The sequence below is a fragment of the Nelumbo nucifera genome, chromosome 5 (assembly GCF_055504915.1).
Source record: "Nelumbo nucifera cultivar China Antique chromosome 5, China Antique-T2T, whole genome shotgun sequence".
NCBI classification, from domain to species: domain Eukaryota; kingdom Viridiplantae; phylum Streptophyta; class Magnoliopsida; order Proteales; family Nelumbonaceae; genus Nelumbo; species Nelumbo nucifera.
In genome coordinates this window covers 35,717,061-35,788,568 of record NC_142653.1, presented here as the reverse complement: position 1 = coordinate 35,788,568, position 71,508 = coordinate 35,717,061, and the positions used below count along the sequence as shown (strand labels likewise).

The 71,508-nt window shown below is 40.7% G+C and overlaps 4 protein-coding genes and 1 long non-coding RNA gene across 5 annotated transcripts; 2 read left to right on the top strand and 3 right to left on the bottom strand.

Moving 5' to 3' along the window:
- Positions 1–11,728: 11,728 nt before the first annotated feature.
- On the bottom strand, positions 11,729–14,582 carry LOC104589271 (alcohol dehydrogenase). Its single transcript, XM_010247531.3, has 10 exons — positions 14,294–14,582; positions 13,944–14,080; positions 13,722–13,768; positions 13,304–13,629; positions 13,132–13,214; positions 12,950–13,025; positions 12,791–12,852; positions 12,589–12,684; positions 12,271–12,432; positions 11,729–12,134 (listed from the first exon to the last, which is right to left on the bottom strand). Exons 1-10 carry the CDS (start codon positions 14,328–14,330, stop codon positions 12,018–12,020), a joined length of 1,143 nt encoding a protein of 380 aa, XP_010245833.1. The 5' UTR covers positions 14,331–14,582; the 3' UTR covers positions 11,729–12,017.
- A 6,454-nt stretch (positions 14,583–21,036) lies between these two features.
- Positions 21,037–22,315, top strand: LOC148791413 (uncharacterized). Its single transcript, XR_016076731.1, has 2 exons — positions 21,037–21,436; positions 21,534–22,315. It is a non-coding gene; the product is annotated as an uncharacterized LOC148791413 (long non-coding RNA).
- A 9,197-nt stretch (positions 22,316–31,512) lies between these two features.
- On the top strand, positions 31,513–32,280 carry LOC104589270 (cell wall / vacuolar inhibitor of fructosidase 2-like). Its single transcript, XM_010247530.3, has one exon. The coding sequence runs from the start codon at positions 31,592–31,594 to the stop codon at positions 32,147–32,149; it is 558 nt and encodes a 185-aa protein (XP_010245832.1). The 5' UTR covers positions 31,513–31,591; the 3' UTR covers positions 32,150–32,280.
- A 5,562-nt stretch (positions 32,281–37,842) lies between these two features.
- LOC104589269 (stearoyl-[acyl-carrier-protein] 9-desaturase 6, chloroplastic) lies at positions 37,843–39,615 on the bottom strand. Its single transcript, XM_010247528.3, has 2 exons — positions 38,770–39,615; positions 37,843–38,609 (listed from the first exon to the last, which is right to left on the bottom strand). Exons 1-2 carry the CDS (start codon positions 39,379–39,381, stop codon positions 38,043–38,045), a joined length of 1,179 nt encoding a protein of 392 aa, XP_010245830.1. The 5' UTR covers positions 39,382–39,615; the 3' UTR covers positions 37,843–38,042.
- Positions 39,616–63,768: 24,153 nt separating this feature from the next.
- Positions 63,769–70,742, bottom strand: LOC104589267 (V-type proton ATPase subunit G 1-like). Its single transcript, XM_010247526.3, has 4 exons — positions 70,583–70,742; positions 67,495–67,597; positions 64,431–64,531; positions 63,769–64,117 (listed from the first exon to the last, which is right to left on the bottom strand). The coding sequence occupies exons 2-4, from the start codon at positions 67,580–67,582 to the stop codon at positions 63,974–63,976; spliced, it is 333 nt and encodes a 110-aa protein (XP_010245828.1). The 5' UTR covers positions 67,583–67,597; positions 70,583–70,742; the 3' UTR covers positions 63,769–63,973.
- Between the last annotated feature and the right edge of the window lie 766 nt (positions 70,743–71,508).

The following is a 71,508-nucleotide window of genomic DNA, read 5'->3' as shown; positions in this document are numbered from 1 at the left end:
GATCTGAATAAAAAATATTCGTAATTAAGTTTTTCTTCTCACAAGAGTGTATTGTTGAGAAGGAAAAAACCCTCTAAGAGAAACTTGTAAAAGTTAATCTAAGGTGATTGGCAAAGTCTGATTGGTTTAATTGGGCCCAGATCAGATGGATTTGGAATCCAGTCAATCTGGAGTTTTGAAATGGAATTTTAGTACGACAAAGTGGTAAATGGAGGTATTTTGGGCTGAAATTTGATATGTAGAGGCTTTTTGTTATTCTAGGGTGATTGTCAAGGTCTGATTAGTTTAACTAGCCTAGATCACCTTGGATTTAGAACCCGATTAATCTAGAGCCTTGAAATGGAATCTTAGCACGAGAAAAGGGTAAAATGGAGGTATTTTTGGCTGAAATTTTATATGTGGGTATTTTAAGGTATTTGGGGTCTGGCGATAATGTCTAATCGATTCAGGGGGATCAAGATCATAGGAATTTGGGTCAACGAGAGGATCCAAAAGGGAATATTGGGTTGAAACATTATGGGTAGTTGTTTTGATGTATCTAGAGTTTAATGGTGCAGTTTGATTGGTTTGGATGTGTTAAGATCAAGGGAATCTAGGTTCCAAGTGTTTGGGCTAACGAGAGGTGTTAGAATGGAATCTTCGCTTGGTGAAAGGGTAACTGGAGGAATCTTGAGCTGAAATTTTATGGAAAGGTATTTTAGAATGTTTAGGGTCTAATGGTATTGTCTGATAGGGGGGTCAAAGCACAGGCAGAGGTTGATTGGGGCCACTGGATTGGTATTAGATAGATTTAACGGTGGATTTGAGGAATTTTGGGATGAAATTTAGGTTCCTTGGGTTTTTTAGGTGTTTCAAAAGGATCAGAAGGGTCTGATCGGGAACTTAGGGTGAATTGGGGTTCAGGCGATGAACCGATCAAAAATTGGGTGCTGACAGGTGGTATCTATAAAATGGAGTAAGTTAATGGTAGCACACGAAATAAATAGAGACACAAGGGCCCTTTTTATAACTTTAGCTGGCTCTTTAATGCACTAGGGCTCTCCAACCATTAATTCAAGAAGGAAAGAAATAAGGAATTAATGATCAAAATGTCAACAAATAATGAGTACTAACTAATGTATATACAATTGTTTATTGATTTATTTTGTAATTAATCTTTCACATACCTTGTGGAGTATTTTTGGTGATTACGATATTTGAAGAAAGGACACCTACAAGTTATCAAATAAGAAAAAGTTGTATTGTCCAGTTGACATTGATCTAAATTTCACAATCATATCTTGTTTTTTGATTACCATATTGCACTTAAATTTTACTAAGTTCATTCAAGACCGTCAAGCTTTTTTCCGCCTAATTGATGTTACTTACAAAACTAACAATAGGTGAGTTCTACCTTGGTGGTTCTACTATAAAATAAATGATTTCCAAAGGCATGGTAGAGAAAGGTCATTTAAGTCATCAGTTGAATTTTCCTAAGAAAATGGTAGGATATTATGTAAATTTAGGATAATTGGTAGTCTCATGAAAAAGGGGAAGAGTGTAAAGTATATTACATGAGAGAGCAACTCTTCAACATAAGAGACTGATTTTCTAAAAATAAACTCTACTTGCTTGTGAAAGATTATGAATGATTTTTTAGCATTATAGTCTTGGAGATGGATACATAATTTATACCTACAAAGTTTAAACACTGTTAATACATGTATAGTAGGATTTTGTGTGGTGGCTAGACTTGTTCATGGGCCGGGTAGCCTGACAGGCCGGCTTGGCTCCCGGACAGGCTTGAACACACATTTGAGCCCGTGGGCTTGACCTCAGGCCAAAAGTCCCGGTTCGAATTTATTTTGGGCCAAGCTCGTGATTTGCCAAAATAGCCCGGCTTGAGCCCAGTCTTGCCCGAGCTATAGGTTAAACCAAAAAAACCCTAATATCCTAACCTCTCTTCTTATTCATCTCTTTCTTGTCTTAGCCAGTTAGTCGAACCTTTCTTCTCAGTTTTCACAGTGACTCACAACCTCACACACTCAAGTAGACACAGAACCGGCGAACACTCACTGGCGCAACCAGTAAACTCTGGTAGATCAGCGGTGAGTCCTTTATTTCTCTCTCTTGTTCCTCTTCTCACTTCTTCTCTCTTAAATCTCATATGCGAACTCAGGCATTGGTGAGACGACGAACACAGGCACCGGTGGCGGCGGTGAGTCATCTTTCTCTCTCTCTCTCTCTGACGTGAACTAACTTCACTTTTCATTGTCAAAATCTCAGCTCACCACGAACTCAGCACCGACGAACACAGCCACCGGCGGTGAGTCCTCTTTGCCATTTTGTTGTATTATGAAATTATTATTTAGTGTTTACATATATGCTATTAGCCGAATGCTATTGTTTGTCTAAAATCCGAATGCTATTGTTTGTTCGAATTCTATTGGGGATTTGTTAGGGAATCATAAAAACAACCTGAAACACTAGGGGGATTCACTGCCAACTTTATGTTAGGTTGGGATTCGGGCTTTTCATCAGGGCCGGGCTCGGACCCAAGTTGTAGGCCCGTTGATTGGTCCGGGCTTGGGCCTGGGCCTAAGAAAATCCTGTTTATGAAAAATAAAAACTCGACCCGACCCATGAACAGGTCTAGTGGTAGCTGAAATTAGCATGGGAGTTTGTCTGCTAGTGATTTATTGCGATATAAGCAACTGTACAATTGATTAATGAGGTTCACCTTCCTCTTGCAAATAGTACACGACTCATACCAAAGTCTTTGATTAATGTCAATCTATACAATGTATGTTGAAATTCGATACGTAGTGGGACCGTTGGTAGAGAGGGAATTGAATTTTGGATATATTGCAAGATTGAGTGGATACAACCTGATGAGAAGATGGCCAATATTTCGATGATACTTGAGCATCTTTTGGGAATTTTCATTGTTTTCGTTCCTAATGCAATAAAGTGTAAGAATTATTATCGTGATAAAATGCATGTGTATGTAGAAGGAGAAATTTTATAAGTAGGATTACGAGTTAAAGAGATTCGCAAATTCATGAAGCTTAGGTTTGAACATAAGCCCCGTATGGCTTATAGTTGAAAGTGAAAGATGATATCCAAAGAAAATGAAGGGCATGATTGTAAATATATACACTTAATTGGAGATAAAGATAATATTGTCATAGCATGAAAGTGATTACCATGAAACCTTGTAACTTGTATAGCTCTAGCTGCCATTACAACAATTCCAACATCTATTCGGTGCAAGTTATGCATATTCGTCCCAGAAACATACTAGAATTATCATCAAAGTATGCTAAGAAACATCTTTCAAGAAGGAAAACTTCAATTCTAATGGAAAACATGTTTAGTCTCTATCAAGCAGTAATATATCCCTTTTGTTGGAGCTTGATGAAATTGTTGTTAGTGTGTTAACATGTATAGCAAGGCTAATTACATCTAATAGACTTAACAACATATAGTTGTTATTATGTAATAGATAATTGATAAATTTAATAGAAAATAATAAATGATGTGGCAAGAAAATTGGAATATCATGACAAGAATCAGAAGAGTATTATTTGTGACTTGATTGTGAATTTTGTAGGTATACATACATACCATTGTCCTAACCACAATATAGTTAGAGTGAGCAGGGGGGCTCAGAAACGAGTAATCGAATAAGCATTCCCTTCAACTATATGGTTTGAAAACTTGTCTACTTCTTCGGTATACATTTTGATCTCCAAATCATCACCCTAACAAAGTTATGCATGAGTTAAAACATGTAAGAAGTGAATTAAGAATTTACTAAATTTGAAATAGTATTAAAAATTAAAAATAACAAATAAATAGTAATTCCAACTTACATACATTGCAATCAACAAATACCATATGACAAGCTATTCTCTAAGGTTTCTTGTAGTTCTTCCTCTGAAGTCCCATTAAGATTTGTGTATATGGAGAAAGCATATGGGAGTTGGTCTAAACGCCATCCTACAACAAAATAGAGTGTACAATTAATAACTTTAGTGAAAAAATATTGATTATGGAATGAGTAAGAATGAAGAATATCTTTATTTTTTCATATTTTCTTTGTGATAATGTCATTCAACACCTCCTTGTGCATAATGTTTTTTGTATGCCCTTTCAATTTAACGTCTTTATTTCTTACTAAAATTTTGAGGCCGGACTTTGATATGAAAACATACAAATCTGCATGAATGAATATAGAATTTTCTAAGTAAATTCTAACATATTTCAAAGTTTGACCTTTACTCTTGTTGATTGTCATAGCAAATGCAAGATTCACTGAAAATTGTCGCATTTTAAAGTGGAAGGATAATACTGTATTTTTTTTTTCCTTTTTGTGATATTGCAATATGTGAGATAAAAGCATTTCCCCGATATGGTCTCCAATAATGATTTTTGCCTTTATAACATTTCTATCAAATCGAACAACAATCAACTGATCGATTGATTCAAATTTCTCAATAACATAAGCGGAATTCGTATTTTTAGCCAAAGTTCATGGTTTAGTAATCCACCAAATGTTAAAGAGTGTTCAAGAATTCCGTAGGATATATGTAAGACCCTAAAGATTTTGAATTCAATCAATCAATTGTATTAGTGTTAAGGTAAGTGTGAATGCTTCCTAATTTTGGGTTTTTAGCATATAAGGGCAACCTTTTGCCCTTAATATCAATAAAAAATAATATTTTTATAAATGTGATAGCTTTTTTGGAAAAATATCAAGAAAGGGCAGTGGACACTGTTGCTTGTCTTTCTCCTTTGGGGTCTAATGGTAATGTTTGAAATAAGGGTCAAAGCATAGACGGGGGTAGATCGGGGTCATCAGATTGGTATCAGATAGAATTTGAGGGCTTTTGGGATGAAATTTGGGTTTCTTGGGTTTTTAGGTGTTTCGGAAGGATCCAAAGAGTTTGATCAAGAATTTGGAGAGAATTGAGATTCAGGTGGCGGACCGAACAAAAATTAGGTACTGATAGATGATATCTATAAAATGGTGGAGCAAGTTAATGGTGGCACATGAAATGGATAAAAGCACAAGGGCCCTTTTAATAACTTTACCTGGCTCTTTAATGCACTAGGGCCCTCCAACTATTAATTGGAGAAGGAAAGAAATGAGGAATTAATGATCAAAATGTCAACAAATAAACATTACACACTTATTGTTGGAATACTCTATCTCCTTGCAAAACAGTTTTACATGCATAGCAAAACTGACATGCAGATCTTAATTATCTCCCTCTTAATCAAATTGAGTTGGATGTGGCAGCCACATGACCTTAAAGCACAAGTTCCATCTTGCTTAATAAAAATACCTAAAATGTACAACAACTGTACGTCATAAGTGAAACAATAATAGTTCCAAATTAAAGGGAAAAGACATGAAACCAAACAAGTAATTAGTGAAGCTTTGAATTAATAGATATATAATCCGATTAAGAAAGGAGTTTTGGAACCTTGTCTTCTCTGTGTTCCAATGAAGTTGAACAAAAATAAGACTTAAGCACTGTAGAATTCTAAACGAAAGTAAACAAAAAAAGAGAAAAAAAATGTTATACTTGTGCCTTCTGCATTTTTTTTAATGACAACTAAACTATTGGAAGGTTGGTTTTTAAGTTCTCAAATTTAACACGAAAAAGAGAAAGAAAGGCTGTAAATGAAAGTGGCAATGCAAGAAGACCTCTACGAGGGAACATCCTTGATTGTCTGAGCCAAATAAAATTGATAATCAAACGTAAAATTGTCTGAATAATTTCCATAACAAAAAAATAAGAGATCACCATTTACCAATAGCAAACATCCCTAATACTGCATTACATTTGAGCCCATACACTAGAAAGTTTCCCAAAAAGACCACAAACAGTGAAACAGATGGTTTTACAAAGTGAATAATGGGCCAAAATACCAAAAAAAAAAAAAAAGATGGTCCACGGTCCACCATAAGAAACCAAAAGTAAAATGAGGGGGCCAAATTGGAAAAAGACAATACGTGCTAAGAAGCCAAATAAAGCATCATAGATTCCACATCAGATGGAAGGCTAATGAATTAGTCCCTTAGTTCTTTTAGTTTTAGTTCATATTCTAAATTGTTAACATAGTCCTGGACTAGACGAACAACCATTTGGTAATTGGTACTCTAGGCTCTTTTCAGTTTCCTCCGACTTTTCAACATACTGCTCAAGCCTTATTAGGGCCTCATTTTTTGAGTACTCTGATACCCCAATGAAAAACCAATTGTTCCCGTATTCTTCAAACCCAACCTGGGCCCAATAACCACGGTTGTCCCTTTGGATTATCCACATAGGATGAGGCAACTATAGTTTTCTTACAACCCATTTTAACATTTTCTTGAAATGCACAGGGATAACAGTCTGGCTAGGACCACCCATTGGCTGCAAATGAAAAAATCATGGATTTTTCTTATGGGCCACCAAAGAAGTGCTTAAACCCAAAAGGTAAATTCCAATTGAAATCAGCCAAACTAAACCAGAGTAATTCATTCGTTGTTGACTCCTTAACGAAGCCTATTGGATCCTAAGGTACTAAGGAGTTGCCGACAGTCTTAATGGACCATCCATCTAGAACCCTTTGTACTAAGGAGTTGCCGACAGTCTTAATGGCTACCCTAAGCCACTAGAACTCGTAAGGTTGATCAATCTGAGTTGTTTATTTAGAAAACCAAAGGCAATCACATATTCAGAAAAAAAAAAACCCATAAAACAATAGATGAGGGAGCTCAGGCCACGCTAAACCAACTGAAAAAGAGTAGGAGAAAAATATTGGCAAACAACAAATAAAGAGGTTAAATTAGAGAAAAGCGTCAGAGAAAAGAAGAGGACGATGATCAAATAAGCCAAATAGAAAAATAAAAAAACTTTAAAAAACCTTAAACAGAGAAGCCCTGGAATACAATGCTGAAACCACAGAACAATAAGCACCAAGAGATGATAGAGACATGCAATAAAGGATTTTCTCAGCACTAATAGTTATATATTTCAGTATGAGAGAGATGACCATTTTCTCCCCCTTTTTAGCATGTCATATGAGAGAGATGACCGTATTCTCCCCCTTTCAGCATGTTATATGTACTTAGATGTACAAATAAGTACTCAACATACCACATTTTATTTTTGTTAGAAGATGCTACCCAAAACTAGAAAATACATGAAAAAATTAACAAATAAACAATATGCAAAAAACAGGAAAAAAGAGAAAAGGACAACCACCCAAGGTTCAAAGTATTAACACGATATGTCTGATATGGGGTGTATTGTATCGCATCTCTAGGCTCTAACACACCTGTTTATAGGTGTTTTTACAGATTTTTTTTATTGATAATATATATATGTATATATTTAAAACTGAAATTTGAAAAAAAAAAAAATTAAAATATAAGGCGTGTTAGTTAAAGTATCAATACACCTCTGCTGATACTTTGAACCATAGAACCACAAGTGGGGACTAGGTTGTATGGTTACAGTGGAACAAGGGATGGACACGAGTATATTGAGCATACTAGATAGTAGGACATGGACTGGGCTATGGTGAAGAATTGAGATTTTTGAGTGCAAATATATAGTGGGTATTTGTCCTTTTGTGTCAAGCTATTGAACTTCAATTGCCACTAGCAAACTTGATGTCGAACTAGTAACAAGGTCTCCTGAATCCAAGGTCGAATGTGGGACCTTTGTGTTTGATATGAAGGTTAGAGTTATGCATTTGGTTGCATTCGGTAGGGTTTTTCGCGTGACAGGGAAGGGAAGAAGGAGAGAGGGAGATAGGAAGAGAGGAGGAGAAGGAGTTGGACGAAGAAGAAAAAGAGAGAGAGAGAGAGCCTTTGTTTTTGTTCTGATGGAATTAAATCTTTTATGTTACATGAAAATTGTTTTTGTTTTGAAGAACAAAACCCCGGAAAACTCGAAATCAACTGAGAAACCAACTCCTAAATGATCCATAAGACAAATAAACATGAATAACTATTTACACTAGCTCCTAACAGAAAACTAGAGACAAGCGGATTGGCTAAAACAAGTAGAAATTATAAACCCAACAATAAGCAATAAATAAAACTAAACAATGGAACCCAAGATTGATAAGATGAATGAGTTATTGAAGTACCTTTGCAACGAATGACCTGACCAGCAGTCCTCGACATTCTTCTTTCTTGTTATGTTACTAATTCAAAGAAAATAATTCTCACTAGAGTTGGATTTTAGAAGGGTTGAGTGATAGACGGTGTTTATGGGGCAATTAAGGAGGTATATTTAATTTATAGGGAGGAGAAAACGCCTTTCTTCTTCCAAACAAAATCACTGTCTGGTGCGTTACAAAATAGTAAATTACTATAGTGTCGACGCAAAATGATTTTAGTTCCTTGTTCTTGGGATCTCCTGTGCTTTCCATAATTCCATGGGAATGAGTAAAAATATTGAATTTTTGCTTCTCAAAAAGAAAAAAAGAAAAAAACTGTTGAATTTATGTGGTGATCTTGGGACAATCTCGGCCATCCAATCCATTTTAGGGTCCAAAAGTTTGACTCACCATTCACCATTAGAGTTCTTCCCACGTTTGGTGAGGGGTGATGCTGATGCAAAATCCGATCATATGCAGAGTTCTTCCACGTTTGACTCACACCATTCACCAATATTAGAGTCAGTCTGATAAACACAAACGCAGCTTTAGGATAAATTGGTAGGCCCACAATTCAATGTTATAATTTTTGCTTTTTTCTTGATAAACCATTTGAGTATCAAATTCAGTTAATCCGATCCCATAAGATTTTTTTTGAAGAAATCGTAAGAATTTGTTTATTTTTTTGGTAAAATTGTAGCTCGACCCTACAAGTCACCCAAACAAATAGAAGATAAATCTTTGGGAATGTTTGCGCCACAAAGGGAAATAACATTTGGATGTGATGGAGCCTCCTTAGCTAACCAATCAGCAGCTTGATTCGCTTATCTGAATCATGACAATATTCCTCTTCGCTTGAAAGATGCTCCTTTGTCTTCTTGCATTTCTCCAGAATTGTCTTTAGTCTCTAAGGCTCCTTGGTCTTCTTGTTCAGGCACGAGTTCACTAGCAGCAAGTCACCTTCGATGATGATGGGAGAATCCCTGCACTTCAAAGCTAGATTGTGGGCTTCCCAGGCATCCCATGCCTCTGCAACATTTATGGAGGTAACATCAATACAATACGCTTTCACTTCCAGAATACTTCCAATAGAATTTTTCACGATACATGCAATGGCACATAGGGGTGTTGATTGGATTGGATTTGGTCCAATCTGATCCCGTCCAATGTGAGTCCATTACAAATGGATCAGGTCCAATCCAATGAATAATTTGGACCATTTTGGACCGGTCCAATTTAATGTTTGGACCATCCGATTTGTTCAATACAATAAGCTTTCACTTCCAGAATACTTCCAATAGAATTTCTCACAATACATGCAATGGCACATAGGGGTGTTGATTGGATTGGATTTGGTCCAATCTGATCTAGTCCAATGTGAGTCCATTACAAATGGACCAGGTCCAATCCAATGAATAATTTAGATCATTTTGGACTGGTCCAATTTAATGTTTGGACCATCCGATTTGTTCAAATTCATTTTAATTTAGATTGGTTTCAACTCAAACCTGGTCCATTGACACCACCTATATTCTTATCTTATATCAATAGACCAGATATTGGCTTAATCCAACCAAATCCAATATGAATTTATTACAGACAGACCAGGTCCAGTCCAATTTAATAAATACTTTGGACCGGATTGGTCCAATCCACCGTCTTTTTGGTCCATCCAAAACCGGTCTATTGACACCCTGGCACAAGAGCCATCACTGTTTGTTGATGCATTGAAATTGATTTTGATCGTCTCTCCCCTAGGACACTTGCAAAAAAATAGGTTTACAAGACTTTTTGCATGCCCTAACCCCTTCCACAATGGGGTTATTTTGACTATCCATAAGCAGACAAAGAGCACGCTCAATGATGGTAGCAGGATTTGTGCTTAGATTTTTAAAAATTTTATCATTTCTATTCTTTCACAAATACCATAGAATATAAGCACTTTTCTCTCTTGATTGGTCTTTGTTAAAACCTAACCCATCTAAGCTAGCCCACCACAAAATAATATCCACTGTCATTTGTTGGCCCTTTCACCGAATTTGCAATGGTAAGCCACACTTGGGTAGCAAAAGGACAAGTCCTTCAAAATATGATCCACACCCTCCTCCCCATACAAATTACAAGCAATATCAGAATGGATGCCCCTATCTCTTAAAAATATTTTTGTGGGGAGCCTATCATTAAGAAGAAGGAATAAGAAGATTTTTATTTTGGGAGGAAGCTTAAGGTTCCACACCTTACATCCGAGTCTATCTACGAGCCTAGAACCTCCATTGGCAATAAATGCCTCCTTATAGGCCGAAGGAATAACTATAGTTCTTATCTTATGCTAGCATGAAGTTGGAACAAAGGAGCAGATCTTATCCTCCCTCCAAACCTTTCTATCAAAATCAATGACATAAGCAACCTGAAGCTCCTCTTCTTGCTCCAGCAATACATCCCATTCCTCTTTTAATGAGGTATCTCGCTTGAAGGATACCATGCCAGGCCCAAGAGATGCCTTGCTTTTCTTTGGCATTCCAGAAATCATCTTGTTTTTAAATATTTACTGCTTACCACTCTAACCCAAAAGTTATTCTTCTGATTCAGAAGGATATTCCACCATAACTTGGCTAAATTTTCCTCATTAGCCCACTTCAAATTTCTGATACCTAAACCACCTCACCCCTTGGGGGCACAAATCCTCTTCCACCCTAAAAGGCAGAGGGGTTTTTTCTCATCATTTTTCTTTCCCCAAATGAAGGCTCTACTCTTTTTATTGATTTCTTTTATGGCATTATTGGGAACTTTGGAAGAACTCATAATGAATTGAGAGATCATATTGGAAACAGAATTTACTAAGGTCACCTTACCCGCCAAGGAAAGGGTATTTTTCTTCCAATTTGATAATTTATTCACTACCCTCTCTTTCAAGTTATTGAAAGTAGCTTTTGTGACTCTCCCTTCAATAATAGGGTTACCCAGGTAGATATCTGCTTTTGTTTCAATGGGGATCCTAAGCATCTAGAACCCGTAAAAGTGTTCCACCTTTTCCATCAAACCAAATACACATTTCAATGTAACAGATTTTTCTGGTAAGAAAATGGAAGATGATACACAGCCGCGGTGGGATCATTTGCACTGACAATAGTATCATTTCAACTATCAAAAAAAGGGAATCATTTACACTGTCAAATTTCTAATTTTCTTTTGTCAGGGATTTTTATACCGTTTACTTCTTTTTTGCATTTAAATCCTATTGGCTTGGGGATTTTAGTTAGGATTTTTATCTATTTCTGAGCAATTTACTAATCCAGATAAGGCTGGAATCGACCAGTGACTAATGTAGTCTGTAAGTCTATGAACTATGATTGTTATGGGATCATAAATTCATAATAGCACTGCCTTAACACTGAGTGGAAGTTTGGGTTTCTCTTGGAGGGTTTATCCCGAGTTCTCCTTCAACATTCAAGGTGGTTTATTTTTGGCGAGAGACTAATCATTTTCCTTCTTTCCTTGAAACTTATTGTTTTAATTTGTTAGAAATTGGGTAACTTATTCTCTTAGACCAGCAATCCAGAATATGCAGAATAAAAGTTCTAGATTTGATGGGGCAGGTCAAGATTTTATTTCTCTACTCTCATTATATACTCCCAACAGGAGTTAACATAAACTGAACGACTGATATTCACATATCAGAAAGAAAACAAGACATTTTACATTTCCTTCTCCATGCAAATACAAAATTAAATAAACATAAGAAAAGAAAACATGACTCTTTGTTCACAAAATATGGCATAAACATCTATCAGAAACACCCAAAACCCATAATGTAATTTTAGTATCACTTGGACTCGAAATCACTTGATCTGAAAGCAAACATCCATCCCATTCTAGCCTTCCATGTGGATGATGCATCGGAGGCCTTCGCCTTTCAGCATGTACTCAAAAGCCTTGTTTATCTCTGAGAATGGAACTTGGTGGGTGATGAACTTCTCAAGCTCAAGTTCCTGCACATGAACACAAGTTCTCAAGTGATAAGCCTCAATATATCCTCAAGTTCTACAAATACATTTATGAACCAATTATAAGATCCCTAGGCACAGAATTGTCAAAGAAAGAGGTGCATGAGTGCTGCAAATTTACCTTGTTCATGTATTTTTCCACAACAGAGGGAAGATCAGAGCGAGGCTTATAGTTGCCAAAGAAGGTACCCTTGAGAGTTCTTTCATTCAATAGATTCATGGGGTGGGTTTTGAACACAGCATCTTTGTGAGGTACACCCACAAGAACAGCAACACCCCAACCCTGAAAGAAATTATTCAAGTTTTTGATTGAGTTCCAACAAATGAATTTAGAGACTTTAGTTTGTTCTCAGGCTTAGCCAAGCCATTATAAAGGGGAACAGATCCAGAAGCAGTTCACAAATTCAGGGAGAGAAATGAAGTGAAGATGGCAGCTTACATCATGAACACATTCAAAAGCAGAGATCATGGCATCGATGTTTCCCGTACATTCGATACTCCGGTCCACCCCTCCATCAGTTATTTCAGCAATCACCTAAATAAAGCAGTCATCAGGGGTATTAAGTCTATCTGGGGGATCAGACAGGGCTAATAATCACTGAAGTTTAAATTTTTGGGAAGCAAATGTCTCAGAAACAAACCTCTTGAACTGGTTTTTTGTGATCTTTCGGGTTCACAAACTCGGTACACCCAAACTTCCTAGCTGTTAAGATGAAACAGAAGAAATTCATTTAATGTTTTGATCTTCAACTGTAAAATCTATAATTCTTAGAGCTCAAGTATGAAATTGGATCATTTACCTTCCTCAAACCTCTTAGAGTTCACATCAACACCAATGATTCTGGATGCCCCAGCAATCCTGGCTCCTTCTGCAGCCTATTCACATAGCATCACCATAATTCAATTCTTTCACTCATCAGAGAAATTAGAAGAACAAGCCCACAAGAACAATGTGCTCTGTGACAATGAGATATAAACTTACAGCAAGTCCTACAGCTCCCAATCCGAAGACAGCCACAGTTGAACCCTTTGGAGGTTTTGCAACATTCAAGGTGGCACCAAGACCTTCAAAAGAATATCAAAGCTCTTTAATCATAGTTGCATATGTAATTCAATCTTATCTATAAGTTGGTTTCGATTGAAATTTGTCTCACCTGTGGAGATACCGCAGCTGAGAACACAAACTTTGTCCAGAGGGGCCAAAGGATTGATCTTGGCAAGACAGCCGACATGAACGACTGTGTATTCACTGAAAGTGGAGGTGCCCACAAAATGGTAAATGGGCTTTCCATTAATGGAGAACCTGGACTGGCCATCATTAAGCATCACACCCCTGTCCGTGTTTATCCTGAGGAGGTTGCACATGTTGCTCTCTTCGGACTTACAGTGAGAGCATTCTTTGCATTCTCCGGTGAACACCGGGAGGACATGGTCTCCTGGTGCAAGATCCGTCACACCCTCTCCGACGCTCTCGACAATCCTATTCAGTATTCAACATCGAGATTACAAACTGGTCAATTTAAAATTTGAAACCGAAACTGAAAACAGAAGCCTTAATCAAAATGTACATACCCTCCTGCCTCATGGCCATAGATCCGAGGAAACAGAGGATTTTGCCCCTGAAAAGTTGAGAAGACAAATATAATAAGACGACCCATTTCAATTTTGATCAATGTAACTTATAAAGCATCACCAACAGAAGTCCGACCGCAATAAAAATCTTGTCAGTCATTTGTCGTTAATATGTGAGAACATAGATCATTGAGAGCAAATGAATACTGTCTGAAAGTTTACCTTGGCTTCCCAGAAGTAGACATCGGTATGGCAGAGGGAGGTGAAGAGGATCTTCAGACGAACCTCATTTGCCTGTGGCGGTGCCACCTCCACTTCTTCAATCACTAATGGCTTCCCAGCTTCCCATGCTACCGCAGCTGCGCATTCACAGGGGAAAATAGAGTCGATTTACAATATTTATTTTATAATCACACCAAATAAAGAAAGAAGATCAACAAAAAACCAGAGTCGAGAACCCAAATCTTAAGTGACCATTGCAGGCTAAAGAGAAGAAAACTGTAAACCCGTCAAACGGATCCAACAAAATACAAACTGAGAGAGGTAACTAAAAATTAGAAGAAATACATTACCTCTGCAGCGAATAACCTGACCAGCAGTGCTCGACATTCTTCCTGATTTCTTCTTGTATCAAGGATTCGGGAACTTGAAAGAGTCTCAGTTGATTGGATTTTCGAACGCTTAGTTGTTTTTTGTGTGAGGTGGATCTCCATCTCCTTCAGAGATGTATTTATAGAAAGAGAAAACGGAGACAGTTTAAAAATTTAATATCTTCTGTTCCTGTTAACAGATAAAACTACTGCACTGCCAATGTAACGTAGATGTAGATACAGCGGCGGTGAACCCATCTACGGTTTTGTAGATTCTGGTTTCAGACTAGATTTGAATATATAAAGGTTAAAAGGAAAGTCAAAGCCATCTCATGTTTATCCACCCGCCTCATACCCGCCAAGTAAGGAGATTGGGCAATTCCGGCCGTTGATGACATGGAAGGAAATTATGCCTCTGCTGAGCTGTGAAACATCTAAATCAGATGAACGTTTTGACTTTTGACAGAGAAGATCTTCTCTGTCAGAGTCAGACCCATGCGTCATGCCCAAATGAGAATTCGCTTGTGAAGGTTGGTTCGGCTGGGGGTGAGCATGGTCGGTTCGGCTACCCTGTAGGGGTCGCCGGGTCGATTCCAGCTTTTTTTTGTTTTAACTGGAACGTACTCTGGGAATATTGGTTCTGGTCTTGGTGGTTTTGGGGTGGATGGGTCTGTTTATCCGTGGAATCTGTTATTTCTTTACTTTCTTCTTTCAAGAAAAAAAAAATGAAATATGTGCTTTAAAACTTCATTTTCAATAATGATAATATATAGTTTAAAACTCATATTAATTTTATTGACTAAATTGAGTAATTTAATATATAGATTATTATAATATATTAATATATAGTTAAAAATTTGTCATTATAATTTAAATTTTATAAATATTACCTTTTACATTATTTAATATATACAAATATTAAAATAAAAACAAATGATCAAGTCATATTTAATGGTCAAGTGAGACCATGGCTTCTGTAATCATGAGTGCTTGGGCTCAAATCTTCACATCCTTAAATTTTTTTTAGGGTTTATTTCAATGCAAATTTGGTTCCAAGGTTGGTTCCACCAAAGCCGGTTCAGGTAGGATAAACTCCTAGACCCTGGAACCGACCTGCGTGGGAGTCAGTTCTAAGAATTTGGAATCAAAGCCTACCATGTAACTGATTGGATAGGATCTATTCAAAGCCAATTCGAGGTCGATTCCATTTAGTTCCAAATAAAACCTACCCATTTGTTCACCCCTAATCTTTACCATTAAGAATACATTTGATGAAAAACTGCAACTGAGATGTTGGGGCTGAAATCATTGTGACGTTGAGGACCTGAGATGGATGCCTTCGCTTCTGTATTTGTTAATGGTCTTGAGGGAAAAGGCTATGTGTTGTACCACTTTGGACTCTGAAGCTTGCGCAATATGCGATTGAAGAGGCGTTCAATTGCCACTTCCATCCATGGACTAGTTGTTTTCATCATTTGTCTTACTCTAACTAACTACGACTCTGTGTCATTTGTTGCTTTTCTTCTTTGAATTCTAGAGTAACTTACATTTCCTTTTCTCTCCTCCCCTCATCTGCAAACAAGAATTCTTGGAGGACTGAATGGACTAAGGTTATTGTTTCATTTTGAAAATTTAAAGGGGAATAATGGGTAAAATAGTGTTTAGATGTTAATGACAATGAGGTTTTAGACAATTGTTAGAAACAGTAGGGATACTTTAAGACAATAGTTAAACAGTAAGGGTAGAGTTAGTCAATTAGCTAAACAATAAGGGTAGTTTAAGAAATTTGCCCTTAATAAATCCATTGCAAACTATAAGGGGTGTCTTAGTAAATTGTAAACTGTATGGTAGGTTAGTAAATTCATGAAAGTAGAGGTGGTCTTTTAGTAAATGACCCACCAACAAGAATATAACACATTTCTTCAAAACGAAAAAAAAAATAAAAACACAGGGATCTTACATGTGATGATGGAGTAGGTGTTTGGTATGGAACATACTTTTATTGGATTTCATATAGGCTTTTCAATGATATCTAAAAATTTGTAGGACGATCTGATATTCAATCCAATTATCTTGGATTTAGATGATGTATTTATGTAATTGAATTGGATTTGAATTTTGTAATTTGCATCCAATCCCATTAAAATCTAAATCTGGTTATATTATAATATTATTGATTTTAATATATATAAATTTTATACATTTATATTTAAAATTATAAAAATTATATATTACACGTAACAATGGAGTAGGTGTTTGGTATGGAACATATTTTTCTTGGATTTCATGTAGGCTTGTCAATGATATCTAAAAATTTGTAGCATGATCTAACATTTAATCTAATTATCCTGGATTATCTTGGATTTGGATAACGTGTTTATGTAATTGGATTAGATTTGAATTTTTCAATTTGCATCCAATCCAATTAAAACCTAGATCTAATTATATTATAATATTATTAATTTTAATATATAATTTATATATATATATGAAGTAAATTTAATATGTTATATTTTCATTAATTTATTATATATAAAAGTTGAAGTGGAGTTAGATTAAATATGAATCCGACCCAAGTCTGTTAGGATTCAAAATCAAATTTGAAGTCTTCAAATCCAATTTAATTTCAGATCAGCTTCGGATTGACAATTACCATGAAATTAGTTAACTCTGTACAAAATCCAAAAAATAATATTTTATTCTTGTTTATTTCTGTTTTAAGACACATAAGAGTTATGTAGGGAAAATGTTTTTCTCTACAGGAAACATGAAAACAGAGTTTTTTTATGGAAAATGGCTCTTAGAGAAATCGAGGAAAAAAGTTGATAATATTTTTCTAATAAACATTAATAAAATGTCAACCAAATAAGAAACGACTCTCCATTGGAAAAATGCCTATATAACTCTAAAACAATGTTTTAAAAACTGAATTTGGAATCAGAACCACTTTGTCCATCGGTTTTTGGGCCAGTGGTTCGACCTTTTGGTTCAAATGGATGATTCATTCCAAATTAAAAACAGTAAAAAATAATTAAAATAAAAAGTGGTCAAAGACTATTGTCCGGATTGAATGGATTGATGGTTTGATCGCCTGGTTCAACGGGTTATTGGCAAGTCAACAGGTTTTGGCCAAGGAATAACGGGTTAAGGGTAAAACAAAATTAGTTGCCTGACTTAGATAGTTTCCCGAGTTGAATGGTCCAACCGTCAGGGTTAATGATGGTTCAAAAACACTATTCTAAACTAACAGAATTTTTCAAAAATAAAAGTAAAAAAACACCACGCTAGCTATTTGTCAATTTACAAATGAGGTTTTTCGATTAGGGGCCGAATATAGGCGATTCAAGGAAAGGAAAGATAATGGAGTGACTGTATCATTCTCTCTCCCTCTCTCTCTCGATCGGCTTGAAAAAAGCTACCTAGTGAACGTAAATAAAGATTGGAATGTAAGCGGAAGTGCATCAAGAGTTTCAACGGAAGTTGGGTTTTGCCTGGCAAATGGCAATTGCCATCTTCAAATTAAAATTGAGAAAGCAAATTAACGTCTAATAATCCATGGTTATCACAAATTTATATAAATTAATGGGAGAGCACCCACAGGTTATTGACGACAATTATGACTTTGCTGCTTCCTTTATTCTGGTTGGAATGAAGCTGTTTAATTAATTAAATTAAGCATGGATTTGGTTGATCCATTGAAATTTAATAGTGACTGACGCAATCCATGACGGCTTCTCTCTGTCGTCTCTCTCTCGTTGCTGGTCATTACAATATTCTATAGTCGCAGGACTGCGGCGCCGAGGGTATTTATTATAATAAGAGCATGAGATGAAGATAGTCTTAGATGCCTCAGCATCTCTTGGATTTTAATCTCATAACAGATTAAATTTAATGGGTTTTATTGGTTAATTATATGAGAAATTACACCTATACATTTGTTTGGAAAATAAGTTTTTCTCTTATAAAATCCGGTTTTGAACTTATCTCATATTGGAAAATTATAAGATTTATTTTTAGTATTTTAATAGGAGTTGACTTACACTCCTTAGAAATAGTAGTGGAGAGTATAGGGGTTTGATACCATGTAATGCGTGCGCATACGTGTGTGCGCGTGTGTGCGGTGCAATGAGGCGCTTTAGAGGCACACTTTGCTCGTGCACACCCACGTGGCTTGCGAAGGACGACTTTGGTTTTGGTGCAATGCTGACCGTTGATCACCATTCGATCGGGTATGATCAAGAGGCACAATTCAAAATTAACAGTCATTAATTGTTAACTACTTTTTAAACAATCACAATGTTACATTTTCTTTGTACATCTTCATAAATGATATAAGGAACATGAATCGGATTTCAAAAAACATATTTTTTCGAAGTCCAATTTCTCTCTCTCAGTCCAGCCTACTACAGTCTCACAGAAGGTTTCTTCGGAGATTCTACAACTTTACTGGTTGCAGATTCTCGCCCAAGGCTTTATTGTATTTTAGGAATGGATTTGCCTGTAACCCAACAGTAAATTCAGTAAAACTGAGTGGAGGCAAATAACGTTCTAAAGACAATGTCTTCAGACGTGCCTCAAAGCTTTTCCTCCAAAGTTACAGTGACCCCATTTCCGAACAGCATCACCCACCCTCTCAAGTCTCATCTCATGAACACCCTTCTCAATTTTATTTTAGTTACAAAAATAGAAAATAGTATTATAGTATTAGTTGCCTGGTTAATTGAACCGCTGAGTGAAGACGACGATCGAATGATCGATAATAATATAAGATATAGCTTTAATTTGCTTTCCTAATCCCAATTCCCAAACTTTTACTACTTCAGCTGCAAGGACGAACGTAGACGGCCAGCTAAAATTATATTAGTTAGTTTATTTCTAAAATAAAATCATTAATTGCCAGCAATGTGTTATTAGTTGATGATGTCTTTGTGTATTTGACATGTGTTAAACTGTGAGTGGGGGATGAATCTAGCAGCCATGACTTGAGCATGCATGGAGATGTAGAGTTGTACACTACAAGTGACGTACATGGGCATCGCTCGCTGCCTCTAACAAACAAACAAATTAAATAAATATACATTATACATCACTCCATCTCCATTTCCTAAACAGGAAAACTATATATTGTTAATGAACAAAAGAGACTACTTACAAATATTATAATAGTTTTCTTTTAATTCTTATTTGTTTAATTCCCAAAAGAATTACAGCCCCCTTTAAAGTTAAAACTAATTGTTACTTTTAATTGACACAGAGATCATTTGGTGCAATGAAGTTGGATCTTGTTTCACAAACACGAAGACATCTATAAAATCAAACAAAGCTGCATTCTTCCTCTAATCTAGAAAATGGTCCTTTAGACAGCATGGATCCCTACAACTAACTACTCAAGATGTTTGGTTTGTTTTTTCCCCAACATTATTGGGCAGTAGAAACCTGACATCCTACTATTGGGACCAGCATTCACATTGAAATGTTTTCTGTTTTTATTCCAATTATACTGAAATCAGAGAGACACCTTAAGAGCTGCACCCAGAATAAAAATTTTCGGACTAATCAGCACCAAAACCAGTCCAGACACAAACTAAGCCAACGGAACTTCAGTAGAAACTAATGCGCCGTTCTGAAGTCTAATGTTAGGAGAGGGGGAGAGAATGGACATTTCCTTAAATGGGAGAATGTTATTCCACCAGAAATGGGAATGGAATTCCAATTTCAAACCCATATTCCTATGAACCAAAAGGGCCTTGTTAGTTTTAATCTTGAACAAATGATAAAGATATTCAAGCCCTACATCAATAATAAATGTATATTATAGGACCTGGTGTGGCCAGGGGTGATCATGGGCCAGGCTGGGCTGGGCTTTGCACTTATGACAAGGGTTATAGCTTAGGCCCAGGCCCGACCCGGCCCGAGGTTTTGGGCCTGAAACATTAGCCCTGGCCAATGTCTTTTATATATAAAATATTATATATTTATAATATTTTATATTAAATGGCATAATGTGCATATAAACTTATTTTATACGTTATATAATATAAAATATTTCATATAATCATGTTATAATATTTATATAAAATATATAATATAATGTAAAATAATATGTATACATTATACACAAAACGTGCATGTTTAAATATATGCAGGCCAACTCAGGCTGGGCCTAAACACAAAACTCAAGTCCAACCGAAATTTCCGGGCCGGGTTAGGCTGAAATGATCACCCCTAGGTGTGGCAATTTAAGACAGAAATCATAACTTTTAAATGATGATATTTCATATCGTATTCTAGGGTAATACTATAAGAAACCAGTGTGATGCACGTGCTAGTGTTAAAAGATGTCCATATTCATTTCATTCTGTTTTTTAATAGAAAGGAAACTGAATTGGTTTTGTAGCTATTTTTATGTATCTCTAAAGCACTGCTTTGGGTCAAGAGTTGAGTTTGGGAAGAGAATTCATACAAGCCAAATTCTTTACAATGTAGGGTAATGTGAGTTTTTTTTTTGTTTTGTTTTCTTTTTTTTTTATAAAGGATTAATTTGAAAGGAGTACAAATGCGTGTAAAATCTTATATTTTATATTATTTTTTATGTATTTGTACTATACATATTTGCATTTATATTTTTTTCAAACTAAACAAAATACAAATGCAAATTTATAAAATGCAAAACCTTATATTTTATATTGTTTTACATGTATTTATATTATATATATTTGCATTTATACTCTTTCCAAACTGAGCCAAATAGACATCTCTAAGATAATAAATCTTGAATGGCGGGTCTACTTTTAGCAGTGGTTATACTTGAGTTAACTGAGTCAAATCCATGTAGGTCGTATTTGCTATTAACCGGGAAGAATCTCCGGGTTCGCATCCGCCCCCCACAGTATCCCACGGACTCACAGCGCGCCGCGTGTCCTCCCACCCGTGAATTAGACTCTCGTGCGGAGCTAATCCATTTCGCCCAAAGGGTCATCTCCTCTCAGATTCTCACTCCTCTCTCTCTCTCTCTCTCTCTCTCTCATTTCAACCTCACTTGAACTTTCGACCTTTCGTTCTCATAATGCCCCTCTTCGAGTTCTGCCGGTCAACGTCGACGTTCATTCCGGCAGTTTACCGGAGGTAAGTTTTTCTCTTTATTCTCACTTCTCATATCTGTTTTTTTCTCATTTTTTACGTTGTTTTTTGTTTTTTCTGATTTTCTACCTTCCGTTCTCAGATCTGAACCCCGCCGGAGCTTGCCCTCCTTTGAGTTCCGCCAATAGCAAGGCCTTTGGCCTTTGCAATGAGTTAACCAAAGTCTTACCCACTTGTACTATGATCCCACAGGAGCAAGGCCTTTGGCCTTTGCAGCAGCAACAAGTGCTGAAGCTGTATTGGGTGCAGAGGGAGGGACAGGTGCAGACTATGAACTATCCTGGGATACAGGTTGCTGTTGAAGCTGCAAGAATGTTAATCCAAGCACTTTGAGGATTAGAAATTGTCAAAGATAAGGTTAATGGGATCAGATGAGCCTGCAAGTCAATGAACAAGTGTGCATATACAAACACAGATATGAGAACTGAGAATAAACGGATATAAGAACGGAACTTACCTCTGTTAAATAAATCTGTCAGAACGATCGTCGGCATCGACCGGTGGAACTCGAAGGGGGCAAGCTCCGGCTGGTTTCAGCTCTGAGAACGGAAGGCCGAAGGTTCAAGTGAGGATGAAATTCAAGAGAGAGAGGAGCGAGAGGATGACCTTTTGGGCGAAGTGGGTTAGCTCCGCACGAGAAAGTCTAATTCGCGTGTGGGAGGACACGTGGCGCGCACCTGTGGGGAGCGGATGGGTTTGGCTTTTGAGGTCCATGGGCTGATACCGCATGACACACGATAACGGTCCATGGGCTGTAAATTTTTTGTTTTCAATTTTATTAATATTTGTAACTTTTTCATATATAAATAATTGTATATATTATATTCATATAGAATAAAATTTTAAGATTTTTTTTCATTTTCTTATTTATCTTGTTAATTTATTTTAATTTTTTCATAATTTTTTTTTCAATTTTTCTAAAAAAAATCATGTCGCCAATTGCCTGGCTTGACATGGGCCCATCTTGGTTCGTGCCACATAGTGGTGTCAATAGGACTGGATTTGGTCCAATCTGATCCAGTCCAATGTGAGTCCATTATAAATAGATTAGGTCCAATCCAGTCCAATGAAATGTTTTGGACCAATTTGGACTGGTCCAATTCAATGTCTGGACCGTCCAATCTGTTCAAATACACTTTGATTTAGATTGGTTTTAAACCAAACCCAGTCCATTGACACATATATTCTTATCTTATATCAATGGACCAGATATTGGCCTAATCCAACCCAATCCAATATAAATTTGTTACGGACAGACCAGGTCCAATCTAATAAATATTTTGGACTAGATTGGTCCAATCCAATGTCTTATTGGTTCATCCAATCCATACAAATTGATTTTGGACTGGATGGGGTCCAATCCAAAATCGGTCCATTGACACCCTTAGTGCCACATGCCATGCCGGGCTTCTCTTTTGAGGGGTTTCAGGCTAGGCAGGGTTGGATTCCAAGGTAGAATCTGGAACCAACTTTGTAAGGGTTGTTTTCCAAGTCTTTTAAACCATAACATATTCCATCAAGAATCAAATTAGATAGGTATACATGTTGAGTTTAATATAGTTCTATATGTTAAGCAAGGTTTTAAAATTTACAACATATCGGCCGATAGAGTTCAGAGACATGGAGTTTCGTATTTTTTTGCCCGTATTAGACCGATATGGGTCCGTATTGGCCAATACGCATTATGTATCAGCCAAGTTTAATTTATCTCTCTTTTTTAATCTCTCTCATTAGTATTAATTTTAATCAATCCTTTAAATTTGAAACACCATTAAATGCTATTATTATTTAGGGTAAAATACAAAAACCTCCCCTTTAGTTTCACTTTAGCAAAAGCCTCCCCTGAACTTTTAAAAAATTCAACAAAAACCTTCCTTCCGTCACTAATATCTCATTTAAAATATTTTAAAATGCCATAATTACTCATTAATATCTTTAATTCCTATTTACCTTCAAAGTTTCTCTCCTAAATTATCTTTAATCCCTATTGATGATTCAATTTTTGCGTGATGGCCAATTTTTTGTGCTAAGTATCTCATCATTTGGTCTGCTTCCAAGTAATCGATGACTCTGAGGCCGAAGTAGAGAGCTTTTGCTGGATGAGGACTTGGATGCCGAGCTGACCAGGCCGAACTGCCTGTGAGGTGCCGGGCTGACCAGGTGCCGAGCTGCCTGTGAGGTGCTGGGCTGATCAGGTGGCGAGCTGCCTGTGAGGCGCCGGGCTGACCAGGTGCAGGGCTGCCTGCGAGGCGCTAGGTTAACCAGGTGCAGGGCTGCTTGTGAGGTGCCGAGCTGCCTATTAGGTGCCGAACTGCCTAGGTGTCGAGCTGGATTGATGAGCTTCGTTGCTCTTTAGAGACCTGCAAGGAACCAAATGTCAGAGGACCCGGGGTGGCTAACCCGACGAGGTCGCTCCGATGCTTAAGTCAGTACTCTCATAGTAGACTGCAAGCTAAAAATCACAAAGTATGAGAGCTAGAATTTGCCTACTTGCTTACTTTTTTTACTTGCCTCCCTGCCATTGGGGTTGGTGCCTTTATATAGGCACTGCTTGGCGTGGGCTTCACGCACCATATCCGAGATTTCTGCGAGGTCGTCTAAGTGGTTCGAGATTCTTGGAGGTAACCGCAATGCACGTTGACCACCCTTCGGATCGTTCGGCATGTGGGCCAACTTCCAAGGATTGTGGAGTGTTTGGATATGCATGCCAAATTCGTCGACGAGCACGTCTTGCAAGTCGCCAGGTCGGTGCATGTTCCAGGTTGCCAGGTCGTGCCTGTGCCAGGTTGCCAGGTCGCGCCTGGGCCAGGCCGCCAGGTCGGTGCCTATGCCAGGCTGCCAGGTTGCGCCTGTGCCAGGCCGCCAGGTCAGTGCTTGTGCAAGGCCGCCAGGTTAGTGCCTGTGCAAGGCCGCCAGGTCGTGCCAGGGCCAGGTTGCGCCTGGGCCAGGCTGTCAGGTCGCGCCTGTGCCAGGCCGCCAGGTCAGTGCCTATGCAAGGCCGACAGGTTAGTGCCTGTGCAAGGCTGCCAGGTCGTGCCAGGGCCAGGTCGCACCTGTGCCAGGCCACGCCTGGGCCACCAGGTGGGACACAACCAACTTGGCTAAGGCAAGTTATTGCCAAAGTGGTTCTAGGTGTCACCTAGATGTTTCGAGGTGTCATGTGATACAATATCATTGGAGGGCCAAATCCGCCCTCATCATTTGCCCCCCCACTCCTGAGACAAAAGTAACTCGGCGAAGGGAGTAGATTTCTCCTTTTGGCCTGGAATGAATAATTCGATGAGCTTGTAAGCGTCATTTCAATTCCTTAGGCCCTGGAAGCGACTCGTAGTCCACTCCTTGATTTTGCCCATACCAAAGAGGCGACTGGGTCTTATATGGTGAGGAGGTCTTCGCTAGTTCGGTATTTTGGCCCTTAGGCTCTGGGAGCGACTCATAGTCCACTCTCCTTGATCTTGCCCATGCCGAAGAGGCGACTGGGACTTGTATGCCCATGCCAAGGAGGCGACTGGGACTTGTATATCCATGCCGAGGAGGCGACTGGGACTTGAATGCCCATGCCAAGGAGGCGACTGGGACTTATCGTAGTGCCGAGGTCTTTTATTAGTTCGCCAGTTCGCACCTGGGCCAGGCTGCCAAGTCGGTGCCTGGGCCAGGTCGCAAGGTCGCGCCTGGGCTAGGCCGCCAGGTTGCGCCAAGGCCAGGCCGCCAGGTCGTGCCAGTGCCAGGCCGCGCCAGGTCGACTCCTTAGAGCTACGGCTGCGCTACATCAGCCTCGTTAGTGACATCGGTTACCCACTCCTACAAGAAGCTACTAGGAGCTCGACCTACAGGGGCAACACTACTGACTTTAGGTCACCAGCTCGCACGGGGAGCCTTGGAAGGCTCGACCGGCAGGGGCGTCCATGCAGTCTGTTGGCTGCCTACTCCCATGGAACACGAAGAGCTCATGTTGGTAGAGGGTACCTCGCGAAGAGGACTGATGAGGCTTTATCCGAGTTGAAATAAAGTTGGTAGAGCTGCTTAGTCTGTTGGCCATCAACTTCCTGCATAGTCTTTTGAGTTCATAAAAAAAGGAAACTAGAAAGTGAAAGCTTTTAGTTTCTAAAAGGTGAGAACTTAGCTTTTTGAAAGAAGAGGACTTAGCCTTTCGGAGGATGAGAACTTAGCTTTTTGTAGCGTTTTCTACAGACGGCGCCAATTGATGAATCAATTTTTGCGTGATGGCCAATTTTTTGTGCTAAGTACTCCGTCATTTGGTCTGCTTCCAACTGGTCGATGACTTAGAGGCCGAAGTGGAGAACTTTTGCTAGATGAGGACCAAATTGCCGAGCTGACCAGACTGAACTGCTTGTGAGGTGCCGGGCTGATCAGGTGCCGAGCTGCCTGTGAGGTGCTGGGCTGACCAGGTGGCGAGCTGCCTGTGAGGCACCGGGCTGACCAGGTGCAAGGCTGCCTGTGAGGCGCCAAGTTGACTAGGTGCAGGGCTGCCTGTGAGGTGTCAAGCTGCCTAGGTGCCGAGCTAAATTGATGAGCTTCGTTGCTCTTTAGAAACCTGCAAGGAACCAAATGTCAGTGGACCCGGGGTGGCTAACCCGGCGAGGTCACTCCGATGCTTAAGTCAGTACTCTCATAGTAGACTGCAAGCTAAAAATCACAAAGTATGAGAGCTAGAATTTGCCTACTTGCTTACTTTTTTTACTCGCCTCTTTGCCATTGGGGTTGGTGCCTTTATATAGGCATTGTTTGGCGTGAGCTTCATGCACCATATCCGAAATTTTTGTGATGTCGTCTAAGTGGTTCGAGATTCCTGGAGGTAACCGCAATGCATGTTGACCACCCTCCGAATCGTTCGGCACGTGGGCCAACTTCTAAGGATCGTGGGAGTGTTTGGATATGCATGTCGAATTCGTCGGCAAGCACGTCTTGCAAGTCGCCCGGTCGGTGCATGTGCCAAGTCGCCAGGTCGCGCCTGTGCCAAGCTGCCAGGTCGCGCCTGGGCCAGGATGCCAGGTCGGTGCCTATGCCAGGCCGCCAGGTCGAGCCTGTGCCAGGCCGCCAGGTCACGCCTGTTCTAGGCCGCCAGGTCGTGCCTGGGCCAGGCCGCCAGGTCACGCCTGTTCTAGGCCGCCAGGTCGCGCCTGGGCCAGGCTGCCAGGTGGGACACCATCAACTTGGCTAAGGCAAGTTATTGCCAAAGTGGTTCCGGGTGTCACTTAGTTGTTCCGAGGTGTCATGTGTCACAATATCATTGGAGGGCCAAATCCGCCCTTATCACCTATTTATCCTTTCCCCCGCCATTTATTTATACCTATTTAAAGAAAGTTTCAATTAAAAATTTTAAGAATTATTTAAATATTCTAACAAAATTATATGATGAATTTAAAATATTTGTTAAAAACACAAAAAATAATTCTAATAGATTTAACAATATTCATATTATTAATAATTTTATATTTTACAAAATTCATGATGAAATTATGTACTAACAATATAAATTATGATCTTTCAAATTACTCAACTTAAATGTTATTCAAATAATAAAAAATTAACATTAAAAATAAAATATTATTTAAATAATTCAATAACTAAAAATATTAAATAAGAAAATATTAAAAATAGATAAATAATTATATAAAAAATATTTAATATTATGTAACATCTTTAAAATAAATAAAATTGAAATAATAAAATTTTTTAATAATTTTACATGTCATTTAAATATTCAAATAAGAAAATATTTATCATAACTAGATTTTAAATAGTTAAAATAACGAAATAATGTAATAAATTAAAAAAAATCTTAAAACAGGAAAAATAATTATAACATATTATTGAAATTAATAATAATTGTGATATTTTATTGAAATACTTGTTTAATTGTTTATTTCTATTATTACACTTTTTTAACAAATCCCATGCATCGCATATATATATATATGTATGTATGTATGTATGTATGTATGTATGTATGTATGTATGTATGTATGTATGTCTGTCTGTGTGTGTGTGTGTGTGTGTGTGTGTGTGTGTGTGTGTGTGTGTGTGTGTGATGTGTGTGTGTGTGTGTGTGTGTGTGTGTGTGATGTGTGTGTGTGTGTGTGTGTGTGTGTGTGTGTGTCTGTATGTATGTATGTATGTATGTATGTATGTATGTATGTATGTATGTATGTATGTATGTATGTATGTATGTATGTATGTATGTATGTATGTATGTATGTATGTCTGTGTGTATGTATGTATGTATGTATGTATGTGTGTATGTGTGTGTGTGTGTGTGTGTGTGTGTGTGTGTGTGTGTGTGTGTATGTATGTATGTATGTGTGTGTGTGTGTGTGTGTGTGTGTGTGTGTGTGTGTGTATGTATGTATGTATGTATGTATGTATGTATGTATGTATGTATGTATGTATGTATGTATGTATTTGTTTATGTATGCATGTATGTATGTATGTATGTATGTATGTATGTATGTATGTATGTCTGTGTGTGTGTGTGTGTGTGTGTGTGTGTGTGTGTGTGTGTGTGTGTGTGTGTGTGTATGTATGTATGTATGTATGTATGTATGTATGTATGTATGTATGTATGTGTTTATGTATGCATGTATGTATGTATATTGTGTATATATATGTATATTGTGTGTATATACAGGGAATGGTCTGACCCATCTGATCCAAAAGGTTGAACTGAGGACCCACAGCCCAGATGTGAAAATAGCTTAGGGTATTTTTTCCTTGAGGAATTGGGATTTTTTTTTCTTCTAAATAAAGAAGCAAAAAAAAAAAAAAGATAGATACCTCTCTTTTTTAATTCAATGCAAATGTTCAGTACTTTTTCGGAATTTCAGACCACATCACAGGTGTGTGTTCTCCACTAGCCAGGTCACAAGTGAGCAGTCTAAGATGTAAGTGAGATTAGAAAGATGAAAGTGCAGACTATGGTGATGTTTGGCATCAATGATGATTTCTTGAAAATCACTGCCATGTTGGAGCCACATTAGCATTAGAGGAATCAACGTTAAAATTTCTGTTTAGTTGGCTGATTTTAGGTGATGTTTGGCATCGATGATGATTTCCCAAAAATTAGTGCCACGTAGGATCCACATTCGGATTTGAAGAATCAGTGATGTTTTTCTTGTTTGGTTGGCCAATTATGTCGATTTCTAGGAAATCATCCAAAAATCGATTATTGAAAGAAGCCCTTTTCAGGGATCACCTTTTTTGGTGTTTTCCTGACTTTTTAACTGATTCCGATTTTTTGAGGATGACATGGCATTGAATAATAACTATAATACAAAAATAATCAGCCCTTTAAAATCAGTACCAAACAGACACAAAGACAATTTCTCAAAAATCAGTTTACATGGCATAAATGATACCAGACAACAATTTTTGATGATTTTTCAAAAATCACTGATTCCAGAAAATCACCTAAATGATACCAAACAGAAATTGGTGCCACATAGGATCCACATCAGAATTTGAAGAATCCGTGATTTTTTTTCTTGTTTGGTTGGCCGATTATGTCGATTTTTGGGAAATCATCCAAAAATCGATTATTGAAATCAGCCCTTTTTCAGGGATCACTTTTTCTGGTGATTTCCTGATTTTTAACTGATTCCAATTTTTTTGAGGATGGCATGTCATTGAAAAATAACTCTAATACAAAAATAATCAGCCCTTAAAAATCAGTACCAAATAGATACAAAGCTGATTTCTCAAACATTAGCTTACATGGTATAAATGATACCAAACAACAAATTTTGATGATTTTTCAAAGATCATCGATTCCAGAAATCACCGATTTTTGGATAATTGGCAAGGAGAAATCATCATCGATGCCAAACATCACCTTAGCGATTTTCAAGAAATTGGCCAAAAATCGATTATTGAAATCAGCCATTTTTAGGGATCACCTTTTTTTGGTGATTTCCTGATTTCTAGCTGATTCCAAATTTTTGAGGATGACATAGCATCTGAAATCGGCTTACTTAGCATCAATGATACCAAACAACAATTTTTGATGATTTTTCAAAAATCATTAATTTTTGAATAATCAGCAAGAAGAAACGATCATTGATGCCAAACATCACCTACATCATCAATTTATGATAACGAAGTTGCTGCATCTTTTCTATTTATCAGTTATGATACTAAAAAAACAATTCCCAACCATATGACTTTCACAATTTGGTACATGTATCATGGATCATTGGATCCCATATTTGTTTTAATTAATTAATAATTAGGTAAAATTTTCCATGGTTGGATCTCTCTCTCTCTCTCCATATCTATCTATATTTATCTATCAAGTCAGCTAGCAACTAAATACTCTACGTACATAATCTACGTTTTAATTAAGGTTTATGATATTAATAATTAATTAAGGTATAATGAATAGTAATATTTGATTAGACATATTACTGTAGTAATATGTATTATGTTTGGTGCTAAGCTTTGCTAATTTTAAAAAAAGTATTTGGCAATAAGTAAGTTTTTCTTACAAAAAAAAGTTTTTTACAAGAAAGCTATAAGTTAACAATTAGGCATCATCTTGAAATAAATTATTCTTTTCTATCTAAAGATGAGAAGGCCAAGAACATTAGAAATCTTCTTATGTTTCATTTACGCTTAAAAAACCTGTGCATTTGCACGGGCCCAATTAGAAAGTTTCTTCTTCTATACACATGAAAAACTAAACACTGTTTCTCTCAAAAAAAATGGAGATGGTTCCTGCAATTCAAATAACCTAAATCCGGCTTCCATTACTCTATTCAATTGTAGCAATAAAAAAAATTAAAATAGGAATAGAAAAGAAGGGTGTGACTCATGATAACAAAAAAAAGGAAGTTGAGGTGGAGATTAAAACACTATCATTCTTTAGAAACATAAAGATTGTGAATCCAATCATGAAAGACCAAACATTTTAGTGAGTGATTTTCTTCAAACTAAGATAGATAATCGAATCTAATCGCATAGTTTACAAAAAGAAAAGTATTATGGGGATGGCAAGGGAAAAAATAGGAAAGTTTCTAAAAACAATGTCTTTTTAATGGGAAAGTGTGGATGAGAGTATATTTTCTATCTAAAAAGGCAGAAAATTGGGTAAATAAAGTTAATTTGAAAACTGAACCGCAAAGGTCTCGGTCCAGTTACTATAGTTGAACCAGAAAGCCCAGTCCAGTTTTCACTTTCAAAACATTGGTTTGGGTGATTCCCAGCCCATTTATGGCCTGAAGGATTTTCTTTTTTCTGGTGAAATGGATATTCATTATGGCCTGAGGTTGAATACCTTCGAGGTTAATGGTTCCAACCCGAAGTAGGGCTATCATTTGGGCCGGGTTAAAACCATGGCTCAACCCCCTAAATTTGCATGGATTGACTTCCGGGCCGGGTTTAAACCGGTCACCCTTGAAATGGAAACTATCACCCGAATTCTAAGTTTCTAACAAGCTAGTATAATACAACCAAACCCAAAGAGACAAGTGAGTACTAGCAGTTTGGCCTGTTCTTCAGTCATTGGCAGACCTCTGCTTTCTTATGGCATGTAATGCATCATGTCAGCTTATTGGCTTGATTCTATGACCCGCAGACTACATAACCAAATGCTCCGGTGGGTTCCATACCCATAGGCCCCACAACTGAAGTTACATGTGGTGGTGATATTCATGTTTTCGGATGGTCATAGTCATGGACTTCATAGAGATTATGATCACAAGATGTTATCCCCAAACATTCCAAATTTTCATCTATGTACAGTAGATTCTTCATTCTTGGGCCCACAATGTTGAAAGTTGTCACCCGTGACCTATTTAATATGGATACCACCTTAGCTACCAAACAGGGTCCTTACAATCAATCAACGGATCACAACAAAAGCAAAAAAAATACATACAAAATTGAGCGGTGACTGATTAGCTTTTTTAGCCAAGACTCATACACCTCACATATGAGACATCTACTTAAAACAAAAGGAGACATAATCTTTTTATATTTGTCAAGTAAAGGACATAATCTTCTACTCCTAAAAATAAAAAGGTTTGTCTGTGTCTACCCTCTATATATCTAATGAGTGTTTGGATCAACTATGATTTCATTCTCATTCTCTCTCTCTCTCTCTCTCTCTCTCGCTATTGAAATCAAATGGGTTCATTGGGATTTCTGTTTCTTGTTCTTCTTCCCCTTTCATTCCCTCAACTATTCTTCCAGCAGTCCTCAGTATTGTTGGTGAGAGGAGATGCCAAGCTGATCCAAAGAACATGCAAGAGCACCAAGCACTATGACCTCTGCCTCTCCTCCCTCAGATCAAACTCTTCAAGCCTGAAAGTCGACACAAAGGGATTGGCGACCATCATCATCGGCATTGGAATGGCAAACGCCACAGACACGTACTCATACTTGTCGTCTCAATTGCTGAGTAATACCAACGACACAGCGCTGAAGACGGTGCTCAAAGGGTGCGCTGACAAGTATTCATACGCCAACGATGCTTTGCAAGGAGCTCTCCAGCAACTGGCTTTAGATTCCTACGACTACGCCTATGTGCAGGTGTCCGCCGCGGTCGACTATCCCAACGTTTGCCACAATGCATTTAAGCGGTATCCAGGGCTGACCTATCCGCCGGAGCTAGCTCTCAGGGAGCAAGCTTTGGAGAGTGTCTGTGATGTGGCTTCAGGCATAATTGATCTTCTTGGTCGATAATTTGTTATCCCTTGTTTTCTAACATTTCTAGCTCATCTCTCTCTAGTTTTTGGTGACATTTCTTCTTTCCAATCTTTCAATTGTTACTACCATTATATATTAAAATAAATAAAGATGTTTATTAATGGAGAGTATTGGGTGTTTCAGTAATTCTAAGATAAGTCGTGAAGAATGGATGATAATAAAGTATTTTAATACTTTATTTATTAAAATAAATAAGGTATTAGGAATGTGATGCGTAAATGATGGCTAATTAGCTGCTACCTCTAAGAACGAGCCATTAATAAATTGTTGGATGGTTGCTTGTATTAATTCCTCAAGCTCAAACTCAGTAAACCATATTTTCTCAAATTGATAATTATATCACCCATTCAAGAGGGTCAACCTGAAAGTATAAAATAATAGGTGGCTCACGCGGTTTTTGAATGAAGAAAATAAAATATTAAAAAGTTTGAGTAGATGGGTCTACCTCTGTTGCAATTGAATTGAAATTGCACAGCTTCAACCCAACATGAATGAACGGGATCATCATTTGTCAACACTCAACAGATGGAGATTATTCCAATGCCATCAATTGGGGTTAGGGTTTCGGAAAGAGGAGCCATGGAGAATATAATTCACATGTTTCAATGAAAACAGACAAACTTTTTCTTTCTTTTTTTTTTTTGGTTTTTGTTCTTCTCATCTTCTGTTTTCACATGGGTTCCCCAGAGAAAATCCATGACATAGCACAGAGATGTACAAGAGCCTAGAGCCTGGCAAGGGATATATGGAGATCGAGTAAATAGAGTTGCAATCAGTTGTCACATTTGTTTGTCAATGAGTTGTCTTTTCAATTCTACTAGTGAATAGAAGTTCGTGTGATGCACGGGGATTGAAAAAACAAAAAGATGATTAACATAAATAAATAATTGTATTTATTTATTTGAAAAATATAACCATATCATTATTAACTAGTGTGCTACTCATATTCTCACAAGACACAACACTCAAATTACCTTCAAAGTTGGTAAGAATTGAAATCGGTCTTTCAAACTACCTTGGGCTGTCAATGTGTTGGGTCCGATCTTATAGGCTCGATAGACCTAAACTGATTGGGTCCAATTATTTATATATATATATATATATATATATATATATATATATATATAATTGGATTTATCGGGTCAGACCCATTTGCCCCAAAAGTCGATTGATCCAGTTCTGGGTCTAAAGGTATAGACTCTATTGAGTTTAGTTCAATTCTAGGTCTTTAATATTTCTTGTTTAATTGTTTTTTTTTTACCTATCCGTTGACAGCCCTAAACCTATTAAATAAACATTTTATATCCATCAAACAATAAAAAAAAAGTGAAACATTTTCGCTTATATTTTATGATACATGGATCATGGTACATTGGCAGATATAACAAAAACAAAAAAAAAAGAAATATTACATTTTATTGCTTCTTATGACTGGTAGGAAAGGGAGCAGGACATCTTAGATGCAAAAGTAAAAGTATTTTTCTTTCTGCAATGTCCAATGGAGTTTACATCTGCGCCCCACAAGGGGGCACCCCACAATGTCGCATAGCACATCCCCTCCGTGTATTGAAAACATTTCCCGATGATAATACCAGACCAAATGATGTTATCAATGGGAGATGTTCCCAATATAAGGTGGGAATGCTCTGTGGGACGTTGTGGGGCGCATCTGTCCAATGATGTGCCTATGCGTTTTTTTAATACAAAAGAGCTTTGAACAGAGCAGAGGTGCCCAGCCCCAGTAATCCATGATACAATATACTAAAGATCCTGACCAAAATTACAATTCAGGTTAACCTCATTATCTTGGCCCATATGGGCTTTGCTGGTTTTGTTTCCTTCTCTCCAAATATGAGTTTATTAGACATCTAGGTTATTGATCTCCACATAGGGATGCTATGCAACTTGGGCGGACTAGGGTTGGAATTTTCCTAAAATTTGAATGGGCCAGGCCTACAATCCTAGGCCCAATGCAGTGTAAACCTTTTCCCCTTTATGTTTCAAATATATCATGAAAGGAAGCTACATTTCTCAATAATTTGTAAATTTTATGGGAATCTTACTTTCCTCCATATTATACCACCATTGTTGAATATTTTCTTATTATCCTCTTAGACCTAAAATTGGAATTTACATTTTTGCCCTACAAACACCCCACAGGATATCCCAACCGTGTACTGAAACATCTCTGATTAATAACTTCAGGAGATGTTTCCAATGCACACTGAGATGTGCTGTGAGGCGTTTATGGGATGCAGATGTGATCTCCTAAAATTATATCCTCCACTATCATTAAGACTTGCTAAGAAAAGGAACTTTTAATAAAAATATGATTAATATCCTCCTCTCCACAATATAGATGTTCCCGATCAACCAGCATACCTTTATCGTTCAACAATTTTTTTTTTTTTGTTGGAAGCTTAACCCGAGCTAAAGAAATTTTTCACTTTGAACTGCATTATGATCTCTCTTATTCTATTCCACACTTGTTTTGATAAATGACTTTTCAGTGGTCTGATCCCCTAATTGATCATAAGCAAATTATATTGAAAACTGCCCTTTGGGTTCTTAAGACCAAATTATCTTGTATTCTATATTCCCTAACAGGACTAAAATTGCTCTTATTTCCTTCAGGACTAGGGCTGTCAATTTATCATATATATATATATAAGGTAATTAGCTTTTGAAAACTTTTTTTTTACTTTTTAGCCATTTTAAGCATAAAAATTTAGTTGCAGATTAAATCTGAATCCAATCTAAGCCTAGTTAATCAGATATTGGATCATATTAGGATCCATGATTGGATCGGATGCAAATGTAATTGGATTTGATCCAAAATCTGATTACAGCTTATATATATTTGGGACTAAATAAAGAGGGGATACCGAACTCAGCCCACCCTGTCACATGTATTTCAAACTACTAAAGCTTGTATATACAAATAATTAGCGGGAACCCGTGCGATGCACGAAATGGCGGGTTTTCACTAATGGTCATTTAGTTTTGGGTGACAAACTCCCGATTTGATCAAGTCGATTTGGTAGGAAAAATAGCCTGCAACCGAATTGAACCAATTCTTGAACACTCCTAATTTTAGCTGAATTAATAGTTTATATCTTCAATAATTATTGAAGATTTATAACAAAATTACACAATTATTGAAAATAAATTTATGATGAAAAAACAATAGCATGGTTTTTAAAACCGACCCGGAGACCGAACCAGTTAGGGGTCCAGTTATCGGGTCGAATGGTCTGATCGTTTGAACCGTATGGTCAGCCCGGTCTGACAAAAAAATTAAAAAATAAAAAACAGTGAAAACCGTTTGAATGGTTAATAGCCCGAGTCATCGGTTTGTTGACCAAAATCAACGGTTTTTTGAGAAATCCCGGTTTTGGGGAAAAACAAAACCGGCACTTGGCCGGTTCCCGTTTTTTCTAGTCCAACCGTCCGATCCGGTCCGGTTTTGGAAACCATGTACAATAGTTACAAAAATACAATAAATACTAAAAATATATTAAATTAGTCAATAAATAGTATAATCCCAAATAATAGTTTAATCTCTAATAAATATTAATCAATAAATTATAAAAAATACATAATTACTAAAAATAAATTTATAACAAAAATACAATAAATTAAATTTCAAAATTTAAATAATAGTTGTTTGATCTCCAATAATTGTTGAAAATTTCCTGTTCAATAACAAAACAAAAATAGATTTATAAATAATTATTGAAAACATATTTATCAAAAAATACAATAAATAATAATTTTAGTACATATAAATATATAATGAATATACAATACTATTGAAAAATTATTACTGATAAATATTAATTTTTGAAAGTTATTTTCTATGATTATTAATTGATATAAGTGAAATTGGTTATTTACAATATTATATAGTTATTTAAATTTTTAAAATACTATTTTGTTTTTTAAAATTTTTTAAAATTATTTATTAAATTTAATAATCTGTAAAACTATAATTAGTACTATTAGTACATAATTCGTTATTAATTTTGTAAAATATTAAATTATTATTAATATGAATGTTATGAAATCTACTATAATTATTTTTCTACTTTTAAGAAAATTTTTAAAATTATCACATGATTTCATTATCTTAACTATTTAAAATCTAGTCATGTTAAATATTTAAATAATATGTAAAATATTTAAAAATTTCCATTATTTGAATTTTATTTATTATAAAGTTATTACATAATATTAAATATTTTGTCATATAATTATTTATCTATTTTTAATGTTTTGTTATTTAATATATTTAGTTATTGAAATATTTTTAATGTTAAACTTTTATTATTTGAATACAATTTGAATTGAATAATTTGTAAAATTATAATTTATATTGTTACTACATAATTTCATGATAATTTTTGTAAAAATATAGAATTATTAATAATATAAATATTATTAAATGTATTATAATTAATTTTTGTATTTTGAATAAATATTTTAAAGTTGGTATATAATTTCATTATGATATTTAAATGATTATGAAAATTTTTAATCGACATTTTCTTTAGATAGATGTAGATAAAAAGTGAGGGAGAGGATAAATTAGAATTAGGGATAGTTTAGGAGATAATCTCTCTACTAAATTAGAAGAGATAAATAGGAATTAGTGATAATTTAGGAGATAACTAGGAATTAGAGACAATTTAGGAGAAAGTGATAACACTTAACTAAACATTAGAAAAATAAATTCTTCTTTTTTTTTTATAATTATTAGAAATAGTTAAGCTTATATTATATTTAATGAATAATTAGAGCAAGGAGAGGCATGATGAGATGGACATACCGTGTCAATGAGTATTTTGGTTTAGCACCGGTCCACCTCAACCCAAACCTACCCCGATGGTGAGATGGACATACCGTGTCAATGAGTATTTTGGTTTAGCACCGGTCCACCTCAACCCAAACCTACCCCGATTAAGGCTGGTCAGGGAGGGTTTACCACTTAACACAGCCCACATGCAACCCTAATTATATATTATTTTGTGCTCTCTTACCATTTAATATTAAATAAATAAGCTGTTTAAAAGCTGCTAAAATCTTGCAAACTATTCAAATGGAAACTTACAAAAATGACGGGATCTTCTGGTTACCTACATTCAGCCATAAATCAAGGTATTTAGGTACTGTTTGATGCAATGAATAAACAAAGTAAAATCATAAAATGGTTCAGATCTGCTACAAGGTACAAACTACAAACAATGCCGAAGCATCACTAATTAATTAATGACTTTTGACGCGGCGAGATTTAGTGTGTCCCTTAGTCCCTCCAATCCTTGAGGACGACATGACCTTGGTTCAGGCTTGCATAAACAACATGAACCATTCGAGGTCAACAAAAACCTACATGCCAAATTGCCAACCAAGAGGAGAAAACACAACACTACAGGTCAAGAATATAGTGGCATTGAACTCACGGGCTGAGTGAGAGTACGAAAGTTCATTCAGAGAGCAAAAGGTGATTCAATTCAAATCGTGTATTGAACTATAGGTTGGCTGACCGCTGACAGGCTGAGTGCATGGGCGTGTATGGGCTTGGCCGTGGGCCTGTTTCTCCTACGACGTGGATGGGCTGTTTTCACTTAGCCTTCCTTAACATACTAAAGGATGTAACAAATATGTGAATGTCTCTTAACAAAAACAAGTTAAACTATATTCAATTCTGATCCAAGTGCATTTCCAACAGCATCAGCAACTAAAAACCAACTAAAGAAAGAAAAAAAGAAAGAACCCTTCCATTATGCTCGTTACATGTATTTATATTCTTGTACTACAGTTACATAAAAACAACCCACATGCTGAGGCTGCAACGGTGCAACTCTTCCTTCTACAACGCCACCTCCTTGTTAAAAATCCAGCTGAACCTCACGCTCTGCGGTTGCATCTTCCTAGCCCGCTCATCCGCCCGTTCTTGTAGCCTCCTTATCCTCGGCGCCAGCGTGCACACAAAATCCTGCGCCTCTCGCGCTGCGCTCGTCAACCCCTCCATCTTCTCCAGCTTCCATCTCCCCACCAAGAACTCCAGTATGTCCGCATAGTCATCCGCCGTGTACACTCCCATTCTCTGAGCCACCGCCGAGAAGTGCTCGAAGATTCGTGGGTCCTGTCCGTCGTACATCAAGTGGGCCGGCATCGTGATCTTCTTCCGCATCATGTCCGCAATTCCCAGCATTGCTCCGCTGGGGTCCACTTCCAGAAGTTTCTCCACTATCCTTTGGTACGCGTTCTCGTGCCTCTTCTCGTCCGATGCGATCGTGCCGCATATTTTCGCCAGCACGGGGTCCCCACCCTCCCTGGCCATCCGAGCCGTGTTGCCATGTGACACAAAGGTGGCCCGCTCTTGGAACGACGTGTACACGAATCCTAAATACGGGTTGTTTTCAGTTCCCGGGTCCTGTCAATCCATGCATCAAAGATTCAAAAACCGTCAGAACTTTTTGACATTGTCACATCATCCTTCTACGTGGCACTTTAGACTCTACGTTGACTTATAGTTTGCCCAAGAAAACCATCAAATTTACAAATTAGCACTCAAATGTGGGATCTGAACTTACCATGCCTGAGGCAATTAGATACTGCACGGTCCTTTCGATCATGAGCATGTCGACCCTCCCGGACAAATAGAGATATGTTCTGATAAGATCACCGTGGCGATTCTCTTCGGCCGTCCAAGCCCGGGTCCACGTGGCCCATGGGCTCGCACTTGCTCCGGTCTCATCACGGACTCCATCGAGCGTATTGATCATGGTCTGGTAGGTGGGCAGCGCGTCCTCCGTGATCATATCGCCCACTAGCACCACAAAGTACTCATCGGGTAGTTCGGAGGTCCGCTCGCGCAGGGCTCGGACCTGATCCGTGAACTCATCTGTGGGCAATGTGGGGTCCGGCAAGAAATCGTGCGGCTGCCAGCAGTTCTCCACGGGCTTTAATAGCGGTAGGACGGATGTCCTGGCCCATCCTTCTAGTGATTTGAATACGTCGACCTTCTCCGGTGGCATTGAGTGGGTGACCTGCGGACGCGCCAGTGGAACAGCAACCGCTGAAACTGGTTTCCGCCGGAAACCGCCACTTCTGGCCGGTACTCTGAAACCACGAGTCAGAAGATTCCTGTTGTGGCCTCCCGGCAAAGAGAGGTGCTGTGACTGGAGAGAGAGTGAGGACTGCATCTGCACGGTTCCTTAGATTCGGGCGTTTGGGAGATGGAGACTGGAGAGAAAAGGGAAGAAGGTCGTTTATTTATATAAACGAAAATCGCAGCGGAACAAAGCTGGCCCTGTTTTTACAACCGTGTCATTTTGACATTTTCCCTACATAATTTTGTAAGAAGTGAATATGGTATCGATCTAAAATCTAAATCTAAAAGACTAAATTAGCCTTGACCCGAGGTGCTTTTTTTCTCCAGAGGGTAAAGGGTATTCTAGTTATTTTATAACTTCGGCTAAAACCAGGGAAGAAGCAAAGAAAACCAAGGTGCGCAGTGGTTTTGTGGGGGGAGAGAGAGAGTGAAGCGTGGAGTGTGGAGGGAGCTTCCTTTTCTGAGCATTTCTGTGGGTTTGTTTCGATGAACGGGATCCTCGGGTTTAAGTTTGAAAAAGTTAAAAAGACAGTAGTGGCCTTGGTAATATCGAATTCGAATCTCTGATTTGCTAATTAAAGCATTAAACAGGGGTCTTCCTCCTACTTCAAGTTCAAACCAGCAGCAGCCATTTGGATTGCTTGCATTTGCGTGGGTTGGCTTTGCACGTTGCGCACTTCCACGTGGGCCTCCAAAAAAGTAAATTTCACTTGTTAGTTGTTGGGCTCTGCCTCTGCCAGAGTGGTGTGTAGAGTGTCAGGTGACTCGTGTCTTTTGTCCGGGTTTCGGTTGCTCTCAATTGACTGGAAACAATTGTTCAGTCCAGATTCATTTTTAGGTATCAAAATTGTTAAGAAGATCATTAGCCCGCGGGCCCGACCCAACCTGGCTAACCCGCCCAACATCCATTTTTTAGTCTGGCACCCTTTGATTCCAACAAGTAACAGCTCGGAAGCCCTTTTGACCCTCTGTCCATCTCCCTTGCCCGCCATGTGTTTGTGCCGGCCGGTGTCATAGAGAGATGTGTTTTAATTGTTAAGCTAAAATGCTTGATATGTGATTTTTACACGGTTTACTTGTCTTTGTTGTAGACCAATTTTGCTTACGTGTTAATCTCGTTTTCGTGAGAAAAAACACTACAAAAAAAAAGAGAGAAAGAAAAACTAAATTAGACTCGGAGATATGAAATGAGGATTCCCGGAAACAGTCGTTCCCTGATCAGCTCATCTGTTCTAGCAACCGACATAGACTTTAATAAACTTGCTCTTGCCGGCAGATCCGCATTCCACCATACCCTCCTCTCATTGAAAATATCTCCATGTTTCCTATGCGTCGTCACTATCACTTTTATTTCTAGATGATGGTTCTGGAATGGACCAGGCTAGAATTAGACTTGGCAAACTGCAGTCCATCTGTAAGAGTGGGATCGCCTATCCGGCCCTACATGCATGAAATTTCAAATATGCATGCATGGACCAACAACCTATATGGCTGGACCAGTCCAAAACCCGCAATTCTTAGCTTTAACCAGTTTAGCTTGTCAGGCATTTAAATGCTTAACATTACTACACTTCAGTCTTTTACACCATAAGTCATGCCAAAGAGCTTTCTATGATAATTTGACACATTGTTACGGTTCAGCACAGGCTTAGCCTTGTCTACGCTTGGCAGGCTTACGTTAGGGACATGCCCGTCATTTTCGCCTGTAAGATTTTTGGGAGAACTGATGTCATCTTCAGGCAGACCACCAGAAGCTTAACGTACTCTTTGAGGAGGGGTGGTCGACCTCCTTGGGTGCCTAACCTTGGCACTCCTAGACCTTCATCCCCTTGCGGGGCGGCCCTGGTTAACGGCTAGCATGGCTACCAGGGTTCCTCATGGGCGCACACTTGCTCATGGGGACAGTGTTGGACCGGCACTGCGCTACCGATACTCAAGGGAGGCTTGGCATGCGGGCCTGGCTCAAGCATGTTCCTTCACTTCGCCAGCCCCTTGCCCAAGCTGAGTGAGCTACCCCGTTGCCCTTAGCGCACGGGTGTGTTCCGGCCCAAGCGGTTGCCTATCATCATGGCACACAGGTGCCTGTCATCATCGGCATACAGGAGACCCTTCACACCGGTGCCAAGTCACCTTACCGGCGCATGGTCGCCTTCCATGATGGTTGTCCCCCTTTAGCACGTAAGCGGCGCCTCCCATGGACCGGTCTGAGCCAGGAGAGTGCCCCGGCCATTGGACTTGAGGTCATGATCCAGTGCTACTGACGTTGGTGGAGCCATCCCATCGGGCAACTCCTAGCCTCTAAGCGCAGAAAGGCTTGTCCTGGCCTGCCTTGGCCAGGACGCCGCACGGGTTTCTTCCGCTGTAGAACTACCCCCGTGACAGTTGGTATCAGAGCAAGTTGGCTAATTGCAACAGCAGTTGGTTTTCAGCAGATTAGCCCAGAGCCAGTTGAAGCGGTCATTTCGACAAGCAGCATTTTGTGGGGTGCGGTCCCTAGTCACCTCCACCCAGGATCGAGCAGAACTCAGATCAGGCCTGACAAGAGGCCATTTCATAGTTCGTGTCCCCATTCCAATGACACTAAAACAGCTTCCCTTGCGGTTGCAGACGCTTTGGTTGTTGTCCTCATGCGGTGGCAGACGCGTGAGCCTTGATAGGAATGTGGGTACACTACCTGAGCAGAATTCAGATCAGGCCTATCAAGAGGCCATTCAATGTTCGCGTTCCCATTCCAATGACCCTAAAACAGCTTCCCTTGCGGGTGCAGACGCATTGGTTGTTGTACTCATGCGGGGGCAGACGCGTGGGCCTTATTAGGAATGCGGTTACGCTAGCCGTTGGAGCATGGCGGCCCTACACCGGCAAAGTTTTAGGTGGACATGCTCAGTTTTCAGGTTGAACACTTGCAGCAGCAGAAGCTCATCTTAAGGCGAGTGCATGTTCGGCAACTCATGGGTAAAAGTTGCCACACTCGCGTTTGAAGCGGTCAGGTCTCCTTGAGGCAGCAGCAGTGGGGCCCCCTCGGAGTGAAGATGTAGCCCGAGTCGGCGTGGCGAAGCGTAGTTTCGAGGGCCCAGAGAGCATAAGCCATGGCTAGGTTTGAGTAACCCGCGCAGGGCAAGGTGAAGTCGGCAGGCCAGCATGGTGAAAGGGTACCCGTGTCATCGCCAACATGAGGAGTAGACCTATCAACGTGTTCGGTAGCATCACAGAAAAGCTACCATGAAGACGGTCGAGCCTTGAGGTAAGATGATACATGGGGCAGACCTCCGCGAAGCACCACACACATTTCTTCGAGGGCCCTTCTTTCACAGTCAACGGCATAGCCATTGCGCGGTTTGAGTAACCTCGACACAAGGGGTGAAGTCCAGGCAGGCCGGCATGGTGAAATGGTTCCGTCCCCATAAATGGACACCAATATAGGCAAGACCCGGGTTGGCCAGGCGAGCCCTGGAACTGGCAAGGAAGTGAATGGCGCGGGACACAGACGCCCATTCACGAGGAAGACCCATTGTCGAGGACGACAATGGATTGAGTGGGGGAGCCTGTTACGGTTCAGCACAGGCTTAGCCTTGCCTACGCTTGGCAGGCTTACGTTAGGGACATGCCCGTCATTTTCGCCTGTAAGATTTTTGGGAGAACTGATGTCATCTTCAGGCAGACCACCAGAAGCTTAACGTACTCTTTGAGGAGGGGTGGTCGACCTCCTTGGGTGCCTAACCTTGGCACTCCTAGACCTTCATCCCCTTGCGGGGCGGCCCTGGTTAACGGCTAGCATGGCTACCAGGGTTCCTCATGGGCGCACACTTGCTCATGGGGACAGTGTTGGACCGGCACTGCGCTACCGATACTCAAGGGAGGCTTGGCATGCGGGCCTGGCTCAAGCATGTTCCTTCACTTCGCCAGCCCCTTGCCCAAGCTGAGTGAGCTACCCCGTTGCCCTTAGCGCACGGGTGTGTTCCGGCCCAAGCGGTTGCCTATCATCATGGCACACAGGTGCCTGTCATCATCGGCATACAGGAGACCCTTCACACCGGTGCCAAGTCACCTTACCGGCGCATGGTCGCCTTCCATGATGGTTGTCCCCCTTTAGCACGTAAGCGGCGCCTCCCATGGACCGGTCTGAGCCAGGAGAGTGCCCCGGCCATTGGACTTGAGGTCATGATCCAGTGCTACTGACGTTGGTGGAGCCATCCCATCGGGCAACTCCTAGCCTCTAAGCGCAGAAAGGCTTGTCCTGGCCTGCCTTGGCCAGGACGCCGCACGGGTTTCTTCCGCTGTAGAACTACCCCCGTGACAACATGGCAGTAGCTCATAACTTTGAAAACAGCAACAAAGTCGAGGTCTTGTGTTGGAGACAGCCAGCACTTGGAAAACTGAGATAAAGTTAGGCCAACACCATGCAATGTTAGTTGCATAGGATCATGTAGGGGCGGAAATTTTTTACCCCAACCCGCTGAACCCACTCAATTATTAATTGGTCGAACCCTTTTATTTATTTAGTTCCGAATCGTTGTGGGTCGGTTCACCCAATAAGCGGGTTAGGTGATGGTTAACCATCGGACCCATCAATACTCAATAAAGAGAAGTGGAAAACGACTGAAGGAGAAGAGGAAAGAATGAAATCTAAGGTTTAGCAGAAACCACTCGATAAACATAACGATTTAGGTTGTCGGAGAATGAAGAGGGAACTTTAGCAGAGATTGATACAGCGATTCATACTATCGGAGAATGAATTCTAGGGTTTAGCATAGACCAATACAGCGATTTAGGCTGCCATTTCAGGCATGATTGTATGGGTTGTGTCGGATTTGGGGTTTCAGGCCAGCGGGCCAAGCCATCATGGCCCGCAGGCTGGCACACCCACCCTCGACACAGCCCGTATATACATAATATAAATTATAATTATATTGTAATATATACTATATAATATATTAATAAAATAAACAATTTTTTATTTGTTTTCGATTTCATTATACTATTTTATTTATTTATTATATATAAGCAATTGTATATTTAAAAAATCATATAAAATTAGAATTATAAGTTTTTTTTTTTAATTTTTAAATAAATAGCTTTGGCCTGGCTTGGCCCAAGGCTCGGCCCACGGTTCGGGCCATGGGCCGTGCCAGGCTGACCCCCCAAAATATCCCAAGGGAGGGAGGCATGGCCCGACCCGCACACAGGTCGTGCCATATCAACCCAACATGGCCCATTTTACACCTCTATCTGTCGGGGGTGGGTAAAATTGCCATCCCTATATGCAAATACCAAGAAAAACTCTAATATAAATGAAGAGAAAACGAGAGAAAGAACTCACGATTATGTTATTTTAAATAATATAATTATTTTTTTTGGAAATTGTCATAAAATATTGTTATTTAATTGACTGTTAGTTAATTAGTTATAAAAAAATTATTAAAACTGTAGAGATGGCAATTTTCCCTATAAAACTAGGGCCGTACCTTGCCCTACCCCGAACGGGGCAAGTTTTCTCAAATCTTAAACAAGGATGAGGCAATGATGGGATAGGGAGATGGGAAATACTTTTGCCTGAATGGGGTTTGCATATAATTCCCCGAACCCGTTGATAAGTTAGTAAAATATCTATAAATTTAATATTGATAATTTCATTTATAAAATACCTCCAAATTGTCATAATCCAATCCCTAAAATACCCACAAATTCACATAATATTATTTATAAAATATCTGTAAATTAGATTTTTTTAGGTGATTGCCTCAGGATGGAAAGAATTTGGGAATTCCCTATCCTCAACGGGGAATGAATGCTTTGCCTCGAACCCGTCCTGCCATTGGGGTTGGGATGGGGGTGGAATAGAGTGTCTTGATTTACGGGGGCAAGGGACAAGAAGGGATACCCCAACCCGAGCACCACATGAGCCTCCCGCTAGTAAAATATATAACATTCATATAATATATAATATATAATTATATATAATATACGTATACAGTTATATATAATATACCTATTAATTAAACAGATCGATTTTTTTTTTCAATTCGGTCGAATTTATTAAAATCAAGCGAAATATCCAAATCCAATTCTTATTAGATGGAATTCAGATTCAAAACAGATCTGATCCTATTCATTTGCAGCCCTAATGTCAAAAGGCCTCGAGACACCTTGCTCATAAGTCATATTAGGGCTGTCAATGGATCGGGTCAGACCCGATAAGCCCATACTGGGCCAGTTCGGGTCTTAAACAATTTCCGATTAGTATATATATATATATATATATAGGTTTTCTTCAAAATCCTACCGAAATGCTGCCCCCAGCCTCCTAAACGATTAAACCTTTTCGTTTATGAAGAGTGAAGAGTCTGAAGATTGGTCTTTCACTCTCTCTTCTCAGTTCTCATTTGAAATCAAAACTTGAAAGAATCAAAGAGAAAGTTTTTTGGTGAGTGGTGATTCAATTATTTTGGTTTGGTCTTTGATGTCTGTCTAGAGAGTGGAGGCTGGAGGCACATCGGCCATTGCACAATACTACTGTCGTTCATCCGTCCGACGACCGGTTGCTGGTCAATCCTTAAAGGCATCAACAGTAACACGTAGGATTTAATGATTTATTCAATGTTTGAAGCCTTGAGCATCCATCTCCAGAAAAGTACTTCCCATTTGGCCACCACCACCTACCCAGTAGCCACTTTCAGACAATTGGTCATCCATTTAAATATTATTTTGACATGTGAAATCTTCCTCCACTTAAATATTTTGATATTTTTATTACACTTTAGGGTTTTTGTTGCATTTTAGGTTTTTACAGTGTTCTAATTGCATTTTTAGCAGGGGTATTATTATCATGCGTAATCAGGTCCATCAAGTTGGACCCGATTGTCCTAAAAACTGGTCGATTTGGTTCTGGGTCCAAAATTACAGATCTTATAAGGTCTGAGTCAGTTCTAGGTTCATAGATTCTCTTGTCAGTTCCGAGACCAATTCTATCTCGTTCCGTCCCAGAATCGACCCATTGACAGCCCTACTGACGAAGTTAACTCCCACGCTTTGTGCTAAGTGTCACGTGCTGATATCCCTCACTTTTGCCAATGGCATTGGTTTGGCAAGTTCTTTCGAAAAATGGGTCTTTCACTATCCGGTTAATAGTGCAGTCCAATGCTATATTTTGGATATTGGGCTGGGAAGTGGAAGCCCAAAAATCAATGCAAGGACCAAGAAGAATAGAGATCACGTAAAAATACGGATATAGGTTTAATACAGATTTCTACTGTAGAGCTATAAACATTCAAAATGGCAACAACTTATATATTCGCCCATGAATTAGCATCAATTATGAACTGACACCTATCCCAATAATATTTTGAACATACAAATTCTGACCCTGGGCTGATCCGATTATGAGAGGACCTATTCCTAAGCTAGTAGTAAACTAGCCTGAGGTAAGAACAAAGGGAGAGACACATAAATAGGAAAGGCAACGGCATGGGAATTTAGGGTAAGGCACTCCCTCCCCGTCCCTGCCCCATAACCACAATATCTTACCTTTGGGTGGTGGCTGGTGGGGTGGGCACCTTCCTCTGTTGAAATTGTCTGAAAACATATTAAGGTATTTTAAATATAGGATTATGGGAATTTAGGAATATTTTATAAATATAATGATCATAGATTTTTTAGAATTTGAGAAAAATTTAAAAATTAATATTAAACTTAAAATATTTTAATAATTTACTACCGCATCGAAGAATTATATATAAATCCTATTCCTGCCCTGTACCTGATTTAGGACAAAAATATTTTTTCCATTTTGCCCTATCCCATTTAAGATTGGAAAAATTCACCGCATTCGAAGCGAAATGGGCCCAAGTTTTATGGGAAAACTGTCATCCCTTCATCCCTTCATAAAAGACCCAGGAAGCTAAAGTCCACAACGTGGCACTGAGATAAGGCAGTGAATTTAACAAGGCAAGGCTAGGGTTGGGTAGATACATCACACATCCTATTGAAGATATTCTGCTAGCAAGGCTGAGCCTAGATGATAGGGCCAGGTCAGCTCCAATTTTTAAGAAATATCCTGCAATTTTAGGGCTTACCCAGACAAAACCTGCCTTTGTCAGATATATGGGCCACCCAAGAATATGTCAGGAATAAGTATCTCTGCGAAGATATAAGATATATCAGCAGTACGGAAGGGTCGTGGACATTAAATCTATTTTAAGGTGCCAGCTGGCTAATTCGTAAAAGTCTCCTCTTGGTTGTAGTGGAGATTTCACCAAGGTTGGTGGCCACTGGCTCGCCCCCTCTTGTCTAGCTCATTTGCTTAGATTAGAGAATTAAAACAGAGAAAACTATATATTTTGCATTGTTTATTTATTTATTTTGAGAGGCAGACAGTGTGCATATAAAACGCCAAAACTTAGCTTAGTAAATAGTATCTGATGAAGGGGAATTTGGCCCGATCTCGCAATCACCCGACACGTGGCAAAAACAAGCAACTCGGGATAGTAGAGCATCCAAAGCAAACACTGAAAGCAAGTCCAAGCTCACTACTGAGCCCGAACTCCAGACCGCCCTACTAGGGGCCCAAGCTCCCCACCAAGAGCCCGAGCTCCCTACTGGGAGTCCGAGCTCCCTACCAAGAGCCTGAGCTCCCTACTGGGAGTCCGAGCTCCCTATTAAGAGTCCGAGCTCCCTATTAAGAGCGAGCTCCCTATTAAGAACCCGAGCTCCCTACCGAGAACCCGAGCTCCCTGCAAGGAGCACTAACTATATTGGGCCCCAAGCCTCGCAAAGTTGTGACCCGAGCTGGCCCATGGCAGCTCGGAACACTCCCCAAACCGAACTCAAGACCTCGCTCACTCCAACACTTCGCTTCCGAAACACCAGGCTGACCAAACGTACCTGACGCCAAGGACGTCTGTATCCAAGGGCGACACACCTGACTGATTTGGGATCTGATGCCTGACAGCCGCACTTCAAAGTGCCTCCTGCTACCGCCACCTGCCACTGTCGTTACTAGCCGCAGAGACGGCTCCGACAAAAGGAGCAGTGGTGGTTCTGTCCGGCCAGAGGAAATGACATCCGAACTAGCAGGAGTTCAGAAGTAATCATGCCCGATCTGACGGAAGCCTGGAGGTGAGTGCGCGAGGTGGTTATAAAAGGCTCCTACCCCCCAGAAACGAGGTATGCTAACTTTTGCGCTATCTGGTCTATCTTGCCTTTGAAAAACTCTAACTTGGGCTTCGAAACCCTTACGCCGGGTTCTCCCCGGAGCTTCTCTTCTCCCTCCATTTCAGGTCCCTGCCACCCGGTTCAGAGGCAAGATCGTTGACAGCTAAGATCGGCCGGATTGTGCATCATCAATTGGCGCCGTCTGTGGGAACGCTTCAAAAGGCCTCCCTCCAAAACTCTCATACCCCTTTCTTCTTCTTTGAAAAACTCAATACTCATGGCCTCATCCAGCAACGCCAGACGTGGCACAGAGACAAACACCACCGGGGAACAGCCTCAAGTTCCCATGGTGTGTGTTGGGCAGTTCACCATCCCCCTCTCAGTGGATGGAATTCCCAATCTGAATACGCCACAAGCAGTGGCGCCTGTAAACCTACCTGCCACAAACATCCCCTTTCCTCTCCCCATCGAGACTACCTTCACTGAACCAACCGCCGTCCCCCTGGCAGCTAGCCAAAATCGGTTGGACGACCTAATGCAGTGCATGCGGGCAATGCAAACCCAGATGCAACAATTCCAGTAACACCAGCTTCACCAGCACCAAGTGTTGCACAACCTCTCCCAGTACCACTATCAACAGCAGTTCCCCCAACTGCCACCGAACCAACCACTACTTCCACCTCGCCACCCCGCTCTGAAGCCGGTCAAGGCCTCTCCGCAGGATGGGCGCCTCCACCAAGGAAAGGCCTCCAGGCCCCAGAACCCCCCAAACAGCCAGGCCTCGTCCCCAGGCCAGAGAGAAAGAAAAGTCATCCCCGCCTCGCAGCTCGCAGGCGGATCGGGAACCTCGCCCGCGAGATCGGCACCTCGGGGCTCCAAACCGGAGTCCCCACTGGTGGGAAACTGATTCGACGCACTGGCAGCAGCGGACTACCAGCACTCCGGGCCCATCGAGCTCGGCAACACCGAGGCCAGCAGCGCCAGTACAAGGCCCACTCAGCAGCGAAGGCGCCGTCAAGGTCGACGAACCGCCACCCGCGTCCTGTCAGAGCTCAGAGGCAAAGGCGAGACGAGCTCGGACGAGGTAGGAGTTGCCCCGATTCTCTCAATCCCTTCCCCCCTCGCGTCTGAACTCCTGACAGTCCCCTTGCCCGAGATTTCAAGCTCCCGCCTCTAGACAAGTATGACGGGTCCTTCGACCCCAACGACCATGTGGACGCTTTCCAGTCCCAAATGCACCTCGCTAGAGCCAGCGAATCATGCATGTGCGTGGCTTTCACCACCACCCTTAAGGGGGTAGCCCGCACTTGGTACAGGAACCTGGCCCCCGGGTCGATAAAGTGTTGGGCTCAGTTCGTGCAGGTCTTCACTGCACACTTTGTCACCAGCAAACGGTGCCCCAGAGCAGAGGAAAGCATCTTCGGGGTAGTCCAAAGGGAAGGAGAACCCATACGGGGCTACATCAAATGATTCAATGAAGCATGCTTACAAATACCGCGGTTAGACCCCGCGGTGCAGCTTGCCGCAGCAAAAAGAGGGGTGACGCACAAGGAGTTCAAATGGCACATGGTAGCTAACCAACCCGCGACCGTGGCCGAGTTCCTCATGCTCGTGGACAAGTTCATGAGGACTGAGGAGGAAATCAACCAACGAACCGAGGGCAGAAACGAGAAAAGAAAGAGAGATGGCGAGCCCTCTAACTCAGCCGACCGAAAAAACCCGGCCTGGGACCCAAAACCGAACTAGTCGTTCCGAGCTCCCCTGCTAGTTTGGACGGATTACACGCCACTGAACACGAGGCGGACCGAGATCCTAATGACGATTAAGGACGCCCCGTACGTGAAATGGCCACCTTGCCTAAAGGGAAATCCGAACGAAAGAAACAAGAATTTGTATTGTAGTTTCCAAAGGGACCATGGTCACAGTACCGAGCAGTGCAATAACCTCCGAGACGAAATAGAGGGGCTCATCCGTCGCAGATACTTAAGAAACTTTGTACAGCACAACAATAATAGCAATAAAGCGGATCGGCCAGGCGAGCACGAAAAGGACGCCCCCGAAACTAGTAGCAGGCCTGCCGAACCGATGCAGCGACAGCCTCCGGTAGAGAGGCCAATTCGGGGAACCATCCATGTAATTGTGGGAGGTTTGGTGGTAACGGGGTGTACATCGGCGGCAGCCCGGTCTTCAGTTCGCGAAGTGGTCCTCGAGGAGCGGAACCCTCCGAAAAGGCCAAAGACCAAGGAGCCAATCCTCTTCACAGAAGACGGCGCGCGAGGAGTTCTCTACCCTCACGATGATGCGCTTGTCATTAAACTAAGGATCAGCGACTTCGAGGTTAGGCGCGTACTCGTAGATTCGGGCAGCTCGGCGGACATCCTCTTCAAATCGGCGTTTGATCGGCTACAGCTGCCGAGGAGCGAACTAAGGCCCGCAAGCACCTCCCTGGTGGACTTCAGCGGAGAGGAAGTCAGACCCCTTGGAAAAATAACGGTGCCTGTGGAAGTCGGCACGTGGCCTTGTGCGGTCAGACTTAACCACGACTTCCTGGTGGTCGCGACCCCCTCCCCATACAATGCCATAATAGGGCGGCCAATCAAGCATATCCTACGGGCGGTGGTCTCCACCTACTATTTGGCCATGAAGTTCCCTACGGACTTCGGTGTGGGGGTAGCGCGGGGCGACCAGCTCGAGTCCCGCAAGTGCTACGTTGCCACCCTAAAGGGAAAGACCAAGGCGGCCAGCGACCTCGATCTGGAGCGGCCCGCGGAACAAGGCGAAGAACGAGCCTCGCCCACAGAAGAAACAGTCGTGATCCCGACCTCGCCTACGGACCCAGCTCGCGCACTCCAGATTGGTGCTTCTGTCAAAGAACCCCTACGGACCGAACTGGTAAGTTTTTTACTCCAAAATTTAGATATTTTTGCATGGTCCGCGGCCGATATGCCCGGTATTGACCCTGGCCTTATAACTCACAAACTTAACACTAACCCTTTAGTCAGACCCGTTAGACAGAAGAAACGGAACTTAGCCCCAGAGCGCTGGAAGGCGGACGACGAGGAAGTCGAGAAGCTCCTTGCGGCAGACTTCATAAGGGAAGTCCATTACCCGAGCTAGGTGGCCAACCTTGTGTTGGTGAAAAAGGCGAACGGAAAGTGGCGCATGTGCGTCGACTACACTGACCTGAACCGAGCTTGCCCGAAAGACTGCTTCCCCTTCCTAGGATTGACCGCCTAGTGGACGCGACCTCGGGACATGAATTGCTAAGCTTCCTAGATGCCTACTCAGGCTACAACCAAATCTGAATGGACCAGTCCGACGAGGAAAAAACCAGCTTCATAACCGAGTTCGGTCTATACTGTTACAAGGTCATGCCCTTCGGGTTAAAAAATGCCGGGGCGACTTTCCAAAGACTTGTAAATAGGCTGTTTCGGCCCCTGATCGGCACAAAGATAGAGTGCTATGTAGACGATATGGTTGTCAAGACACGGTTTTCATGAGAACTAATAAAAGACTTGGACTCTGTCTTCCAAATCCTGCGTCAGTTTAGCATGAAATTGAACCCCAACAAATGTGTCTTTGGCGTCACCTCGGGCAAATTCCTAGGCTACGTTGTCAATCGGCACGGTATCGAGGCCAACCTGGACAAGATAAAAGCAATCCTAGATATGAGACCGCCTCAGAAAGTAAAAGAAGTTCAGAGGCTAAACAGCCGCATAGCCGCTCTAAGCCGCTTCATGTCCAAGTCGGCAGATCGCTGCCTACCCTTCTTCAAAGCAATCAAAGGCAAAGGGTTCGAATGCACCAAGACTGCCAGCTCGCGTTTGACTAGTTAAAAGGTTACCTCGCCAGTGTGCCAACCTTAGCTCGGCCTGAGGAAGCCGAAGTCTTAGAACTGTACCTCTCGGCTAGCGACGAGGTGGTCAGTTCGGTTCTAGTAAAGGAGGCAGACCGGGTCTAACGACCCATATATTATGTTAGTAAAATCTTGCAGGGAGCAGAGACAAGGCACCCGCAGATAGAAAAGCTAGCGTACGCACTGGTGATAGTAGCGCGGAAACTCCGCCCGTACTTCCAGGCTCACACCGTCATCGTCCTGACCGACAAGCCTCTGAGACAAGTTTTACTCAAACCCGAGGTTTCCGGCCTACTGACGAAGTGGGCCATCGAACTCAGCGAGTACGATCTCTAGTACAAGTCAAGAACTGCCATTAAGGCCCAAGCCTTGGCAGATTTTATCGCAGAATGCACGTTTAGCCTCGAAGCCCGTGAGCCGATCGAGCCCGAGATCCCCAGTTCGGGCGAACTCGGAGCTCCCAAACCAAACGAGTCCGAACCCCGTGAAGTAGCAGCTAGTGTGGCATCCCTCCTGGTTAGACCAAGCGCGAACTGGGAGGAGGAGCCCTGGATCCTTCACGTAGATGGCTCCTCGAACCAACAAGGCAGCGAGGCTGGAATAGTGCTACGCGGCCCGAGCGGAACAAAACTGGAATACGCACTACGCGGCCCGAGCGGAACAAAACTGGAATACGCACTACGCTTTGAGTTCGCGGCATCCAACAACGAGGCAGAGTACAAGGCGCTGATAGCCGGGTTAAACCTAGCGCACAAGGTTGGAGCAAAGCACATGGTTATCTGCAGTGATTCCCAGCTCGTGGTCAACCAAGTTACAGGCGAATACGAAATGCGCGAGCTCACAATGATTGCATATTTGGCAAAAGTAAAGGAGGCTCTGCTCAACTTCCAGTCACACTTCATCAAACAAATCCCGAGGTCAGAGAACGCTGAGGCCGACGCCCTGTCCCGACTCGCTAGCACGAGCCACAACGCCAGGAGAACCGTGTTCGTAGAGGACTTACCTCGGCCCAGCATTCTCGGTGAGGCAGAAGGGGTCGCTCCCGTCACTGAAGCAGAGCCGAGCTGGATTGACCCACTCGCGAGCTTCCTGCTAGACGGAACTCTCCCCACGGACCGCAACGCAGCCAAGAGGGTGCAGTGCCAGGCAGCCAAATACGTCATGATAGACGAACGGTTGTACCGACGATCCTACACGCTCCCCTACCTGCGATGCTTGCGCCCAGCCGAAGCCGAGTTGGTACTCCGCGACACCCATGAAGGCTTGTGCGGCGGACACCTGGGGGACGGAGCCCTCGCCCAAAAAGCACTTCAACAAGGATACTACTGGCCAACAATGAAGCAGAGGCAATCGAGCTCGTCAGAAAATGCGACAAGTGTCAGAAGCATGCCAGCATCCACCATCAGCCTGCTGCCGACCTCAAATACCTCACCAGCCCATGGCCCTTCGCCCAATGGGGCATCGACCTCCTGGGGCCATTCCCCCCAGCGACAGGCGGGAGAAAATTCCTAGTGGTGGCAGTAGATTACTTCACAAAGTGGATAGAAGCTGAACCCCTGGCAATAGTTACAGCCCGAAACATACAGAACTTCTTTTGGAAGAACATTGTATGTCGCTTCGGGCTACCTCGGGTACTGATCTCCGACAACGGCAAACAGTTCGAAGATATCAAGTTCCAAGAATGGTGCCAAAGTATGGGAATTAGTCAGAACTTCACATCGGTCGCACACCCGCAGACAAATGGCCAAACAGAAGTAATGAACAGAGCCATCCTCCGCGGACTGAAAGCACGATTGGACCGAGCCAAGGGTTTGTGGGCAGACGAACTACCAAGTGTTCTATGGGCTCACCGAACCACGGAAAAAACCGCCACAGGAGAGACCTCCTTTAACCTCACCTACGACACCGAGGCGGTGATCCCGGCGGAAATCGAAGTGCCTACGTTGCGACTAGAAGTGTACGACGAACAGACAAATGAGGGCGAGTTACGCACCAACCTCGACCTACTGGACGAAGTGAGAGACCTCGCGCACATCCGAATTGCGGCCTACCAACAAAAGGTAGCTCGGTATTATAACGCGCGAGTAAAGAAGAGGAACTTCCGCGTTGGCGACCTGGTTCTCCGTAAGGTCATGGTTCCTGAACCCGGCGTAGGGAAACTTGGACCAAACTGGGAAGGACCCTACAGAGTAAAGAAAGCACTCGGTGGGGGAGCATACGAGCTCGGAACCCTAGAAGGAAAACAAGTACCCCGAGCATGGAACGTCGTCAACTTAAGAAGATACTACCTATAGACCACCAAGGCAAGTACCCCGAAGCCTAGGTAGAAAACGAACTGAAGGACCGAAATGGTCAGTTCGGCAAAAAACGCAGCTCGAAGACATGACAACCAGCACTTGAACAAAAAGCCATTTCATTTAAGATAGATGTGTACATTCAAAAAAAAAAAGCCATTTCTATTTCAGATAGATGTGTACATTTCATTTTACAAGCCAGGGGCTACTTCATCATTATCAGAAGCCACGTCGACAACACCCGAAGGACCTGCCTCCCCCTCGGAGTCCGGTTCGGCATCCGCAGCATTAGCCATTTCTTGAGTAATGCGCGAAGTGGATATGGCGCTAGTATCGAGCTCAGGGTACGTATTCTGGATCATCCACCGGCTTTGCTTGAAACCCCTCCTGTAGGAGTCCACCATCAGATCATCGAAATCCGGCGAAGCAATATAATCATTGACAACTTTCTTCTTCGCGTCTTCGATGCCTTGAGAGAAGATCTGAGTCCTCTCCCTGATATCCTCCTGAAGATACTCGACCTGGTGCTGCAGGTCCAACTTCAATTCCGCCATATTCTTCACCACCACTCCCATGGCCTCGGCATCTCTCTGAGACCTCGCCTGCCTAGACCGTGCGAGGCAAGCAGCAGCCTCTGCAGCACGAGCAGCCTCCTCGGTAGCTCGCGCCTGCCTCGATTATCTCTCCACCTGGTTCGCTAAGGCGTGAATAGAAGAGTTCACCTATCAAAGGAAAACGGGATCAAAGGAACGAATAGAAGAATAAAAGCCGAAGAACTCTAAAGAAGGAAGCACTTACCACCATAGCATGAGTAACGGCACGGCAGGCCACTTGGTGCAGAGGGAGCTCGGTCTACGCCGCAACTTCCTCGGGAAACATCGCCTCCTTACTCCGTTGAAGAGCATGAACAGGCGATAGCATGCTCCTGAAGCCCCCCGGGGCCTCCGAGCCCGACGGCCCAGCTCGAACCATCTCAGGCTCCTCCGCCGGATAGTCTGGCACCTCGGGCTCCGCACCCTAGGGCGGTTCGGCGCGAGCTCACTTAGCCACCCGTTTTCTCCTCTTCATGCCCTGGAACAAGTGCCCACCTCGGGTCCCTCGAGAGTCCATCGTACCTGCGAAAAGGAGTTCGGCATCAGTAAGACACGTAAAAGAAGAGCAAGACAGGATCGCTAGGGAAAGAACCTACCCGAACTCAAGCCCGCAGCAATAAGCTTGGCCTCCGTCAGATACCGTTGACACTCCAGCCCGAGCCGCGCCCATTGCCGGTCTGAAACGGCCACCCCAGCGCACTTCGCACCCCGAAATAGTCCCGCTTCCATACCGGGACCTTATTAGGGAGTCCGTGTAAGAGCTTGAAGCCTGGGCGAGGGGACAGGTAGTATGCCCGCCTACGCCCTAGAAGGGGACCCGCTTGCTTTTTCAGCATTAAAATGGAGGAGAAAATCTCCAGGTCCAAAGGAAAGTTCTCGTCACAAAATAAAGAGATCGTCCCCACTAAATTCCTAATGGAGTTCGGGTGAAGCTGGCCGACCGTCACACCGAAGTTGTTTAGAACCTCGACGAGAAGAGGATAAAAGGGCAGTCGCAGCCCCGCAGCGAGCTGTTCCCAGAAAATCACGATCTCATCAGGACCGTGTTCCCAAGGGAAGCTACCCGTAGGGATGAAGTAGGCGTGCTCCCCGGGCAAGTCGTAGTAGTCTATGAGGGATTGAAGTCCCTCAAGCGTCATAGTCGAAGGACCGAACTGATCTAAAACCCGGCCGCGACGGGAGGTGGACGCGACCTACCCGAAGCACCTCGGCCTGTAGGTTCAACCCATTCCTCAGGACCTACATCGGGCTCACTTGAACTACCGGGGGACGCAAATTGGTTGGTAGAACCTACACCAGACCCGCTTGAACAGTCTGAACCCTCCGATCTAGACATCAGAGAATAGAACGGGATTCCAAAAGCACTCACCCGGGAAGAAGACTGAAGAAGACCGCGAAAGCTCGAACAGGCAAGGAACCTGGGATGCGAGCTGAAGAGCCTGGACGCGAACTGAAACTTAGGCGCGAGCTCAAGAGGTACAATAGTTGCAAGGACGCCCCCCCCCCCCCCCCCCCCGCGCGTGCTATTTATATCGCTGCGACCGGAAAGCAACGGCCCAGATCGAAGCCAATCCAACGGCCCACAGCTGCGCTAAACCGCACGTCTTCCGAAGCCAATTAGCGCACGTCTTTCTGAAACTGACTAGGCGTCGTGCACGTCCTGTCAGAGGACAGGTGTCAGCACGCATCTTCCCGAAACTGACGGGGTGTCGGCGCACGTCTCCTCGCAATAAAAGCGTCTGCAGCGCAACTCTCGAACGACTGCCGTCACGTCTCCCAAACGCGCGCCCTTTTTTGAAAATCAAATTAAAGCGAGCGCGCTTAGCACGGACCAAAACCCTCCTGCTACCTTACGAACTCCCCGCGCCAAGACGGGACCCTTGTCGTAGGGACTGGGGGGCAATTGATGAAGGGGAATTTGGCCCGACCTCGCAATCACCCAACACGTGGCAAAAACAAGCAACTCGGGACAGTAGAGCGCCCGAAGAAAACATCGAAAGCAAGTCCAAGCTCACTACTGAGCCCGAACTCCAGACCTTCCTACTAGGGGACCGAGCTCCGCACCAAGAGCCCGAGCTCCCTACTGGGAGTCCGAGCTCCCTACCGAGAACCCGAGCTCCCTGCAAGGAGCACTAACTATATTGGGCCCCAAGCCTCGCAAAGCTATGACCCGAGCTGGCCCATGGCAGCTCGGAACACTCCCCAAACCGAACTCAAGACCTCGCTCACTCCAACACTTCGCTTCCGAAACACCAGGTTGACCAAACGTACCTGACGCCAAGGACGTCTGTATCCAAGGGCGACGCACCTGACTGATTTGGGATCTGACGCCTGACAGCCGCACTTCAAACGGGCTCCAGCTACCACCACCTGCCACCGTCATTACTAGCCGCAGAGACGGCTCCGACAAAAGGAGCAGTGGCGGTTCTGTCTGGCCAGAGGAAATGACATCCGAACTGGTAGGAGTTCAGAAGTAATCATGCCCGATCTGACGGAAGCTTGGAGGTGAGTGCGCGAGGTGGTTATAAAAGGCTCCTACCCCCCAGAAACGAGGTATGCTAACTTTTGCGCTATCTGGTCTATCTTGCCTTTGAAAAACTCTAACTTGAGCTTCGAAGCCCTTACGCCGGGTTCTCCCCGGAGCTTCTCTTCTCCCTCCGTTTAAGATCCCTGCCACCCGGTTCAGAGACAATATCGTTGACAGCTAAGATCGACCGGATTGTGCATCATCAGTATCCAATCTCCCAATATTGGTTAACGATTCTTTCATTTTATGGGTATAGAATCTCTTCCTTCGATTTGGAAGTTACCTTTTATTATCACATATAAAATCGGATTATATTCAGGCTCTATAATTTCTTATTTCATAGTTGAAGTTCCTCTTCTTCCAGTATTTCATTTTGTACAAGTCGCTATATCTGATCATGGTGTCCCGGGATTGAATGTTTATTTCATTTTTGTCTCCTCTTCCCCAAATCCAGCTAGCTTGTTATCTTTCTTGTATGATCATACAACAAATTCTTATGGTGGCCAACCTTCACCCTCAAATTATTAAGCACTGTTTTCAAAATCGGACCGGAAAACCGGGAACCGATCATATGACCGGTTCCATTTTCCTCTAAAACCATTTTTTTCTCAAAATCGTTGATTTTGGTCAGCAAATCGCTTTTTTTCTCAAAATAAAATTTTCAATTTATTTATTTATTTTTTTTATCAGAATAGACTGACCACTCGGGTCGAATGGTCGGACCGTTCGAACCGATAACTGGACCCCTGACCAGTTCGGTCACCGGTTCATTTTTAAAAACCATGTTATTAAGACTGTTTGTTTACGATACAAATATATAACTGGGTAAGTATGCACCCGGTTCAGTTTTGTACACGTTTATTTATGGTGGAAAAATGTTTTGCAAATCGAGTAGATAACTACAAAGTTTGCTTTGAAAAAATCGAAGCAAAATTTGCTCTTATCGACAATCCTTTTCCTCTAGGAGCTTCACATTGCCGGGATCTGAAGAGAACGAGATCCTGGTGAAGGGCGGTGGGCTTGGTGATGGTTTCTCCGACGATCTGCTTGTAGCCAAAATAAATCAGTGACTAGGCTTCAAATTCGGTTTCATCAACTTGTATATTTGGTGGTTCTAAATGTAGATCTAGTAATTAAAATTAGCTGCAAACAGAGACAGTGATATAATTCTGTTCAATAGTTTGAATCTGGATTGCTATAATTGTTATCTTTGTTCGGTTTATTTCCTTCTCTTTTCCTGTTTAATTCTGTTTTTTCTTTTTGGAATTCTGGCATAAAAATTGATTTTGATCTAGCTTAAAGCAGGATCTTTTGAGCTAAAATTTGAGATCCTGTTGAAAATTTCAACCAAGATGTTCTCTATTCCCTTGTTACTTTCACTTTTATTCTTCCTATTTCTTTTTTATTTCAGACCAGAATTCAGACTCAAGTAGGTATTGGAAAATTTCAACCATGTTACTAAACCAGAATTTTTTGCATTTGTAACATTCATACTTGCATTTGCACCTTTACCAAACGCAGCCTCGATAAAAATGATACGAGGCATAGTAACCTTGTTCATAACAAACTTTTCAAAGGTTCTAACTTTTAATTCATATAAGAGCAAGGAAAAATCTATGATGCAGAAAAGATATGATATGAAAAAAGTTTTGATCAATTAAAATCTATTCATGAATTTTGATAAATAACACTTGATACCATATTTGTTATTTCAATTTATTGGTCAGCTGTTTTTCCCATATTATAGTCAAACCCAAAAATCTTTCTACCAAATGGAGATGAATATAGGTGTGATCATTTTCAGCCCGGTCCAGGTCTAGCCTGGGCTTGGTCCGGAATCAGATCCGGAAATTTTAGATCTCCTAGGCCCAATACTTCAAGCCAGGCCCGGGCTCACCCTGCCACAATATAATGATACATAATGTATATATACTTGTAAACATATTTATATATAACATATATTGTATACGGTGTAGATTACACATTACAGTACAACCGTCCCCCCTTCCAGCAAATCCAGAAAAAAAAACATAACTGTTGGAGACACTATTTTTTCTACTCTGGCTGTTGGAGACACTAATGTGTAGAACTGTACATGACGAGTTGGAAAGAAGAGATAATCATACGGTAGGTATGAGCCCAATAACGGAGACAAAGTAATGATGGGAACACAAGCATAAAAAGGAAAAAGCAAGAAAAGCTAAGAGTGGACCTACATAAATAATCAGTATGACCTGATGTATTCCCACAATCTGAACCATTTGGCCAAATCAATCTTCAAGGCGAGACTTAGACCCATTTGATGGTGTTTCCTGATCATTCTATTCCAGAACAAGTGGGGCTAGTTAAAGTTAAAGAGGTGGTCAAAACCAGTTATGGGTCCTGGCCTCCTGGGTAGATTTTGCCTTAGGTATGGTTTATTTGCTAGTTTTCATGGTCCACAAAGGGAGCCTAATGCCGCCTCTACGTCATGGTTTATTTCCTAGTTTTTTGAACTGTTATTGGCCCGGACGGTTGGACTATTCATCCTGATAACCATTCAGGCAATCAGTTCCGTTTCATCCGTAACCTGGTCCTTAGTTAAAAACTGTTGACTTGGTCAATGACCTATTGATCTGAGTGGTCGAACCATTAACTTGAATAATTCGGACAACGGTTTTTTGTCAGTTTTTTTTATTTTTTATTTTTTAAGTTAGAATGAACCCTCTATTCAAACCGGATGGTCGAACCGCTGACCTGGAAACCGGTGGCCAAATCGGGTCCGGTCCCAGGTCGGTTTTAAAACATTACTCCATGAGATGGAAAACTTCAAGTGAGAGCCTTTACTTGAAACTAAAGCACTTCAGAAGCGCGTAATAATTATTAAGAAAAGTCTAATATGTAACAGAAAATGAATATAACACAACAATATTCTTGGTCTTTTATTCCATACAAATCACTCCAAATTAAATGACCAACAAGAGGCAACAAGAATTCTCACAATTTGGATGGATATAAGCTTTTGGCAGCTTTAAGAACCCACATACACATGATCAAACTTCAATCACGGCTTGTGATCAAGACGGTGGTGACTGGATTCAGATGATGCTGCTCCGTCCTCAAGAGCAGGAGGAGGAATCCCCATGGTTGTAACATGCGAACCTTCGCCCACCCTTTCGTTCTTCTTAATTTCTTCTTGTATATGCACATCTTCTTCGACGGATAGTACCACAGTTTGTGCACCATGTGGACCCGGTACTATGGCTTCTTGAATCTTAAGATGTTCATCAACGTTTATAACTTCAGTTTCTTGAATCATCTTCTTTCTCTTCTTCTTAAGAAAGCAACAGAGAGCAGCCGGTAGGAATGCGAGGAAGAAGAGACCACCTAGTGAGACAAACACGACGATTATAACGGTGGAATGGTGTCCTGATGGGGGCGGTGGAGGTGGAACAAAATGAGGAGGTGGTGGAGGTCTTAGTGGAGATGGAGGAGGAAATGAGTGAGGTGGTGGAGGTGGGGTTGAGTGAGGAGGTGGTTTTGCTGCCGGAGGTGGAGTTGGAGGTGGTGGCGGATGGGGTTGGTTGGGTGGTGCCACCTTTGGAGGGGGTGGAGGGGAAAAATATGGGAAACTATTGTAGTTTAGAGTGGGAGCCATACTTCTATATGTGGAAATATTGAATTAATTTGATGAATGATTTGTGTCAAGAGATGGAGAAGATGATAAGTGTGTCCTCTATTTGTACTAGCTAGGTGCCGAGGACTGGACGATCTATGAACTCCCAAGTTTCACGTATACTACTAGTTACTTGATTCACATGCTAAGATTTCCATGGGTTGTCATTGATTGCATTCAAATACACTTCTGAAGCTGCTTCAAGTTTCCCACCAGTTAAATAAACAAATGAATCTGTCTCTGGCTGAAACCTGTACAACATAATTTAGAGAGGAAATGAAAGAAAAAAATTACTAAAGTAATGTTCTTGACAGGAAAATATATAAACCATTTAGGAAGATGGGTTACCAAAATCTTATTTGCCGGCTAAGCTCTCTTGTTTCAGTTATTTGGAGTGATAGCATGGTCATATCCTTACCTTAAAGCAGGTTCTGTTTCCTGCTCACATCAGCAAGCTACAGATGTTGTCACGATTCAAGGAGACTTCAGTCTGGATTATGATAAAAATAATGTTGACACATGGAACCAGTCATGATCAACGTTTAAAGTATATTGATCCCACGATTGTTACACCCATCTGATTATCAACACCCGGATGCATCCATTCCAATTCAAGTACCTTTGAAATTCATTGTTTCTTTCTTTTGTTCTTTTTTTTTTTAATTTTCTTTTCTTTATAATCCATTGCTGTGAGAGGATCAAACACTGGACTTATTACAATACAATCTTCTTTTTCTTTTGAATAGGCATACACCCGAATCAAATCGGATGAGCCAGAGTAAGCCATATAAATCGAACCTGATAGCTAGTCCGATTGATACTAGCAACTGGACCAGGCCAATCCAAGCACCAAGTTGATATAAGTATGTGACACAGGGAGAGATGACATCCCCCAGACCCACCACACAACGCTGAGGAGATGGAGACTCCACCATTCCACCAACGAAATCATCCTCTTCTTCGACCTGAGACTTGCTGCATATGGAAGTGGATCTTGAGGTTTTATGGCAACAAGGTGCCTCCAATGGAGTATCCTTTATTGAACCCCACTCATTTTAAAATTGAATCACAAATTGTTCACCAAATAGGAATGAACCATACACTCTTTCCTGGTAAAATGCCTAGACCATCACCATTCATCCAAATGCAACTGTAAGATTGCAAGAGTCAGCTGCTCAGGTGAGTGGTGACACATCTCCTCCAGAGTCTAGTCACAGATATCAACCCAATAGATACATATTTAATGGATTCGGTGGGTTGGGTCATGGGTTACCAATGGATAACCATTTTAAGTATTCCTTGTCTCACTCTCCCATTCACTCTGCAACTTCTGCCTCTCATCTTGCATTCTTTTTCCTCAATGACAGCAAATTATCTCACCTAAGAAACAGTGCGTAAACCCCCGACTGCATTCTGCATCTCATCTATATCATGTAGATGATATGGTTGTATCCCAAATCGTATGTTATTTTATGACACTAAGTTCTGAAGCTGCTCCTATCTTGACATCATATAAAAGACTAACTCAAGTCATGATCTTTTTAATCAATGACGTGGGTGGGCTACAGTCCGGTTTCCATAAATGAATAATAGCACAATCTCCAAACAATAGCCATTGGAGATAAAGGATCGTGCACTATACCATCAAGTCTGTCTAAATAAAGAACTTTTGTGCATTACTTTGACCTATATGTGCCACATGCATGAGAGCTTACCATGCCGGCATGCCCCATGATTCGTCCTTATAGCCATTGAGTTAGGTTTCACCCATTTGATTTTTATTAAAATGAGTCACTAATAAGTTGGTATGTGAAATAAATGGATTGAAGCCAAAAATGAGTCCTTATAGCTGGCGTGGGGCATTATGATTGGTCCCACAGCTCAAAACACAGCTATGAAGGCTAATCCATTCTCAAGCAGTTAACAGTATGCTTCAAAGACTTTTTTTGAGATTGGATTATCTCAACGCAATAGCTATTCTGCAGGCTGTGAAACCAACCAATAATAACGCTCCGTACCAGTCATAAATTACATGGGGCTCACAATTGTATGTACATTAACGTGTTCAGCTTATCTGAATTACCTTTTTTTTTTTTTCTTTGGTACCACTCAGTTAAATTTGGAGCCTGTTTGGGAGGGCTTCTTTGTTGATTGAAAAGCTTCTGAAAAGCTACCAAAACTAGTTTCACCGGAAAGTCGATTTCTCAGCTCAATGACATTGTTTTTCTGGCTTTCCGGGGTTTCCACCAAACACAGCTTCCTGGCTTTCCATGTGCGTCCTAACTTGCAATGCCAAGCCGCGGCTGCCTGCTGGAAATCCCTCCCAAACGGGCACTCAATCTTATCAACCCGAACCACAAGCACTCAGCCAATGCAACTTAAAAACTTCTGAAAATCCACAAGAGAGCAAAATCAAGTGGTTTATTTGAATATTGATCAAAGGCAGCGCCCTAATCAATAAATACATGCAATATATATATATGTAAAACAAAAGAATAAAAAACATCTTCGTCGATCAAGACTTATTAGATCCAATTCAAGTACCAGGGAAGTTTTAGAAATCAGCAACCTGACCATTTCCTTAATACCCATCCTACTCAAAAATAGCTTAGTTCTTCAAAGTTGTCACATGCCTCAGAAGCATGTGGACGACATCCTGAGAGATCCTTGTAGCTTCTGACTTTAAGTGTTGAATCTTGGCTTGAGTCTCTTTCTCAAGGCGCTTTACATTAGCACCTGAATCCCCGCTAGTCTGTTTGGTGATCACAGTTAAAAAGGAAAGAGAAAATAAAGTAGCTTGAGTTAAGATGAAGAAGACAATTCAGAGTACAATGCAACAAAAAGTTACTGCAGAAAGGTGAACTCAATCAAGGATCAATAATGTTTATCAGTTTATGTATCAAGGTGGAACCTATCAACTCAGATTTTTAAAGGTTGCAAGTCAAAGCGAAAGACTTGATGCAAGGAATGTTCATGGTGAAATAAGCCATGCATGTCCTAGGATTAATCAACCTGTCTGACATAATGACCTCATAAGTAGATACTTATTGGTATTTCATTTTTACCTCTGCCACTTTTTTCTGAAATTCAGCTTCCATGTGACCACGATATTCAGTGATCTCTTTATCAGCTTCATCTTTGGCCTGTTTTAGTCTACCCATTTTTGCTAAAAGCATAAGCCATAATGCACAAGAAACAACGATTAGTATACCTCTCGTGATGCAACTCAAGGTTAATACTTATTACTTAACGTAACAAAATGGCAAAATAATTTTATCCATTCTGCTAGTTGGTCATTTGTGAAGGAGAATACATGATTCAGGAAACTTCCCCTCACCGCCCTCTACTCATGGGAAAAATTTCAGCATAAAGCTCCTTTGTCCTTATGCCAAAGGAAGCCTCTGGCAGAATCTTTATTAAAGAATTGAAATTTTGGACTGCTATTGTAATTCAGGCTCAGTTTGGATAGAGTACAGATACAAATGTGTACAGTGCAAATACATACAAAATATAAGGTTTTGCACTCTACATACAAAATAATTTTATCCAAACTGAGCCTCAGGGAAACTCCAATACAAGGTATAGAGGGGAGTTGGCACATAGCCAATCTAGATGTCCTTATCTCTGGGTGGTTTGAATCAGCCACAGAGTTATACCATGTAGCAAGAAATAGGTAGCGTTGTCTAGTGAACTTCCCTTATCGGCCCAGAATCCCAAATTCCTAATACAGGTTCCAATTTTCCATGGGAAATTCCGCAGCATCTAAATACCTCAATAAAAAGTGGTTTGTGGCAATTACTTGCATCTTGACTTCTCATGGACTACCTTTTTCATCCCACTTGACAGTTTTATATTTCATTCTGCTTCTATAACTGGTATCTGAATTTTGTTCCAAATAAATGATACAATAAATACAACTATTATACCATTTAATAATATTATAACTGATATAGGGTTAAGTACACTGCAGCTCAATGCAGAATTCTGAATTACAACCCCCCATAGTCTACTAGTACCCCCCCCCCCCCCCCATATAAACCGCATCCTGCCTGTGGATTTGGCATCAATCCATGGTCAGGGTGGGGCTAAAAAATTCTGACCTGGACTGATAAGTCATTCTCCCTTCGTTTTTTTGGTATTACATATTGGACTTGACAGGGGATCAAAGGGTGGGGACAGAGCAGGGTGCACATGAAGTCCAGTGACCCTACAGTTAGAGGTGTCAATTGGACTGGATTTGGTCCAACCTGATCCAGTCCAATGTGAGTCCACTTTCATAAAAGTGCTTTTGTAAAAAAGCTTTCGTAAAAGTACTGTTATAAAAGTACTTTCATAAAAGTGCTTTTATAAAAGTACTTCCGTAAAATTGCTTTTGTAAAAGTGATTTCGTAAAAGTTCTTTCATAAAAGTGCTTTCGTAAAAGTGCTTATATAGTACTTCCATAAAAGTGCTTTTGTAAAAGTACTTCTGTAAAATTGCTTTTATAAAAGTACTTCCATAAAAGTTCTTTTGTAAAAGTGATTTCATAAAAGTTCTTTCATGTAAAAGTACTTTTATAAAAGTGCTTTCGTAAAAATGCATTTATAAAATTGCTTCTGTAAAAGTGCTTTCATAAAATTACTTTTATAAAAGTGCTTTTGTAAAAGTGTTTTCGTAAAAGTACTTTCATAAAAGTGATTTTATGCCGACTTCAGTTTTAATCAGTTTCAAATTGGACAAGGGTTTGGCCTCATGATCGAATAATTGAAAATTTGGTTTAGATCCAATTCAGACCAATAAGAACATGGACCAATTTATTTTGGATTGGCCTAATCCAATAATTATAATGGGCCATTCAAATCAAATTTAATAAGGTTTGGATCAGATTGGATCCAATCCAAAACCGGTCGATTGACATCCCTACCTGCAGTTGTGGGTTTGATCCTATGCCATCATATTCAGAGGGATGCCAACTAACCATTCAGCTACTGGGCCATCGGCATAACTGAATTTTCTTTTAAGTTTTGTATTACAACTTTAACTTCAAAATAAATAGCACATTAATTACTCTCATTTATAACATATTTTCACCTCTCATTAGGTTTTGGTACTCCTCCCTTATGCTTTTTTATAGTGAAAGAAAAAAATATATTAAAAATAAAACTGAAGAAGTATAATAGATGGAAGAGGTGACAAGGTAGCACCCCAATACCAGATCTTACAAAACATGACTAATAGAGTTAAAAAAAAAAAAAAAAAATACATTTCATTGCAAGTAAGATTCTGATGCTATCTCCAATGTAGACCAGAAAGCAGATCCAAAGTCCATTGGTTGACATTTGCAAATTCTGGATGTACTTGAATCCACTCAATAACTATATTTCCTATTTATGGGTGTACTCCCTTATGATACACCTTTTATTGATGGAAAAAAAATGGATTTCGTTAAAATACATTTTTTCTACAAAACTGGGGGAAAAGGATAAACAGAGGGCATAGTGAAAGATAAAATAGGTAAACGGTAAACTTTTATAACATTCAAAAGAATTTGATGAATTCAATGTTGATAATAATCTAATTGGTAAACCTTTGTAGTCCTCCAAATGCCACACTTTTTATTAATGGAAAAAAATGGATTTCATTAAAATATATTTTTTCTGCAAAAATGGGGAAGAAGGATAAAAGGAGAGCATAGTGAAAAAAATATATAATAGGTGAACCTTTTATAACATTCAAAAGAATTTGATGAATTCAATCTTGATAGTCATTAGATAGGTAAACCTTTGTGGTCCTCCAAATGCCACATTTGCCATGCCATGCTCCAATTAATACCCAAACCATATCCATGTAACACAAAAATCTAGAAGTGTATAATATTCATTGATGTCTAAGAGATACATGAAACTTTTTTCCAAATAAAAGAAAACAAGTATTCCACATATTATCCAAGTAAGAACAATGACAGCTGATCCTAGTATCCATGTTAACATGTCTAATTCATGCATATAATGTTAAAACCTCTGAATAACTGGAGTTATCTGATATTTATATCTAAACAGTTAAACCTACCAAATAATCAATTAATGCACAGACAGATAAGGGTGCATATAGATAATACTGATGATTATCCAGATATAAATAAGCTATTACCATTTCTGGCAGCATTGACAATGCATTGAGCTTCTTGTTCTGCAGCTAGCAAGAGCTGAATTCCACCTTGGCCCCTGTTGGCATCCATTCTTTCCTGCAATTACTGTAATAAATCCAAACAAGATTAGCATAACCAAAGAGCACATGAGACCAAGAAATGCAACCGTTGCAAAAAGACCATCTTAGTCCAGTTTTGCTGCAAGAGCAATGAAACTAGAATATAATTGGGAAGCAGAATTCCAGCCTGGTCATTTGGTCAAAATCCAACAATCCAGGAATCTTTCACATGTCAAATTAATTGGGAAGGACTCTCATGTTCCTCACCCCACCCTATATTCTTGGAACAAATTTCAACCCAAAAGTCGTTGCTGAACAGGTAAAATAAACTCTTTTTGGGTTTCATTTAAATTAAAATTTGAAAATATGGTGGGTTATATTTAACCAGGAAACAAAACAGCAATACAAAGTAGGGTATACAGCTGATATCAACTGCACAGTGCATATATGACCGATGGTCAGAATCTTTACGTATTAATGAGATGTGATATATTCTGTTGGTCAGACTCTATAATGCTATTTCATAATAAACTAAATAGGGAGTAATCAGTGGCAATCATCATAATATTTCCCCATCTCTACAAAAAAAGAGAGAAGAGAGAGATGATCTCAAAAAGCATAGGGACTCTACAGGATGAAAATCACAAACATTTCATGTTCAGAACGGAAATTGGATCGATTAGCTTACGCATGCAGAGAGAGAGAGAGAGAGAGAGAGAGAAGTTTTTAAGTTACTAAAATAGGTACCTGTCCTAACCCAGCAGTCCCAGCCCATTTAATTGATCCAATAGGTGATTCAACACAATTCCAAAATAAGTGGGTTAAGTGGGGACTTGAGTCAGAAATTGCCACCTCCACTCCTATGAGCTCAACCATCTAAAACAAGGAGAATCTATTACTCTAAAACCAGAGAATTATTAGAAACCTAAGTGCAGATTTTAATAATTAATTCTAATTTTCAAGACCCATGCAAGTGGAATTGCCATTAGGAGTGGAGGACACCAATGTACTTTATGTTCTTCTCTCCCTTTTTGTCCATTCTCAATGTACTTTATGTACTGCCATTTTTCTTTTTATTCAGTTGAAGTAATTGATCTGGAAGAAATACTAGAAAGGTCTTGACAAGTGGTTGGGTCATTTTGGTCCCTGCTCTTTCTTGAACTATACCTATTCTTGGTTCTTGAATTGATAAAGTTCACAATTACCAGTGAAAAAAAAGTAGACTGTGGATTTTTCTTATCTTAAAGTATGCATCTATAATTTCTTTTCTTTTTTCCTTTCTCTTTCCGATTGATAAGACACAACTTCATGGATCTCTGAGTAGATATTTATGACTGAAAAGTAAGGGCAGATGTTACTCAATCTGCATGCTTTTCATCCTTTTTACAACGATTTAATTGGGTAAGATTATGCATGCTTCTAAATTGTGTTTTCATACCAGATGAATACGAATACCTCTCAAGTTTAATCCAGTGTTTCAAGTATTCTGTTTTGTATTAAGATTTCAGTTAGATTTCCCAGAAATGCATTTGACAGGAATGGGATTATGGGCCATGGATATTTAAAGTTGTAATTCTCTTATTTGGTTCTCAGAAACCATGTGAATGAAATTATTCCATTTTGGGTTTCTAATAACACTAAGGCATAAAATATTGTCTAACACGGCAACATTACTTCGAATAATAGCAAACCATTAGGTGATGTAGTATCTTTTTGGATGCAGGTCATTAGGAAAGTGGGTATTCTCTTTATGGGTGGAGAGGAATTTTCCAGGAAAGCATTTATGGGTTTAGAAGAAAAAGAGCAAATTAAAATTCATGATCATAGCTGCAAGGAGCTTGTGTTTGCCAATGGAGAAGATTCTTCAGACAAGCTAGACAAGTAAGGAGTTTGAAGTTGACTTTTTTGAAGCTTATTGTAGCTAAGGTGCTAGTGCTACATAGTAGTGAGTGAAGATTTAGTTTGGAGATTATGGTGTATCAGGTGGTTTCTGGCAGGTCTGTATTTGAGCAAAACTTCATTGCCAAAGCTGTTATTATTCCTTTCTTTATCTTGTTAGGACTTCAACTTTGAATTTAGGTTGTTGTTTGGGTTGAGTGTCAGGGCTGTAGTTTGAGCCGTGATGATAAGATGAGCTCGGATCTCCTACCCACGCCTACCTACGCCTCATTACAGCTGTACATTGAGAATATCTCCCATGTTTGCTTGTTACCATTCATGGGGAGATAATGTGCAGTCCTAGTTCATATGGGTAGGATTCTTGTGGGCAGGATATCTCAATTCTGATAAGATTGGGGATGAACCTGTTCTTTTGGAATTTGAATTTTGCTTGTGTTTTGTGGGTGGGAGATTGTTTCAGTTCTTGTCGGGGCCACAATGCTCATATATTACTTGTATCCTTTTCTTTTTCATTTTACCAAAATTTCATTTATCGTAAAAAAATTTAGCAAGGGTTTTAAGAACATAGTTGATAGTTCTATTCTGTATTAGCATATCAATAAAAAATAAAAAAGAATGAAATAATTTTATTCTGTTATTTGCAAGCCGTTCACTCCCAACCTTGAAAAAAAAGTTCTTATGGAGTATGATCTGATATGAAGGATCTTTCTTCTGAGTATCTGATATGAAGGAATTTGACTATTTCGATCTCGATCTCAATGATACTGATACTGATAAAAGGGAAATAGCATTATTTGGATTTCCAGCAGAAGTTCCCTCTTTTAAGTAATGATACAAAAAAAGCATCCATCGCCCAACATCCACCATCCACCATAGATAAGATGAAACAAGCATACAGAAAAAGATCATATTGATCATATATGTGAAAATAGGAAAAAAGAAAACTCTTTCATCCTTAAAAAGTATTACATAAAGAAATGCGATCATAAATCATACAAGAAAAAAAAAAAACAAAATACGCATCAAAATGGCCATTGAATTGGGGATTTAAAGAAACAATAAATGGCAGATAAAAGAGAAACACAAAGATTGTATCTTTCTTCCGGAAAACTCAAAAAAGGAAAGAACATACCTATGAATTGGAGAAGAATGGTGTATTAGCCGGTCTGCCGGTGTATGACGAATCTGCTTGCTTCTAAGTTCTAAAGTTCTAACTCTTGGATTGGGCATGAAAAGCAGTGGATCCAGTGTTGCTTACGTATCAAGTTTTCAGTGAACGTTGGTGTTTCGTCCTTGTTCATCAGATGGTTGAGGATTGATCAACTGCCCCCGTGGCTTTTGGATCATCAGATGGTTTCGTCTGGCGGTCTGGGTCCACCTTCTAACCCATAGGTCCCACCTATGATCCAGTCTACAACGTACAACTGTCCACTTTTAACCGGTGAACTCGGATTCAGTCCCCACCAAAATCGTGCTTACACAGTCACACCGTCCTAACAGCCCCATGAAAGTAGGAATGGCAACGGGGGGCGGGGCGGGGCGGGGCCGGATCGGTAACCCGTCCCCAACCCCAAATTCAAATGCCCCGCCCCCCTCCGTCATTTTTGTATAATCCGCACGACGACACGTGAGCCGTGTCAGGCCCGTCACGATTGTATAAGCCGTGTTAGGCTTCGGTTTTAGGTCTGCGGGCCAGGCTGGGCCAATAAAGCACGATCGAGCGGATTGTGCCACGTGCGACCAATGTGCCAGCACAACACGATTGAACGGGCCATGCTACTCATGGCCCGCATGCCAGCATGGCCCAGTCTATGGCCCGGCCTAACATGACCTATATATATTATTTATATATTTATATATTTATATATATATATATAATATATTATATTATATAAATTATAATTATATAATCATATATAGTATATAATATATTAATAAAATAAATAATTATTTTTAATTTTATTATACTAATTTATTTAACTATTGTATATATAAGCAATTGTATACATCAAAAATCATATAAAATTAAAATTCTAAAATTTTTTCAATTTTTAAATA

Bases quoted from the DNA above. Each gene is read 5' to 3' on its own strand.
- LOC104589267 (XM_010247526.3), bottom strand. From the start codon at position 67,582: ATGGATGCCAACAGGGGCCAAGGTGGAATTCAGCTCTTGCTAGCTGCA. The intron at 64,532-67,494 runs GTAATAGCTTAT...TTATGCTTTTAG, and splicing joins TGTCAATGCTGCCAGAAATG to CAAAAATGGGTAGACTAAAA. The intron at 64,118-64,430 runs GTAAAAATGAAA...ATCACCAAACAG, and splicing joins TTCAGAAAAAAGTGGCAGAG to ACTAGCGGGGATTCAGGTGC.
- LOC104589269 (XM_010247528.3), bottom strand. From the start codon at position 39,381: ATGCAGTCCTCACTCTCTCTCCAGTCACAGCACCTCTCTTTGCCGGGA. The intron at 38,610-38,769 runs GTAAGTTCAGAT...ATGGATTGACAG, and splicing joins ATCTAATTGCCTCAGGCATG to GACCCGGGAACTGAAAACAA.
- LOC104589270 (XM_010247530.3), top strand. From the start codon at position 31,592: ATGGGTTCATTGGGATTTCTGTTTCTTGTTCTTCTTCCCCTTTCATTC.
- LOC104589271 (XM_010247531.3), bottom strand. From the start codon at position 14,330: ATGTCGAGCACTGCTGGTCAGGTTATTCGCTGCAGAG. The intron at 13,215-13,303 runs GTGAGACAAATT...ATTCTTTTGAAG, and splicing joins CAGCTGCGGTATCTCCACAG to GTCTTGGTGCCACCTTGAAT. The intron at 13,026-13,131 runs GTAAGTTTATAT...CTATGTGAATAG, and splicing joins TGGGAGCTGTAGGACTTGCT to GCTGCAGAAGGAGCCAGGAT.